Raw genomic sequence first — 72,089 nt, 5'->3', positions numbered from 1 at the left:
TTATAGTTCTCGGAGATATCCCTTAGTATAAGGGACCTAGGAAGCTAAAAAATAGGTTTTAAGGAAGGAGCTAAAAGGAGGTATAGAGAGGAGGGTAAGGGTAAGAGGGGAAGTAAAAGTAGTAATAGCTTCCTATAGAGGTAGCGAAAGATAAGATAGATATACTAGCAACGGCTAGAAAAGAAAGGGAAAACTAGTAAAAAGCTTAGTAGTTAAAAGGATATTAGTAGCTGCTTTAAATAGGATCTTCTTTATTAATTAAGATACTAGATAGGTATAAAGAGTAGCGTTAGATAAAGGAAAGAAAGTAAATTAAGGCAATTTAATAATTAATCCCCTACTATAATTACTGCCCCTATAAGAATTAAATCTCTCTGCCCTACTTATCCGACCCCTTACTTTAATTTTACCTTTATATATTTTTATATACTTCTTATATCTCTCTTCGCGAGATTTATAGTAGCTAAAAGGTATAGGAATTCTATTCCTTATAGGCTTATAACTCTATAAGGAACGGTGTTCCTACTATAAATAAAGCAGTTATAATATACTCTCCCGATTATATAAGCTAATAAGTAGTATATTAATTATAGATAAAATCCTATATTATAGAGTAAGAATCGCTCGTTATTTTATATATTATTATACATTTAACGGGTTGCCGGCTATCGTATAATCGGGAATCGAAGAAATAGAGCTAGCTTAGAATACTAGCTAAGACCTCTTAAGAATACCAGCACGACTAACCTCCTTTAAACACGAATATTAGTAGAACTAAGACACTTCTTAATATACTCGAGGTATTACTAAATTCCTTAGTCTTAGGGCTATACGGCAGCCTAAATTTAGTCCCGAAAGGTTCTTCCGTTCAGCTATAATTATCTATATAAGATAGTATGTCCGCTGGTAGATAGAGAGATAATTATTAACTTTAACACCTCTTCTATATACTAATATATTACTAATAAATCCTATTAAAAATCCTACCTTATACTCCTTCTTTCCCTCTATTACGTAGTCTTACGTAATTCCTTAATTTCCTAAAATTCCGCTTTTGCTTATATACCTTAAGAGGTTATAAGCCCGGCTTACTCCTTTTAAGCCGGGAAATTAACTTATAACTTTGAAATTCCTTATCGAAATACCCGATTAACATTCCTTTCGAAAATCCCCCTAACGACTTCTTCTACCTTCCTACGCTCTTAAACTCCCGTCTAGACTTCTCGATCCCTATAAACGAAATAATACCGAATTTATATAAAATAGGTAGATAGAAAGAATATAAATTTTCTAGACTTAAGGGAAATTTAAATTATAATCTTTAGACTACGAGGATAAGAGCTATCCTTACTAAGGAAAAGCTTATCGCTACCTTAGAGCAATAAAATTATATAAAGACTATAGAAGCTTTATCCTAGATTTTTCTTCGAGTTAAAGATAGCCCTTTAATGCAAATTAAGCATTTAATAAATACTAAAGCTGCTTAGGATAAGCTTATAAAGCTATATAATCTATCGAATTTCTCGTCGAATTATTTACTTATAAAGCAGCTCTTTAATCTTAGTCCCTTAGGCTTTAATTTAGAGAAATACCTTTATAAGGTAAAGGAAATCTATAAGGATTTAAAATCCTATAATATAGAAATTCTAGAAGTTATCCTTATAGTATAGATTCTTAATTGCCTTAATAAGGAATTTAGAAGCTATATTTTAAATATTATATAGAGCCTTAGGTATAATTCTACGGCGTTTACCCTTAAATCCCTAACAGCTAGTCTTTTAGACGAAGCTAGAAGAATAGAGGATATAGATAAATCTTTAGAGAAAGCCTTCTTAATATAAAGGAAGCCTTAGAAATCCTATAGAAATTCTATAGATACTCCTTATTATAAGGAATATAAAAAACCAGGGCATTTTATAGTAAATTACTATAAATTATACCTAAATAAGGCTCCTGCTTATTAGGTTTTAAATAAAGGAAAAAAGGACGATAGGACTCGAATTTCTAAGAAGAGAAAATCTTCTTTTTTATCTTCTTCTTCTAGGAAGAAATCCCCTTCTAGTAGTATATCTACTACTAATAAAAGAAGGAAGGCTCGAATTATAGAGCTAGAGTCCGATTTAGACGATAGTAATAAGGTCTTAAATATAGCTTTATAAGAAAATATAGACCTAGATATCGACCTTATAGACCTTTCTAGGCTCCGACCCTATATAAACGTCAAGGATTTAGAGGTAATTTTAACCTCTATAAATACCCCTATAGTAGAAGCTAATAAAGACTCTCTTTTAGGACCTTTAAAAGCCTCGATTCCTAGAATAAAGGAATTAGTTTTAAAGGTAAGAGAAGGAGGATTACCTAGTTATAAGAATAAAAGGATCTTTAATTTTATTTATAATACCGGAGCTACTAGGTATATAGTATCGAATAAAAATTTCCATATTAACTATAAAGAAATTAAGTCTAAAGTTTACTAGGAAAAAGCTTCCTTTATATTAGTAAAAGGAAAGGGGGACTTAGTATTTAAGTTCCCGTATAATAGTAAAAGGTATATCCTTCGAGACTGCTTTTATATACCTAAATTAAGGGTAAATATACTATCCTAATCTTATTTTAATAATACCTATGCTTTAATAGGAGGAAATAAAGTCCATCTATTAGATAATAAGGCTAAGGTCCTTACTAAAGGATTTCATAGAAATAAATTATATTATATTCCTATAGAACCTTTATTAGAAAGCTAATTAATCCTTATTACGTCTTTAAAGGCAAAGGATATAGATTTTTATACTTAGTACTTACGCTTAGGGCATATAAATAGTAGGGCTATTTTAGAAATATTAAAAAGATATAATAAGGATATAAAAATGCCTTTAAAAGAGGAAAATAAAATAAGATAATACGAAATATATATTAGAGCTAAAGCAACGAATAAGGTTAATAAATAAACTTCGTATAAGTCTTATACCTATTTAGAAAAAATAGTATTAGATATTTAGGGGCTAATTAAAGTGCCTACTTATAATAAATATTACTATTATATTTCTTTCCTAGATATAAGAACCCGATATCTAGAAATATACCTTCTTCGAAAAAAGGGGGAAGCTCTAGATAGGTTCCTAGAATTTAAAAATAGGATAGAAAATAACCCTAAAAATACTAGGATTAGAGAAGCATTTTCTAATAATGCTAAAGAATTTATATATAAAATAAAGCTCTATTACGAAAAAGAAGGAATTACCTTTAATTCTAGTCCTCCTAGGACGCTAGAATCTAACGGTAGAATAGAAAGAATAAATCGTACTATATTAGAAAAAGTACGAGCTCTTTTATTTACTACTAGGCTTCCTAAATATCTATAGGGAGAAGCTGTTTTAATAGCTACCTATTTATATAATAGATTACCGTATTCTACGATAGGATTTAAAAGTCTTATAGAAAAGAGGGATAATATAATACTACCCTTTAAGACCTTAAATAAAATTAAGACCTTTAGAAGCCTTATATATTATAAGAATAAAGACCCTAAAGATAAGCTAGATAATAGAGCTTTTAAGGGAATAATAGTAGGCTATTTAGAAAATATATATAAAATCTAGGATTTTACTAAGAGAAAGATTACTATCTCTAGAGATATTACTATACTAGAAAATAAATTTATAAAAAGTCCAGAAATTTCTAGTAGTAATAATACCTTTAATTTTAATTCTATTTTAAATAAAGATAAGCTAGAAAGCTATATCCCTATAGAGGAAGCTACTAGAGAACCTAGAGATAAAAGTCCCTCGCCCTCTATAGAAGAAGAGTCTCTAAATAACGATCCTATTCCTACTACTAGTAAAATAGTAGTAGAATTACTTAAGAAGCTAGAAGGGTTCGATTCTAACTATATCGAATACCCTAACGTTAATTTATTTCTAAAATACGATTTTATAGAGTTAATTCTAGCTAGTATAGAAAATTAGGATCTAAAAATTCTAAAGACCTATAAATAGGTAATAAATAGACCTAAAGTATTATTTTAGAAAGAAGCTATAATTAAGGAAATTATCTAGCTAATTAAATATAAAACTTAGGAATTTTCCTACCTCCTTAAGGATAGGAAGGCTATAGGAGGCCGCTAGGTCTATACTATTAAGAAGGATAGTTAAAATAATATAATAAAATATAAAGCCCGTTTCGTTATATAGGGATTTAAGTAGATCTATAGCTTAGATTTCCTAGATACCTTCTCGACTACGGCTAGACCTAAATCTATTAGAATTCTACTTATTTTAGCTATTATCTATAAATTCGAAGCTTTATAAATAGATATAATAAATGCCTTCGGATATACCGATATAGATAGTAAAGTATATATCGATCTTCCTATAGGCTACGAAGAATATACTCTTAAAGAATATTATTTAAAATATAGATTAGCTTATAGAGTAAAAGGAATTAAATTAACTAAATTCCTAGACCTATATAAAACCGGTTAAATTAAAGTAAAGCTAAACAAAGCATTATATTCTCGCGAAGAGAGATGCGAGAAGTGTATAGAAAATACACGAAGGTGAAATTAAAAGTAAGGGGTCGGATAGGTAGGGCAGAGAGATTTAATTCTTACGGGAGCAGTAATTGCGGTAGGGGAGTGATTATTATATTTCCTTAATTATCCTTCTTTCCTCTATCCAACGCCCTTCTTTATACCCGTCTAGTATCTTAATTAATAAAGAAGATCCTGCTTAAAGAAGCTACTAATATCCTTTTAACTACCGAGCTTTTTACCGGTTTTTTCCCCTCCTTTCTAGCCGTTGCCGGCATATCCGTCTTATCTCTCGCTACCTCTATAGGAAGCTATCGCTACTTCTGCTTCCCCTCTTGCCCCTACCCTCCTCTCTACACCTCCTTTTAGCTCCTTCCTTAAAACCTATTTTTTAGCTTCCTAGGTCCCTCGTGCTAAGGGATATCTCTAAGAACTACGAAATCAGGCCACGCTTCGCGACACACCCCCTTAGCTATGGCCTGCCCCTTATAGGCATAGCTAATATAGCTTCGGGCTAGTAAGCGTATAGAGGAGGTTCTTAGCTCTATACTTCTCCCTTTACTCGAGGAAAGTAGGGGCCCTTTCGGGTCCCTAGGCTCTTTTAAACCTACTTAAGGAAAAGGGGCCTAAAAAGGGGAAAGTCCTATAAGAAAGGGGGCCTTCTTAGAAGGGAAAAACCTAATTAAAATAGGGGGCCCTCTAAAGGGAAAAACCTCTTCCTTTTCTTCGGCTATAGACGTTACCTTCTCGTACGTGCTATTAGCTCCTCTCGTAGACTCTTAAGGCGGACCTCTAAGGACAGCTTCTCTCGAACGTCTTCTAGCCCTATTTATTATAAAACGACAGCTAGCTTCTACTTCGGTAGGGGCTTTATAAGACCGTCGGCTTTTATTAAAGCCGTTAGAACCTAACGGACGGAAATAAGTCCCCTTTAGACCTCTTAGTATAACTAATGCTAGTATATATCGATATGCCGTAGCCGGGTCGATAGCTTACTATTTTCCTCTATAAGAATCCGTATAGTCTACGTATTATCGTATTCTATAGCTAACGGGGACGGAATTTATAGTCGTAACGATATTAGTAGCTAGCTAAGGAAAATCGCTTCTTTTAACGCTTCTAAAAGAGCTAGTAGCTCTGCCTCTATACTTAAAGTTATAACGGTAGCTTGCTTCGAAGCTCTCTAAGCAATAGTTCCTCTAAAAAGGGATATAATATACCCTTATAAGCTCTTTCTATCTAAGGAATTGTCCGTAAAGGACGAATCGCTCGAATAAAGGAAGATTTCGGTAGCTTGTTTCCTTCCCTGCCCTCCTAGGCGTAGACTATATAATCTCGTTAAATAGAGATAAAGGATAGCTCTATCTACTACTTCTTAATGCCTAGGGCTAGGATTCTAGTTATGCCTAGCTAGCCGGGAGACCGTAAAAGAGATATCCGGTCTAGTAGAAATAGCTGAAAAAAGCAGGGAGCCTACCTTCTATTAATATTAGTGTTTCTCTTACTCCCTAGCTTAAAAGGACGGATTAGGTAAAAGCTCTTCGTCTAATATAGGCGTAGAGGGAAGCTTCTTATCGAGGGAAGTAGGGAGGAATTTATAAGCGACCTTATCGATATAGGCGTCCTAGGTAAGCTAGATAGTCCGTTAGGACCTATTCCTAAGGATTCGTATCCCTAGGAACTACTTTAGCTCCCCTAGCCTAGTTATCTTATACCTTTGTTATAGGCCTCGTATAGCCTCCCTAGTAGCAGCTTCTTTCTCTTTTAGGTAGGCCTAGATAATATCGTCGACGTAGAAGAAGACCGTGATTTTACCCTTCTATATTATACACGGTTCCTAAGGGACTTTCTTAAAGCCTAGGGCTTCGAGGGAACCTATTAAATGCTATTGCTAAAGAAGGGGTGATCTTCGTAGTCCGTATAGAGCTTTCCTAAGCCGTAGAACCTTTCCTAGCTATTAGAAGCCTAGTAGAAGGCGTATATAAATAACTTCTTCTTCCTCGAGAGGGCAGTTAACGAAGGCGTTAACTATATCTATCTATTCGAGCTCGAGGTCGAATTCTGCTACTATAGCTATAAGGGTCCGAAAAGACATCCCTGCTAGGGTGGTTGCCCTAGTAGGTAGATCCCCTTTTTCTATTAATTCCCGTAGATAACTAGCCGGGCTTTGCACTTTTAAAGGAAGCCGTGTTTATTAGTCTTATAGATAAAGACCTACTTATAGCTAAGGACCTATTTTCCTCTTGCCTTTTCCTTAAGGACCTCTTCGAAAGACCCTATCTCCTCGTATAAGGCTAGGTGGTCTTTCTAGGCCTAGAAAAACTAGTCTCTAAAGGGGTGTTTTTCTAGCTGCTTCTAGTTTACTAGTAGGTCTAGGAGGTCTCTTTTATATACCTTCCTTGCTAATAGAGGCTTGAAAAGCCGGCCTGCTATAAATGCTCCGTAGGAACCGTCTTCTATAGGCGTTAGATAGAAGTCGGAAAAACGATCGAAATAGGGGAGAGGTTAGTCTTCTTTAGTATCCGTATCGGGCCCTATACCTTCCTTTGCTTCTCGAAGCAGGGACAAAAAGGCAGCCGGGTAATCTTTTAAGAGAGGTGCCTTTCCTACCCCCTTAGGGGTCGAGACGGGAAGACTAACTAAAAAAGCTACTTCTAGATCTTCTTCTTATTCTATAAGAGGAGGCGTAGGGAGGTAGGCGTATTCTAGCTCTACTACTTTCCTATAGTCTCCTTCTTCGTCTAGATCATCTAATCTAGTAGCTTCCTCTTCTTCGAAGTCGGCGTTATCCTCGACTACTTCGACGTTAGTTTCTTCTTTTATTTCCTCGTCTAGGACTTCTTCTTAAGACTATTAGGAAGGGGGGATTTAAATCTTCTAAATTAGCTAACGTTAAGAGAGTAAGAGGGGCTATTAATCCCTCTTTCTATCGAAGAAGCTAGATTCGTCGAAAATTATATCCCTAGTCGAAATAACCTTCCGTAGAAGAGGAATCTAGATCCGGAAGATATTCGTAGAATTATAACTAACGAGGTAACTAATAAAGGCTCTAGGATTAAGCTTTCTTTTCTTCTTTCTTTTTAGCTATGCATCGGCAGTTATAGCGTATGCCTTATAGCCGTAGGCACGAAGGTAGGCTAGCGAGGCCCTCTTCTTCGTAAAGAGCTCGAGGGGGGATTTCTAGTCTATTCCTTAGGTAGTCCCTCTAGGGGTCCGGTTCTATAGGTAATAGGCGGTCTCAACGACTTCCCTCTAAAGGTCGTATAGAAGCTTTATAGTAAGTCTTATCGTACGGGCCCTTTCTATTATAGCACCCCCTAATCTTTCTGCCCCTCCGTTCTAGGCCTAGGTATTCGGTGCTAACGGGAGGGGTAAAATGCCCCTTTTTTAAAGCTAATTTAAGATATCCTTCGTAAATAGCTCTCCATTAGACCGTATCTTCTTTACCTCGTAGCCGAAGTAGGATTTTATCTAGTTAACGAAGTCCTAAAGGGCAAACTAGTTATGCTTACTTAGGTAGGTTTATAAGAAATAGGGGAAAACTATCCCTAAAAAAGCATCTATAAAAAACATTACCCTAACGAAGCTTTCCTAATCCCTAGAGACGTCGGTCTAGTCGACCTAAATTTCCTTACACGGCTAGTCTAGCCGTAAAGGCGTTCGTCTAGAAATTCGTCTCCTAGTCTTTCCTTAGCCGTAGTATTTGCATTCGACGGTCTTTAGGCCCCTTATTCGTACGCCCTATTATTGGCCTAGCTTATGCAAAGCTAGGGGGCCCGGGTAACTAAGTCGTGCGTGCTAAAGAATGCCGTCTCCTTAGGCTGCTAGAAGAGGGTCCTTTATAGTAGACCTATTCCTCCTAGCAGGGAAAGCTAACTTCTCGAGAGTTTCCTTCCTAAGGATAGGTCGGAATTCGAGAATAAATTAACCGAATTTCTCCTCGATAAGCCTAATAGTCTGATTCTTCTAGACTAGCCTCGTAGGCTTAGACGTCGTATCTTAGAAGATTCCTTCCTCTCGAAGAAGGCGGAAGGAAATTAGGCTCGTTGAAAATCGAGGGCAAAAAGCTACCCTTTTTCTTCGAAGAATTCGTAAAGACCCGTTAGGTAATTTTATCGTAAAATTCACCCTTCTATATCCCTCTATCTATACGGTTAATTCCCCGGTAATAAGGTATTCCCTCCGTACCTTCTTAAAGGACCGGAATCGTAAGAGTATATTATAGATATCGAGGGAAGCACTAGAGTTAAGGATAGCTGATTTTCGTAGGGGATAATTAAAGGGCTCTAACGGTTGGTTTTGCTAATCTATAGGGAAGACGAATGCCGGATTTACTATACTAACGATTTTTCCTCGAATTTACGGCTCGAATAGGGGCAGCGGTGTTAGTTGCTATTTCTTAGCAACCCGAATCTCGTCTATCTTCTTCTATAACGAGGGGTCCTCCTTAAGAGACTATTATACTATTTCTTATAGCCTCTTTAAAGGGTTAACTCCTTTAGGTCGGTTTTCCTCGAAGACCTGCTAGCAGTCTTCTAGCCGATAGGGCTTTTTATATACTTAGTAGGTAGGTCGATTCCTCCTCGTACGTTGTCTCTTCGAGGAATCCTCGTCCCTTTCTAGAAGGTCTACTTAAAAACCTCCCCTTTTTACCCCTTATTGCTAATATTAACGAGGTTCGATTTCGACTAGTTCCCTAATTTTTCGACTAACGGACTAAAAGGTCTATTAAGGGACTAGTCGGGCCGGTCTAACTAACGGGACCGGGGCCGGGCCCGGAGTAAGATGCGAAGCCGGGGCCGGGACCAGGGCAGCCGTTAAAGACGGTGTTAAGGCTCTCGAGGGTAGTAGAGCCGGAGGGGCAACAGCCGCAGCAGCAGCAGCGGGAGCCGCAGCAGCAGGGGCTATAGCAGCTGCAGGGGCAGTAGGTCGAGCCGTCTAGGTCGAGTGCTAGCCACGAAGGAATAAGACTGCTTGCTGTTATACTCTAGTAGCCTCTTCGTCTAGTTCCTAGCTAGCCTCTCGAAAGATAGTCGAGTAGCCGTTACTAATAGGCTTTATTAGTAGAGATATATCCTATAGCTACTAGCCGGAAAGAGCTTCTATAAGGAAGTATTAGTTAGCTTCCTCGAGGATTTCTTCTTACTTAGCTAGCCACGAAGAAGCTAGTAGGTTCCTAGTAGAAAAGGCTCCTAGATATACTATATAGGTCTTCCTAATACGGTTAGTTATATAGCCCCTTAAGGGAGCTATCGAGGTCTCGAGCTTTAAAAGCTACTGCCTAGGAGTCTCTTCCTCTCGAAGAGAGATTAGCTTTATAGAACTAACGGATTCCGTTATCGCCGTACGAGCAGCCGTTAGTAGCTTCGTTTCGTAGAGGTATTCCTTTCGGTGACTCTCGTAGTCGCCTAAGGTAGCAGAAAAAGCTCTCTATTATACGGAGGTTAGCTCGGAGAAGAGGGAAGCTCCCTCTATAAATTCCGTTGCCCTAGGACGAAGAGGGGGCTCGAGAGGGTCCTACTTATTAGTAAAGACCAAATTATAGATAGTTCTATCTACACGAGCCCGTAGCTCCTTTACCTATTTATCCTAATCTTAGGGCTCTATAAGAATCGTCCTATAGACCGTAGGGACGGTAGAGGAGTCGGTTTTCGTTATCGTTATAGGGAAGGGTAGAAAAGTCGGGTAAAAATCGGCTTTTTTAGTAAGAGGGGTAAAAGGAAGCTATAAGGGATATAAGAAAAGTGCCTTTTATAGTAGCCGGAAGGTATAGGAATTCTATTCCTCCCGGGCTTATAACTATTACGAAAAAGATATAGCCGCCTATTAGATATAAGCGATAGCGTTAATTAACGTATATAGTATACGCGATATATATAGCCTAAAATAAAGTCCTAAGCTCTAGTATAATTATTTAAAAATTATACTAAGTAAACTCGGATTTCTTCCTTTTTTAATAGATAAAGGATTATTTATAAATAAGGACTATAGTATAGCCTTAGTAATTTACGTCGACGACTTACTTATAGTAGGGCCCTCTAAATCTATAATAAAAGAAAGATTATTTAAAGAATTATCTAAATTCCTAGATTTTACTATCTTAGGAGATATAAAAGACTTCTTAGGTCTAAATATTATAATAAACCGAGAAAATAAAGAGCTATATATATCCTAAGAAAATTATACCTTAAATAAATTAAAGGAATTTAATAAAGAAGGTTTAGGAACTTTGAATTTACCCGCTATAGTAGGCTTTAAGCTTATAAAAGCAAAGGAATTACCTTTTAAGGAAGATATATTATAATTTTAGAAAGAAATAGGATCTCTATTATACTTAGCCTTATTTACTAGGCTAGATAACTTATATTCTATAATTTCCTACGCTAGATTTACGGCTAAGCCCGACTAAATATATTTTAAGGCTTTAAATATAATTTAGAAATATTTAAATAAACTCCCTAGCCTAAAGATTAAATATAATTGCAATATCCCTTTTACCTATCTATATATAAAGGGTTTTACCGACTCTAGCTAGGCGTCGGATTTAACGGACGGAAAATCCTTTTCCGGTTACTATTTTTATATATATAATAATATAATAAGCTAGGCTTACTTTAAGTAGAAAGCCGTTGCCCTTTCTACCTACGAAGCAGAGTATATTAGCTTTAGGGAGGCAAATAAAGAAGCTATTTATTTAAATATGCTTTTTAAAAATATTACTAAGGATCTATCTATTAAGATTCCTAATACTATACCTCCTATTTTAACGGATAATACTACTACTATTAAATTAGCAGAAAATCCGGAATTTCATAAAAGGTCTAAGTATATAAGATTAGCCTATTACTATACTAGAACTAGTATAAGAGAAGGGGAAATTAGAGTTTTTTATATTAAATTAGAAGATAATATAGCTAATAGTTTTACGAAGGAATTAAGACCTAGATTACTCTATAAATTTAGAGACGGTCTATCCTTAATATAAGTTCCTAAGCAATTAAAAGGGGTTTTTAGATATTTCTTATGCTTTCTATATCTTTCCCTTACTAGGCTTTTCCTTTTTAGGTTTCCTAGAGAAATATTTACTAGGTTTTTATCTATTAAGATTTTCCTAGCAAAAATAGGTTTTACCTTATATAAGGTTATCCTATAAATAATTATTATAACTATAGATTTTTCCTACTATAGGTTTTTCTATTAGTATATACCTAAGGATTTTATTTTCCTAAGAAAGAATAGGTTTTTATATATCCTATTAAGGTATAAGAATAGTTTTCCTAAATTAGGTTTTTACCCTATATATATACTACTATAAATAAATTAGTAAAGAGTATATAAATCTACTCTTTAAGGGAGGCTATAAGGAACGGTGTTCCTACTATAAATAAAGCAGCTATAATATACTCTCCCGATTATATAAGCTAATAAGTAGTATATTAATTATAGACAAAATCCTATATTATAGGGCAAGAATCGCTTGTTATTGTGCATGTTATCATGCATTAAACGGGTTGCCGGTTATCGTACAATCGGGAATCGAAGAAATAGAGCTAGCTTAGAATACTAGCTAAGACCTCTTAAGAATACCAGCACGACCAACCTCCTTTAAACACGAATATCAGTGGAACTAAGACACTTCCTAATACACTCGAGGTATCACTAAATTCCTTAGTCTTAGGGCTATACGGCAGCCTAAATCTAGTCCCGAAAGGTTCTTCCGTTCAGCTATAATTGTCTATATAAAACAGTATGTCTGCTAGTAGATAGAGAGATAATTATTAACTTTAACACCTCTTCTATACACTAATACATTACTAATAAATTCTATTAAAAGTCCTACCTTATACTCCTTCTTCCCCTTTATTACGTAGTCTTACGTAATTCCTTAATTTCCTAAAATTCCGCTTTTACTTATATACCTTAAGAAACTCTTATAAAGAAAGATATAAAAAGTATATATAAAATATATAAAGGTAAAAGTAAAAGTAAGGGTTAAATAGGTAAGGTAAAGATATTTAATTCTTATAAAGGTAGTAATTATAGTAAAGGAGTAATTATTATATTACCTTAATTCTCCTTCTTTCTTTTATTTAACGCTTTTTTATACTTATTTAATATCTTAATTAATAAAAAAGATCTTAATTAAAGAAGCTACTAATATCCTTTTAACTACTAAGCTTTTTACTAGTTTTTCCCCTCCTTTCTAGCTATTACTAGTATATCTATCTTATCTCTTACTACTTTTATAGGAAGCTATCGCTACTTTTACTTCCCCTTTTACCCCTACCCTTCTATTTATACTTCCTTTTAGCTCCTTCTTTAAAACTTATTTTTTAGCTTCCTTAGTCCCTTCTTACTAAGGGATATCTCTAAGAACTATAAAATTAAGATATAATTTATAATAAAAAGAGGTCTAAGCTTTATATCCTTTATATACTTAACTTTATTATTTATATATTTTATTTCCTAGATATAAAAAGTATTTATTTTCTTATAACTATTATCTAGCTTATAACCTTTAGCTTATATCTATTACCTTATAATATATATAACTATATTACTATTAATATAAAAGATATATAGCTAAGGTTATATATTAAAAAAGATTTACTATATTATATTATATAACTTATTATCTATATTTATAATAAGAACTTTTAAAGAGCTAATATTATAGCGAAGTATAGCTTAATTTTATAGTTCTTAGAGATCTCCTTTAATATAAGTATAAAAAGGTATAAGTAATAAGAGTAGGATTAGATAATTAATAACGTAAGCGGAAAGATCGGTCGAAGGAGTATAGGCTAGGAATTTGTCCGGAATTTATAACGAGCATATAAGGGGCTAAATAATATATTAAAGGAATAGCGTTGTAAAAGATACTTATAAACTTACTTATTCTATCTACTATTCCTAGGGAAATCCTTCGTCTTTTATAGACTATTGCTCGCCTACTAGTAAACTAATTAGTTAGCTTTCTAGTATACTCTATAGTGCTTAAAAGGCTCTATCTATAGTATGTCTTCCTAACTTAGTAGGTGGTCTAATTATAACGTAATAGTTAACGTAAGACTATTCTCGCGTAGAGAGATACGAGAAGTGCATGAAAATGCACGAAGGTGAAATTGGAAGTAAGGGGTCGGACAGGCAGGGCAGAGAGATTTGATTCTTGCGGGGGCAGCAATAAAGGTAGGGGAGTGATTGTTGTATTGCCTTGATTGTCCTTCTTTCCTCTATCTAAAGCCCCCTTTTATACCCATCTAGCACCTTAATTAACAAAGAAGATCCTGCTTAAAGAAGCTACTAATGTCCTTTCGACTACCGAGCTTTTTGCCGGTTTTCCCTTCCTTTTTAGCCGTTACCGGCTTATCCTTCTCTCGCTACTTATACTTCCCCTTATGCTCCTACCCTCCTTCCTATACCTCTTTTTAGCTCCTTCTTCCTTCTTCTATACCGGGTGTTTTTAGCTTCCTTAGTCCCTCTTACTAACGGATATCTCCGAGAACTACGAAATCAGGCCACGCTTCGCGACAACTATAGGTTCTAGTATAAGTAGTAGATTTAACTAGAATGTTCTATGCCCTACCTATTCTCCTATCGCGGATATCTTTAGAACCGCTAGGCTAAAATAGGTAATAGGGTATCCGTTCTACTCGTAATTAACCTATGCATTTTACGTATATTTTGTTTTATTAGGATATCGTTATCTTAACCCGCCTTTCTTAAAGGAATGTATAGATATCTAGTAGAGGTCTTTATCTTTAAGGGTTATTCCCTTAGACTATATTATAGAGCCTCTTTTTACTAGCTTATTTTATAGAGCCTTCCTATACTTATTATTTCTCTATAATAGTAAAATAGGAATATAAGGGTATATTTTTATAATAAGGGACCTAGGAAGCTAGAAAAACTAGTTTAAAAGAAAGAACTAAAAGGAAGTATAAAAAGAGAGGTAGGGGTATAAGGGGAAGTATAAGTAGAAATAGCTTCCTATAAAGGTAGCGAGAGATAAGATAGATATATTAGTAACGGCTAGAAAAGAAGGGAAAAGCTAGTAAAAAGCTTAGTAGTTAAAAGGATATTAATAGCTTCTTTAAGTAAGATCTTCTTTATTAATTAAGATATTAAAAAGGTAAAAAAAAGGGCGTTAAATAAAGGAAAGAAAGAGAATTAAGGTAATATAATAATTAATCCCTTACTATAATTACTACCCCTATAAAAATTAAATATTTTTACCTTACCTATTTAACCCCTTACTTTTACTATTACCTTTATATATCTCTTTTTATAAAAGTTATAAGCTTAGGAGGAATAGAATTCTTATACCTTTTAGCTACTATAAAAGGTACTTTTCTTATATCCTTTTTAGCTTCCTTTTACCCCTCTTATTAAAAAAAGATTTTTAATTAAACTTTCTACTTTCTTTTATAATAATATTAAAAACTTATTCTTTTACCGCCCCTATAGTTTATAGGATAATTCTTATAAAGCTCCAAAATTAAGATAAGTAAGTAAAGGAGCTATAAGCTTATATAGATAGAACTATCTATAATTTAGTTTTCTTTAATAAGTAGGACCCTCTTAATCCCCCTCTTTATCTTAAGGCAACGGAATTTATAAAGGGAGCTTCCCTCTTTTCTAAGCTAACCTCTATATAGTAGAAAGCTTTTTTTACTATTTTAGGTAACTATAAGAGTTACTATAAGAATACCTTTACTTCTTATATAGAGAGATATAAGAAGTATATAAAAATATATAAAGGTAAAATTAAAAGTAAGGGGTCGGATAGGCAAGGTAGAGAGATTTAATTCTTACGGGAGCAGCAATAAAGGTAGGAGAGTAATTATTATATTGCCTTAATTATCCTTCTTTCCTCTATCTAACGCCCCTCTTTATACCTATCTAGCATCTTAATTAATAAAGAAGATCCTACTTAAAGAAGCTACTAATATCCTTTTAACTACCGAGCTTTTTACCGGTTTTTCCCTTCTTTTCTAGCTATTGCCGGCATATCCGTCTTATCTTTTGCTACCTCTATAGGAAGCTATCGCTACTTTTACTTCCCCTTATACCCCTACCCTCCTTTCTATACCTCTTTTTAGCTCCTTCTTCCTTTTTTTATACTAAGTGTTTTTAGCTTCCTTAGTCCCTCGTACTAAGGGATATCTCTAAGAACTACGAAATTAGGCCACGCTTCGCGATATTACTAGATAAAGCTACTAACTATTATATATATAGTAATAATAAAATCCGTTAGTACTATAAAGCTAATCTCTCTTTAAAAGGAAGAGACCCCTAAGTAGTAGCTTTTAAAGCTTAAGACCTTAATAGCTCCCTTAAGTAGCTATATAACTAACTATATTAAGAAAACCTATATAGTATACTTAAGAGCCTTTTCTACTAGGAACCTACTAGCTACTTTATAGCTAGCTAAGAAGGAAGAAATCCTTAAGGAAGCTAATTAATACTTCTTAATAAAAGCTCTTTCTAGCTAAAAGCTATAGGATATATCTCGATTAATAAAGCCTATTAATAATAGTTACTTAACTATCTTTTAAGAAGCTAGCTAGGAACTAAATAAAGAAGCTATTAAAGTATAATAGTAAGTAGTCTTATTCCTTTATAGCTAGTACTCGACCTAAATAGCTTAACTTATTACCCTTATAGCTACTATAGCCCTTATTACTATAGCCCTTACTACTACTACTATAGCTACTGCCCTTTTAGCTCTACCTCCTTTAAGAGCCTTAACCCTATCTTTAACGGCTGCCTTAGTCTTAGCCCTAGCTCCGCCTTTTACTCTAGGCCCGGCCCCGGTCCCGTTAGTCCGTCTAGCCTAACTAGTCCTTTAATAGACCTTTTAGTTTATTAGTCGAAAAATTAAGGAACTAGTTAAAATCGAACCTCTTTATTAAAATTAATAATAAGGGGTAAAAAGGGGAGGTTTTTAAGTAGACCTTTTAAATTAAAATAAGGATTCCTTAAAGAAATAGAAGACTAAAAGATAAAATAGCTGCCTAGCTTATAAATCCCTAAGCTATCCGTTATTATAATACTAGTAGGTCTTCGAGGAAAACTAACCTAAAGGATTTAACCCTTTAAAGAGGCTATAAGAAATAGTATAATAGTCTTTTAAGGAGGACCCCTTATTATAAAAGAAGATAGATAAGATTTAGGTTACTATAAAATAGTAATAAATAACGCCGCTACCTTTATTTAAACTATAAATTTAAGGGAAAATAGTTAGTATAGCGAATCCGGCCTTTATCTTCCTTATAGATTAATAAGGCTAAGACTAACTATTAAAGCCCTCCGATTATCCTTTATAAGAATTAGCTATCCTTAACTTTAATACTTCCCTTAATATTTATAATATACTTTTATAATTCTAGTCCTTTAAGAAAGTATAAAGGGAATACCTTATTATAGGGGAGTTAACTATATAGATAAAGGGAAATAGAAGGGTAAAATTTACGATAAAATTACTTAATAGGTCTATATAAATTCTTCGATAAAAAAGGGTAGCTTTTTACCCTTAATCTTTAATAAGCTTAATTTCCTTTTACTTTCTTTAAGAAGTAAGAATCTTTTAAGATATAACGTCTAAGCCTATAAGGCTAGTCTAGAAAGATTAAATAATTAAGTTTATCGAGGAAAAGTTTAGTTAATTTATTCTTAAATTCTAACTTATCCTTAAAAAGGAACTTTTTAAGAAGTTAGCTTTCTTTATTAAGAGGGTAGGTTTTAAGGACCTTCTTTTAGTAGCCTAAGGAGACGGCCTTTTTTAATATATATAACTTAGTTACTTAGGCCCCTTAGCTTTATATAAGCTAGGCTAATAAGAGGGCGTACGAATAAAGGGCTTAAAGACTATTAAATATAAATACTATAGCTAAGGAAAGACTAAGAGACGAATTTCTAAACGAACCCTTATATAGCTAGACTAGCTATATAAGGAAATTTAGGTCGATTAAACTAACGTCTCTAAGGACTAAGAAAGCTTTATTAAGGTAATGTTTTTTATAGACGCTTTTTAAGGGATAGTTTTCCCTTATTTCTTATAGACTTACTTAAGTAAGTATAACGACTTTATTAACTAAATAAAATCCTACTTTAGCTATAAAGTAAAGAAGATATAGTCTAATAAAGAGCTATTTATAAAGGATATCTTAAATTAGCTTTAAAAAAAGGGTATTTTACCCCTCCTATTAGAATTAAATACCTAGGCCTAGAATAAAAGGGTAGAAAGATTAAGGGGTGCTATAATAAAAAGGGCCTATATAATAAGACTTACTATAAAGCTTCCTTATAACCTTTAAAGGGAAGTCGTTAAGACTACCTATTACTTTTAGAACTAGACCTTAAGAGACTTTAAGGGACTAGGGAACTATAGGGACCTAGAGACCCTTTTTAAGACCTAAGGAATAAACTAAAAATCCCCCCTTAAGCTCTTTATAAAAAAGAGGGCCTCGTTAGCCTACCTTTATACCTATAGATATAATATATACGCTATAACTACCGATATATAGCTAAAAAGAAAGAAGAAAAAAAAGCTTAATCCTAGAGCCTTTATTAGTTACCTTGTTAGCTATAATTCTATAAATATCTTCTAGATCTAGATTCCTTTTTTATAAAAGGTTATTTTAACTAAGGATATAATTTTCGACGAATCTAGCTTCTTTAATAGAAAGAGGGATTTATAGCCCCTCTTACTTTTATAATATTAGTTAATTTAAAAGATTTAAATCCCCCCTTCTTAATAGTCTTAAGAAGAAGTCTTAGATAAGGAAATAGAAAAAGAAACTAATATTAAAGTAGTTAAAGATAATACTAACTTTAAAGAAAAAGAAGAGGAAGCTACTAAATTAAATAATTTAGATAAAGGAGGAGACTATAAGAAAGCGGTAGAGCTAAAATACGCCTACCTCCCTACGCCTCCTTTTATATAAAAAGAAGATCTAAAAGTAGCTTTTTTAGTTAGTTTTCCTATCTTAACCCTTAAGGGGGTAGGAAAGGCACCTCTCTTAAAAGATTACCTAGCTGCTTTTTTATCCTTGCTTTAAAAAGTAAAGAAAGGTATAAGGCCTAATATAAAAAAAAACTAACTTTTCCTTTATTTTAATTATTTTTCTAACTTTTATTTAACGCTTATAAAAGACGGTTCCTTTCTTATAGAGTATTTATAGTAGGCTAGCTTTTTAAGCCTCTATTAGTAAGGAAGGTATATAAATAAGACCTTTTAGACCTACTAGTAAACTAAAAGTAGCTAGAAAGATACCCTTTTAAAGACTAGTTTTTCTAGGCCTAGAAAAACTATCTAGCTATATATAAGGAGATAGGGTCTTTTAAAGAGGTCCTTAAGAAAAAGGTAAGAGGAAAATACGTCCTTAGCTATAAGTAGGTCTTTATTTATAAGACTAATAAATATAGCTTCTATTAAAAGTATAAGGCCTAGCTAGTTATTTATAGGAATTAATAGGAAAAGGGGGATCTACCTATTAAAGCGACTACCTTAGTAGGGATATCTTTTTAGACCTATATAGCTATAGTAGTAAAATTCGGCCTTAAACTTAATTAAATAGATATAGTTAAAGCCTTTATTAACTACCTATTTAAGGAAGAAGAAGTTATCTATATATACTTTTTACTAGGCTTTTAATAGCTAGGAAAGGTTCTATAGCTTAGGAAAGCTTTATATAAACTATAAAGATTACCCCTTCATTAGTAATAGTATTTAACTAGTTCCCTTAAAGCCCTAGGCTTTAAGAAAGTCCTTTAAGAACTATATATAATATAAAAAGGTAAAATTACGATCTTCTTTTATATCGATAATATTATCTAAGCCTACTTAAAAGAAGAAGAAGTAAATACTAAGGAGGCTATATAAGGCCTATAATTCTCGTAAAGAGAGATATAAGAAGTATATATAAAATATATAAAGGTAAAAGTAAAGGTAAAGGGTCGGATAGGTAGGGCAGAGATATTTAAATCTTATAAGGGTAGTAATTATAGTAAGAGAGTAATTATTATATTACTTTAATTCTCTTTCTTTCTTCTATCTAACGCCCTTCTTTATACTTATCTAGTATCTTAATTAATAAAAATGATCCTACTTAAAGAAGCTATTAATATCCTTTTAACTACTAAGCTTTTTATTAGTTTTTCCCTTCCTTTCTAGCCGTTACTAGTATATTTACCTTATCTTTCGCTACCTTTATAAAAGGCTATCGCTACTTTTACTTTCCTTCTTACTCTTACCTTCCTTTCTATACCTCCTTTTAGCTCCTTCTTTAAAACCTATTTTTTAGCTTCCTAGGTCCCTTATACTAAGGGATATCTCTAAGAACTATAAAATTAAGCTACGCTTCGCGATATATCCCCTTAGCTATAGCCTGCCCTTATAGTAAAGGTCTAGCTAATATAGCTTTAGGCTAGTAAGCGTATAGAGGAGGTCTTAGTTTATACTTATCCCTTACTTAAGATATCTAGGTTTTAGCCCTAGGCTCTTTTAGACCTACTTTAGGAAAAAGGGGCCTAAGAAGGAAATTAAGTCCTATAAGAAAGGGAAGCTTCTTTAAGGATAAATCCCTAAAAAGGGGGCCTTTAAAAAGAATAAGTCCTAATTAAGCTAGGGGCCCTCCTTTAGGATAAGGCCTAATTCCTCTTATTAGCTATAGACGTCTCCTTCCTCCTATATACTATTAGGTCCTTTTATAGACTCTTAAGGCAGGCTTTTAAAGATAGCTTTTCTTAAACGTCTTTTAGCTTAATTTACTATATAAAGGTAGCTAGCTTTTACTTTAATAAGGGCTTTATAAGACTATTAGCTTTTATTAATACTATTAAAACTTAATAGATAAAAATAAGTCCCCTTTAAACCTCTTAGTATAACTAATACTAGTAGATATCGATATACTATAGCTAGGTCGATAGCTTACTATTTTCCTTTATAAGAATCTATATAGTCTATATATTATTATATTCTATAGCTAATAGGGTTAGAATTTATAGTTATAGAGATATTAATAGCTAGCTAAGGAAAATCGCTTCTTTTAACGCTTTTAAAAGAGCTAGTAGCTCTACCTTTATACTTAAAGTCGTAATAGTAGCTTATTTTAAAGCTCTTTAAGTAATAGTTCCTTTAAAAAGGGATATAATATACCCTTATAAGCTCTTTCTATTTAATAAATTAGCTATAAAGGACGAATCGCTTAAATAAAGGAAGATTTTAATAGCTAGTTTCCTTCCCTACCCTCTTAAGCGTATACTATATAATCTTATTAAATAGAGATAAAGGATTACTTAGTCTACTACTTCTTAGTACCTAGAGCTAGGATTCTAGTTATACCTAGCTAGCTAAGAGACCGTAAAAGAGATACCCGGTCTAGTAAAAATAGCTAAAAAAGCAAGGAGCCTACCTTTTATTAATATTAGTATTTCTTTAACTCCCTAGCTCAAAAGGACGAATTAAGTAAAAGCTCTTTATTTAATATAAGCGTAAAGGGAAGCTTCTTATTAAGGGAATTAAGGAGGAATTTATAAGCGACCTTATCGATATAAGCGTCCTAGGTAAGCTAGATAGTCCGTTAGGACCTATTTTAAAGGATTTATATCCCTAGGAACTACTTTAGCTCCCTTAGCTTAGTTATCTTATACCTTTATTATAGGCCTTTTATAGCCTCCTTAGTCGTTACTTCTTCCTTTTTTAAGTAGGCTTAGATAATATCGTTAATATAGAAGAAGACTATAATTTTACCCTTCTATATTATATATAGTTCCTAAGGGACTTTCTTAAAGCTAAGGGCTTTAAAGGAACTAGTTAAATACTATTACTAAAGAAAGGGTAATCTTTATAGTCTATATAAAGCTTTCCTAAGCTATAGAACTTTTCTTAGCTATTAAAAGCTTAGTAGAAGGTATATATAGATAACTTCTTCTTCCTTAAATAGGTAGTTAATAAAGGCTTTAACTATATCTATTTAATTAAGTTCGAGGTCGAATTCTACTACTATAGCTATAAGGGTCTAAAAAGATATCCCTATTAAGATAGTTACCTTAATAGGAAGATCCTCTTTTTCTTACTAGTTCCTATAAATAACTAGCTAGGCCTTATACTTTTAAAGGAAGCTATATTTATTAGTCTTATAGATAAAGACCTACTTATAGCTAAGGACCTATTTTCCTCTTACCTTTTCCTTAAGGACCTCTTTAGAAGACCCTATCTCTTTATATAAGGCTAGGTAGTCTTTCTAGGCCTAGAAAAACTAGTCTTTAAAGGGGTATCTTTCTAGCTACTTTTAGTTTACTAGTAGGTCTAAGAGGTCTCTTTTATATACCTTCCTTACTAATAGCTATAGCTTAAAGAGCCGGCCTACTATAAACGCTCTATAGGAACTATCTTTTAATAGCGTTAGATAGAAGTCGGAAAAATATTAAAATAAGAAAGAGGTTAGTCTTCTTTAGTAACTATATTAGGCCCTATACTATCCTTTACTTCTTAAAGTAGGGATAAAAAGGCAGCTAGGTAATCCTTTAAGAGAGGTGCCTTTCCTACCCCCTTAAGGGTTAAGACGGGAAGACTAACTAAAAAAGCTATTTCTAGATCTTCTTTTTATTTTATAAGAAGAGGCGTAGGGAGGTAAGCGTATTTTAGCTCTACCGCTTTCCTATAGTCTCCTTCTTTATCTAGATTATCTAATTTAGTAGCTTCCTCTTCTTCTTTTTCTTCGAAGTTAGCGTTATCCTTAACTACTTTAACGTTAGTTTCTTCTTTTATTTCCTTATCTAAGACCTCTTCTTAAAACTATTAAGAAGTAGGGATTTAGATCTTTTAAATTAGCTAACGTTATAAAAGTAAGAGGGGCTATTAATCCCTCTTTTTATTAAGGAAGCTAGATTCGTCGAAAATTATATCCCTAGTTAAAATAACCTTCTATAAAAGAGGAATCTAGATCTAGAAGATATTTATAGAATTATAACTAACGAGGTAACTAATAAAGGCTCTAAGATTAAGCTTTCTTTTCTTTTTCCTTTTTAGCTATATATCGGTAGTTATAGTATATACCTTATAGCTATAGGCATAAAGGTAGGCTAGTAAGGCCCTCTTTTTTATAAAGAGCTTAAGGGGGGATTTCTAGTCTATTCCTTAGGTAGTCCTTCTAAGGGTCCGGTTCTATAAGTAATAGGCGGTCTTAACGACTTCCCTTTAAAGGTTATAGGGAAGCTTTATAATAAGTCTTATTATATAGGCCCTTTTTATTATAGTACCCCTTAATCTTTCTACCCCTCCGTTCTAGGCCTAGGTATTTAGTATTAATAGGAGGGGTAAAATACCCCTTTTTTAAAGCTAATTTAAGATATCCTTTATAAATAGCTCTCTATTAGACTATATCTTCTTTACCTTATAGCTAAAGTAGGATTTTATTTAGTTAATAAAGTCTTAGAGGGTAGACTAGTTATATTTACTTAGGTAGGTCCGTAAGAAATAAAGGAAAACTATCCTTAAAAAAGGGTCTATAAAAAATATTACCCTAATAAAGCTTTCCTAGTTCTTAGAGATATTAGTCTAGTCGACTTAAATTTCCTTATATAGCTAGTCCGGCCGTAAAGGGGTTCGTTTAGAAATTCGTCTCTTAGTCTTTCCTTAGCTATAGTATTTATATTTAACGGTCTTTAAGCCCCTTATTCGTACGCCCTATTATAGGCCTAGCTTATATAAAGCTAGGGGGCCTACGTAACTAAGTTATATATACTAAAGAAGACCGTTTCCTTAGGCTACTAAGAGAGGGTCCTTTATAGTAGACCTATTCCTCTTAATAAGGAAAGCTAACTTCTTAAGTAGTTCCTTCCTATAAATAGGTTAGAATTTAAGAATAAATTAACTGAATATTTCCTTAATAAGCTTAATAGTCTAATTCTCTTAGACTAGCCTTATAGGCTTAAACGTTATATCCTAGAAGATTCCTTCCTTTTAAAGAAAGTAAAAGAAAATTAAGCTTATTAAAAATCAAGGGTAAAAAGCTACCCTTTTTTATTAAAGAATTTATATAGACCTATTAGGTAATTTTATCGTGAAATTCACCCTTTTATATCCCTCTATCTATATAGTTAATTCCTTAGTAATAAGGTATTCCCTTTATACCTTTTTAAAGGACCGGAATTATAAGAGTATATTATAAATATTAAGGGAAGTACTAAAGTTAAGGATAGCTAATTTTTATAGGGGATAATCGGAGGGTCTAAATAGGTAGTCTTACTAGTTTATAAGGAAGACGAATACTAGATTTACTATACTAACGATTTTTCCTTAAATTTATAGTAGCGGCGTTAGTTACTATTTCCTAGTAACCCGAATTTTATCTATCTTCTTTTATAATAAGGGGTCCTTCTTAAGAGACTATTATATCGTTTCTTATAGCCTCTTTAAGGGTTAAATCCTTTAGGTCGGTTTTCCTTAAAGACCTATTAGTATTATAATAACTAATAGCCTAGGGATTTATATACTAAGTAGCCGTTTTATTTAGTCTTTCGTTTCTTTAAGGAATCCTGATCTTAATCTAAAAGGTCTACTTAAAAACCCCCCCTCTTTACTCCTTATTACTAATATTAATAAGGTTCGATTTTAACTAGTTCCTTAATTTTTCGACTAATAGACTAAAAGGTCTATTAGGGGACTAGTTAGGCTAGTCTAACTAATAGGACCGGGGCCGGGCCCGGAGTAAGAGGCGGAGCTAGGGCCGGGCCTAGGGCAGCCGTTAAAGACGGTATTAATACTCTTAAAGGAGGAGGAGCTAAAAGGGCAATAGCTATAGCAGTAGTAGCGGGAGCTATAGTAATAAGGGCTATAGCAGCTATAAGGGTAGTAGGTCGAGCTGTCTAAGTTAAGTACTAGCTATAAAGGAATAAGACTACTTACTATTATACTCTAGTAGCCTCTTTATTTAGTTCCTAGCTAGCTTCTTAAAAGATAGTTAAGTAACTATTACTAATAGGCTTTATTAGTAGAGATATATCCTATAGCTATTAGCTAGAAAGAGCTTTTATAAGGAAGTATTAGTTAGCTTCCTCGAGGATTTCTTCTTACTTAGCTAGCTATAAAGAAGCTAGTAGGTTCCTAGTAGAAAAGGCTCTTAAGTATACTATATAGGTCTTCTTAATACGGTTAGTTATATATCCTTTTAAGGGAGCTATTAAGGTCTCGAGCTCTAAAAGCTACTACCTAGGAGTCTCTTCCTCTTAAAGAGAGATTAGCTTTATAGTATTAATAGATTCCGTTATTACTATATAAGTAGTAGTTAGTAGCTTTATCTCGTAAAGGTATTCCTTATAGTAACTCTCGTAGTTACCTAAGGTAGTAGAAAAAGCTCTCTATTATATAGATATTAGCTCTAAGAAGAGGGAAGCTCCCTCTATAAATTCCGTTACCTTAAGATAAAGAGGGGGCTTAAGAGGGTCCTACTTATTAAAGAAGACTAAATTATAAATAGTTCTATTTATATAAGCCTATAGCTCCTTTACCTACTTATCTTAATCTTAGGGCTCTATAAGAATCGTCCTATAGACTATAGGGGCGGTAGAAGAATCGTTTTTCGATATTATTATAAAAGAAGGGGGTAGAAAAGTTAGTTAAAAATCGGCTTTTTTAGTAAGAAGGGTAAAAGGGAGCTATAAGGGATATAAGAAAGGTACCTTTTATAGTAGCTAGAAGGCATAGGAATACTATTCCTCCTAGGCTTATAACTCTTATAAAGAGAGATATAAGAAGTATATATAAAATATATAAAGGTAAAAGTAAAAGTAAGGGGTTAGATAAGTAAGGCAGAGATATTTAAATCTTATAAGGGTAGTAATTATAGTAAGGGAGTAATTATTATATTACTTTAATTCTCTTTCTTTCTTTTATCTAACGTCCCTTTTTATACCTATTTAATATCTTAATTAATAAAGAAGATCCTACTTAAAGAAGCTACTAATATCCTTTTAACTACCGAGCTTTTTACTAGTTTTTCCCTTCCTTTCTAGCCGTTACTAGTATATCCGTCTTATCTTTCGCTACCTCTATAAGAAGCTATCGCTACTTCTACTTCCCTTCTTACCCCTACCCTCTTCTCTATACCTCCTTTTAGCTCTTTCCTTAAAACCTATTTTTTAGCTTCCTAGGTCCCTTATACTAAGGGATATCTCTAAGAACTATAAAATTAAGCTATACTTCGCGATAATAATAAAGGTATAAGATAACTAAGCTAAGGGAGCTAAAGTAGTTCTTAGGGATATAAATCCTTTAAAATAGGTCTTAATAAACTATCTAGCTTACCTAGGACGCCTATATTAATAAGGTCGCTTATAAATTCCTCTTTAATTCCCTTAATAAGAAGCTTTCTTTTATACCTATATTAAATAAAGAGCTTTTACCTAATCCGTCCTTTTAAGTAAGGGAGTAAGAGAAATACTAATACTAATAAAAGGTAGGCTCCTTACTTTTTTTAGCTATTTCTATTAAACTAGATATATCTTTTACGGTCTCCTAGCTAGCTAGGTATAACTAGATTCCTAGCCCTAAGTACTAAGAAGTAGTAGACCGAGCTATCCTTTATTTCTATTTAATAAGATTATATAGTTTTCTTGCGAAGAGAGATACGAGAAGTATATAAAAAATATATAAAGGTAAAAGTAGAAGTAAGGGGTCGGACAGGCAGGGCAGAGATATTGAAATCTTACGGGGGCAGTAATTACGGTAGGGGATTAATTATTATATTGCCTTAATTCTCCTTCTTTCCTCTATCTAACGCCCTTCTTTATACCCTTCTAGTATCTTAATTAATAAAGAAGATCCTACTTAAAGAAGCTACTAATGTCCTTTTAACTACCGAGCTTTTTGCCGGTTCCCCTCCTTTTCTGCCGTTGCTAGTATATCCGTCTTATCTCTCGCTACCTCTATAGGAAGCTATCGCTACTTTTGCTTCCCCTCTTACCCCTACCCTCCTTTCTATACCTCTTTTTAGCTCCTTCTTTAAAACCTGTTTTTTAGCTTCCTAGGTCCCTCGTACTAAGGGATATCTCCGAGAACTACGAAATTAAGCTACGCTTCGCGACACACCCCCTTAGCTATAGCCTGCCCCTTAAGGGCATAGCTAATACGGCTTCGGGCTAGTAAGCGTATAGAGGAGGTTCTTAGCTCTGCACTTCTCCCTTTACTCGAGGAAAGTAGGGGCCCTTTCGGGTCCCTAGGCTCTTTTAGACCTACTTAAGGAATAGGGGCCTAAAGAGGGGAAAGTCCTATAAGAAAGGGGGCCTTCTTAGAAGGGAAAAACCTAATTAAATAGGGGGCCCTCTAAAGGGAAAAACCTCTTCCTTTTCTTCGGCTATAGACGTTACCTTCTCGTATAGGCTATTAGCTCCTCTCGTAGACTCTTAAGGCGGGCCTCTAAGGATAGCTTTTCTCGAACGTCTTCTAGCTTAATTTACTATAAAAAGATAGCTAGCTTCTACTTTAGTAGGGGCTTCGTAAGACCGTCGGCTTTTATTAATACTGTTAGAACCTAACGGACGGAAATTAGTCCCCTTTAGACCTCTTAGCGTAACTAATGCTAGTAGATATTAATATACCGTAGCCGGGTCGATAGCTTTGCGTTTTCCGTTAGAATTCGTATAGTCTACGTGTTATCGCATTCTATAGCTAATAGGGTCGGAATTTATAGTCGTAGAGATATTAGTAGCCGGCTAAGGAAAATCGCTTCTTTTAACGCTTCTAAAAGAGCTAGTAGCTCTGCCTCCGTACTAGAAGTCGTAACGGTAGCCTACTTCGAAGCTCTCTAAGCAATAGTTCCTCTATAAAGGGATATAATATACCCCTATAAGCTCTTTCTATCTAATAAATTGTCCGTAAAGGACGAATCGCTCGAATAAAGGAAGATTTCGGTAGCTAATTTCCTTCCCTGCCCTCCTAGGCGTAGACTATATAATCTCGTTAAATAGAGATAAAGGATAGCTCTATCTACTACTTCTTAATGCCTAGGGCTAGGATTCTAGTTATGCCTAGCTAGCTAGGAGACCGTAAAAGAGATATCCGATCTAGTAGAAATAGCTAAAAAAAGCAGGGAGCCTACCTTCTATTAATATTAGTGTTTCTCTTACTCCCTAGCTTAAAAGGACGGATTAAGTAAAAGCTCTTCGTCTAATATAGGCGTAGAGGGAAGCTTCTTATTAAGGGAATTAGGGAGGAATTTATAAGCGACCTTATCGATATAGGCGTCTTAGGTAAGCTAGATAGTCCGTTAGGACCTATTCCGAAGGATTTATATCCCTAGGAACCACTTTAGCTCCCTAAGCCTAGTTATCTTATACCTTTATTATAGGCCTCGTATAGCCTCCCTAGCAGCAGCTTCTTCCTCTTTTAGGTAGGCCTAGATAATATCGTCGACGTAGAAGAAGACCGTGATTTTACCTTTCTATATTATACACGGTTCCTAAGGGACTTTCTTAAAGCCTAGGGCTTCGAGGGAACCTATTAAATGCTATTGCTAAAGAAGGGGTAATCTTTATAGTCCGTATAGAGCTTTCCTAAGCCGTAGAACCTTTCCTAGCTATTAGAAACTAGGAGGAAGTCGTATATAGATAACTTCTTCTTCCTCGAGAGGGCAGTTAATAAAGGCGTTAACTATATCTATCTAATCGAGTTCGAGGTCGAATTCTACTACTATAGCTATAAGGGTCCGAAAAGATATCCCTACTAAGGTAGTTGCCCTAGTAGGAAGATCCCCTTTTTCCTATTAATTCCCATAGATAACTAGCCGGGCTTTGTACTTTTAAAGGAAGCTGTGTTTATTAGTCTTATAGATAAAGACCTACTTATAGCTAAGGACCTATTTTCCTCTTGCTTTTTCCTTTAGGACTTCTTCGAAAGACCCTATCTCCTCGTATAAGGCTAGGTAGTCTTTCTAGGCCTAGAAAAACTAGTCTCTAAAGGGGTGTTTTTCTAGCTGCTTCTAGTTTGCTAGTAGGTCCGGGAGGTCTCTTTTATATACCTTCCTTGCTAATAGCTATGGCTTAAAGAGCCGGCCTGCTATAAATGCTCCGTGGGAACCGTCTTCCTTTGCTTCTCGAAGCAGGGATAAAAAGGCAGCCGGGTAATCCTTCGAGAGAGGTGCCTTTCCTACCCCCTTAGGGTTCGAGACGGGAAGACTAACTAAAAAAGCTGCTTCTAGATCTTCTTCTTATTCCGTAAGAGGAGGCGTAGGGAGGTAGGCGTATTCTAGTTCTACCGCTTTCCTATAGTCTCCTTCTTCGTCTAGATTATCTAATCTAGCAGCTTCCTCTTCTTCGAAGTCGGCGTTATCCTCGACTACTTCGACGTCGGTTTCCTCCTCCGTTTCCTCGTCTAGGACCTCTTCTTAAGACTATTAGGAAGGGGGGATTTAGATCTTCTAAATTAGCTAACGTTAAGAGAATAAGAGGGGCTATTAATCCCTCTTTCCGTCGAAGAAGTTAGATTCGTCGAAAATCATATCCCTTATCGAAATAACCTTCCGTAGAAGAGGAATCTAAATCCGGAAGATATTTATAGAATTATAACTAACGAGGTAACTAATAAAGGCTCTAGGATTAAGCTTTCTTTTCTTCTTCTATTTTAGCTATGCATCGGCAGTTATAGCGTATGCCTTATAGCCGTAGGTATAAAGGTAGGCTAGCGAGGCCCTCTTCTTCGTAAAGAGCTCGAGGGGGGATTTCTAGTCTATTCCTTAGTTTAGTTCCCTAGGGTCCTTAGGGTCCCTAGGGGTCCGGTTCCGAAGGTAATAAGCGGTCTTAACGACTTCCCTCTAAAGGTCGTATAGAAGCCTTATAGTAAGTCTTATCGTACGGGCCCTTTCTATTATAGCACCCCCTAATCTTTCTGCCCCTCCGTTCTAGGCCTAGGTATTTAGTGCTAACGGGAGGGGTAGAATGCCCCTTTTTCGTAGCTAATTTAAGATATCTTTCGTAAATAGCTCTCCGTTAGACCGTATCTTCTTTACCTCGTAGCTAAAGTAGGATTTTATCTAGTTAACGAAGTCCCGGAGGGCAGACTAGTTATACTTACTTAGGTAGGTCCGTAAGAAATAGGGGAAAACTATCCTTAAAAAGGCGTCTATGAAAAACATTACCCTAACGAAGCTTTCCTAATCCCTAGAGACGTCGGTCTAGTCGACCTAAATTTCCTTATACGGCTGGTCCGGCCGTAAAGGCGTTCGTCTAGAAATTCGTCTCCTAGTCTTTCCTTAGCCGTAGTGTTCGCATTCGACGGTCTTTAGGCCCCTTATTCGTACGCCCTGTTATTGTCCTAGCTTATATAAAGCTAGGGGGCCCGGGTAACTAAGTCGTGCGTGCTAAAGAAGACCGTCTCCTTAGGCTGCCGGAAGAGGGTCCTTTAAACCTACCCTCCTTCGAGCAGGGAAAGCTAACTTCTCGAGAGATTCCTTCCTAAGGATAGGTCGGAATTCGAGAATAAATTAACCGAATTTCTCCTCGATAAGCCTAATAGTCTGATTCTTCTAGACTAGCCTCGTAGGCTTAGACGTCGTATCCTAGAAGATTCCTTCCTCTCGAAGAAGGCAAAAGGAAATTAAGCTCGTTAAAAATCGAGGGCAAAAAGCTACCCTTTTTCGTTGAAGAATTCGTATAGTCCCGTTAGGTAATTTTATCGTAAAATTCACCCTTCCGTACCCCTCTATCCGTACGGTTAATTCCCCGGTAATAAGGTATTCCCTCCGTGCCTTTTTAAAGGACCGGAATCGTAAGAGTATATTATAGATATCGAGGGAAGTACTAAAGTTAAGGATAGGTAATTTTCGTAGGGGATAATCGGAGGGCTCTAATAGTTAGTCTTAGCCTTATTAATCCGTAGGGAAGACGAAGGCCGGATTTACTATACCAACGATTTTTCCTCGAATTTACGGCTCGAATAAGGGCAGCGGCGTTAGTTACTATTTCTTAGCAACCCGAATCTCGTCTATCTTTTTCTATAACGAGGGGTCCTCCTTAAGAGACTATTATATCGTTTCTTATAGCCTCTTTAAAGGGTTAAATCCTTTAGGTCGGTTTTCCTCGAAGACCTGCTAGCATTGTAATAATCGATAACCTAGGGATTTATATACTAGGCAGCCGTTTCGTCGTCTAGTCTTCTATTTCTTCGAGGAATCCTCGTCCCGATCTAGAAGGTCTACTTAAAAACCCCCCCTCTTTGCACCTTATTGCTAATATTAACGAGGTTCGATTTCGACTAGTTCCCTGATTTTTCGACTAACGGACTAAAAGGTCTATTAGGGAACTAGTCGGGCCGGTTTAACTAACGGGACCGGGGCCGGGCCCGGAGCAAGATACGAAGCCGGGGCCGGGACCGGGGCAGCCGTTAAAGACGGTGTTAAGGCTCTCGAGGGAGGTGGAGCCGGAGGGGCAACAGCCGTAGCAGCAGCAGCGGGAACCGCAGCAACAGGGGCTATAGCAGCTGCAGGGGCAGCAGGTCGAGCCGTCTAGGTCGAGTGCTAGCCACGAAGAAATAAGACTACTTACTATTATACTCTAGCAGCCTCTTCGTCTAGTTCCCGGCTAGCTTCTCGAAAGATAGTCGAGTAACCGTTACTAATAGGCTTTATTAGCAGAGATATATCCCGTAGCTACTAGCCGGAAAGAGCTTCTATAAGGAAGTATTAGTTAGCTTCCTCGAGGATTTCTTCCTACTTAGCTAGCTACGAAGAAGCTAGTAGGTTCCTAGCAGAAAAGGCTCCTAGGTAGGCCGTATAGGTCCTCCTAATACGGTTAGTTATATAGCCCCTTAAGGGAGCTATCGAGGTCTCGAGCTTTAAAAGCCACTACCTAGGAGTCTCTTCCTCTTAAAGAGAGATTAGCTTTACGGCACTAACGGATTCCGTTATTGCCATACGAGCAGCAGTTAGTAGCTTCGTTTCGTAGAGGTATTCCTTTCGGTGACTCTCGTAGTCGCCTAAGGTAGCAGAAAAAGCTCTCTGCTATACGGAGGTTAGCTCGGAGAAGAGGGATGCTCCCTCTATAAATTCCGTTGCTCTAGGACGAAGAGGGGGCTTAAGAGGGTCCTGCTTGTCAGAGAAGACCAAATTATAGATGGTTCTGTCTATATGCGCCCGTAGCTCCTTCCCCTACTTATCCTAATCTTAGGGCTCTATAAGAATCGTCCTACGGACCGTAGGGACGGCAGAGGAGTCGGTTTTCGTTATCGTTACGGAAGAGGGGGGGTAGAAAAGTCGGGTAAAAATCGGCTTTTCTAATAAGAGGGGTAAAAGGAAGCTACGAGGGATGCAAGAAAGGTGCCTTTTGCAGCAGCCGGAAGGTATAGGAATTCTATTCCTCCCGGGCTCATAACTGTCGCGAAGACCATTGCGCCACGCAGGCAAAAGTGGAACGCGCTCCGAAAGGCGCACTGCAATTAACACACATGTCTTTCTTTCCAACACACCCCCTCAGGGATGCCGGGCCGGGCCCGGGATGCCTGGATCTTTTACATCGCTAATCGATAATAGGCTATCCTCGGGGAAATCGAACCTCGGGCCTTCTCGAGTGTGTCGCGCGCGCAGTCTAACCGGAAGTTGCAGGGGGTGGTTTGCCACCCCCTCCCGGGCTCATAACTCTCGCGAAGAGAGATGCGAGAAGTGCATGAAAAATGCACGAAGGTGAAATTGGAAGTAAGGGGACGGACAGGCAGGGCCAAGCTATCTAATTCTTGCGGGGGCAGCAATTAAGATAGGGGAGTAATTATTATATTGCCTTAATTGTCCTTCTTTCCTCTATCTAACGCCCCTCTTTATACCTATCTAGTATCTTAATTAATAAAGAAGATCTTGCTTAAAGAAGCTACTAATATCCTTTCGACTACCGAGCTTTTTGCCGGTTTTTCCCCTCCTTTCTAGCCGTTGCCGGCATATCCGTCTTATCTCTCGCTACCTCTATAGGAAGCTATCGCTACTTCTACTTCCCCTCTTACCCCTACCCTCCTTTCTATACCTCTTTTTAGCTCCTTCTTTAAAACCTGTTTTTTAGCTTCCTAGGTCCCTCGTACTAAGGGATATCTCTAAGAACTACGAAATCAAGCTACGCTTCGCGATAGTTATATAGCTATATTAGTTAGTATATAGGTCTTATTAGTTAAATTTATATCCGCTAGTTTAGTTACTATTTTTATTTATATTACTAAAGCCTATAATAATTTACTTAAACGGTTATCCCTTTTATCTTATTTAATAGCTAAATTATCGTAAAATTTTACTTTCTTTTAAATCTACTAGTCCTAAAAACTTATATCTTTATTCTAATATAGCTAGCTAGTTTTCTAGTTAATTCGTAGGTTGCTCTCCTATAGCTATAGAAGCCTTAATATAAGGTTATATTCTTTAATATCTATAATATTTAAGTTAACTTATTCGTCGTAGCCCTAGATATTAATATTAAGGTAATTAATCTTTATATTAATAATTCTATTATTATAGTTAAAGGCCTCTCCTTTAATATTCGTAAGTTTATATAGATCTTTTTTATATCTCTATATAAGTCGGTAATAATTAATAACTCTAAGTAAAACGTAATTACCTATCGCGCTATAATCTAAAAGTATATATATATAATATCCTACGATTTAGATATTTAATACTATTTAGTTACTATAGCTTACCGTTACTATATATAGGGTCCTTAGATTATATTATATCGTATTAGTTTATAGCCCTTTTATAGATAGTATACTTTATTTTTTACTTAGTCTTTATTCGTTTTATTTAAGTATTCTTCTTTAATTTATTATTAATATCGTTTTTTTATATCTTTATTATATAGTATTATATTAAGGCTTAAGCGACTAATTTCTTATAGCTAATTAAAGATTTCTTATTTCTTAACGCTATATTATTTATATTATACTACTTCGTAGTTAATTATATACTATACTTTATAATTCTATTTATTTTTATACTAAAGGTTAAGTTTTTATTTAGCGTCTTTTTATTTTTTATATAGTATTTCTATATCGATTCTTCCTTAGTTAAATATAGCTTATAGCCTTTATATATATTACTAATAATCTTTTAGTATACCGTTATATTATTTATACTATACTTATACTTTTTTATATTTATAAACTCTATAGTTTAAGTATATATATTTATTATAATCTTCTTCGTTATATTTAACTTATTATATAAGTCTTTAAAAGATTAAGGGTTTAAATACCTTAAAGTAAGTAGCGTTATACTATTCCTTTATTTTATTGTATTTATAGATTTTATATATCTTTAAAAGATATCTTATTAATAAACCGTAATTATCGCGGTATTTAAGTAGCGTGCTATAATTAGGTTCTAATAATATAACTTAGTCGTTTAGGTAGCGTTAATCGATTTTCTAGTAGTTTAGTTCTATACTTAGGTAGGGTTTCGAAAGTACTTATCCTTCGAACTTAACTAAGAAGGCATTCATATTATACCTTCGTTTAAAAGTATATTATATAATCTAGGTAAACGTATAATATCTATAAAATATACTTATAGTACTTATAAGTAAGTAATATTTATAAATTATCTTTAAATTCTCCTTATAGTTACTATTCTTATTATAGAGCTATAAAGATATCGACTATAGCGATAGCTATAGTATAGTCTCCTCCGCGTAGTACTAGTTAATACCGAATTAATATAGCTTATTAGTTTTCTATAAGAATTTAAGGTATTTATTAGGGTTTAATTTTAAGTATTTCTTTAAATTCTTTAAAGTATAAAGTATATTCTTTAATTATAGTATTTTCCCTTAGTAGTAAGGGTAATAGTATAAGTTCGTTCTTATCTTTTATTTCTCTAAGTATTTCTTATTTTTTAAAGCTTATATCGTTAATACTTCGTTATTCCTCTTTAGGTTATTATCTAAGTTTCGTAAGTATAAGGGCTATATTTATATCTTCTTTATTATATTATTTATAGACTACCTATTATTATTATCGATTTTTATTTTATATATCTTCCTAGAATTAATTACTATTCTTTTTAATCTAGTCTTAAGAGACTCCTTTAAGATAAGGGTATTTTAGTTCTATAAATTTAACTTATTTCTATATTTTAAGATCCCTTTATTATATTATTATAAAGGTCTTTTTTAATAGCTTTAGGAACTATCTAGTATTATTATTATCGCTTACGTATACTATATATTTATCGTTATAATATATAGTCTAACTAAGGAGTTTATACTTTAGTTCCTATCTATTAATAGCGTTTAGGTATTTCTTACCTTTTAAGGCTAGTACTTAATAGGTTTTCTTCTCCTTATAAGGTTATTTATATTCTTTAGAGTAATATCCAAGTTTCCTATAATTAAAATACTTTCCTTTACTTTTCTATATTATATTTAGATCTATCCTACTTAGGTTAGTTATATAAGTATAGGTAGTAAGAGTTTCGCGCTTCTTTTTATAGTTAGCGCGTTAGTTAAAGTTATTCCTATAAAAAGGGTTTTAGTTTCCTTTTCCTTATTTCTTTTCTTAGCGTTACGTATACTATCTATCGTCGATTCGTATTACTATAGCGATATAGTTTAAGATACTATTAGGTCGATCTTCCTTATAAAGTTTATCCTTAACTTCTTCCTTAAGTCTATTATAGAATCGCGATATAAGGGGTTCGTGGTCCTATTTAAGTTTTAAGGTAACTTAATAGAATTTAGTAGTATAGTTTAATACTAAAGTCTTTTATTAGAGTTCTTAAAGTTTCTATTTAGCTTTTTATTTTTTATTAGTTATTCTAAATACCTTAGTAATAGCTTCTTTAAATCCTTAGAAACTAGTAAAGACTTTATTTATTTCGCTATTTCGTTATACTAGTTAGTTATCGAGATAGTCCCTTATAATAGGTCTAAACTAAGCGAGTACCGTTTTAAATAAATAATTTCCTATATAGAGTACCTTTTTAACTAGGTTTAAAAGTTTCGTTAAGTAAAACTAATAATAGGCCTTAAGTTAGGTAAGAAAGTCTTAAAGAGTACTATAAGTACCGTTAAATAGTCCTAGCTACTTTAGTTTAACTACTTCTCTAAGGTCCTTAACTTATTTATTACCTCCTTTATTCCTAAGTAACTATACCTCTTATTAAAGGGTAATAATCTCGCGTATTATATCTTAAGGCGATATAGTAGCTCTAGAGTTAGTTAATTTAGTTTACTATATAAGTATATTAATAGTTACGATATTGCTTAGAGTAACGCGGTATTATACTAAATAAGAGCTTTTAACGTATAACGACTAGTATTATTCTTAAAGGATAAACCTATTAAGGGGTTTATATTAGTAGATATAATAAAGCGTAGTCTAAGTAATAATAAGTATATTACGTTAATAATAAGTTAGAGGTTATAGACCGTAGACTATAACTAGGTAATTAAAATTAAAGATAGAATCGTAATAAAGATCTATATTAAAAGCTATCGAGCTATTTATTTAAAGGAGTATTCTATTCCTTCCTTATATATTTTAAGAGCTTCCCTAGATCGCTAAGAGCACTAGGTAATCCCGTAGCCTAGGAGCGCTAAAGCGCTAGAGCGATCCTATAATCCTAGCCGTAGAGCGTTAGAGCGCTAAAGTAACCCGTCGCTCTAAACTTAATTAGCCTATTAGTCCGTTTAATATTCCTTGCTCCCTATATTACGTATCCTTATAATATATACTAGTCCCCGCGGTTCGCTAAACTATAGTCGTAATAGGAATCTTCTAAGATATAACGTCTAAGCCTACGAGGCTAGTCTAGAAGAATTAGACTATTAGGCTTATCGAGGAAAGATTTAGTTAATTTATTCTTAAATTCCGACCTATCCTTAAGAAGGAACTACTTAAGAAGTTAGCTTTCCCTACTTAAAGGAGGGTAGGTTTATAGGACCCTCTTCTAGTAGGCTAAGGAGACGGTCTTCTTTAGTACGCACGACTTAGTTACCTAGGCCCCCTAGCTTTATATAAGCTAGGTTAATAATAAGGCGTACGAATAAGGGGCCTAAAGACCGTCGAATATAAATACTATAGCTAAGGAAAGACTAAGAGACGAATTTCTAAACGAACGCCTTTATAGCTAGACTAGCTATATAAGGAAATTTAGGTCGACTAGACCGATGTCTCTAAGAACTAAGAAAGCTTCGTTAGGGTAATGCTTTTTATAGATGCTTTTTTAAGGATAGTTTTCCCTTATTTCTTAAGGACCTACCTAAGTAAGTATAACTAGTTTGCCCTCTAAGACTTTATTAACTAGATAAAATCCTACTTTAGCTATAAGGTAAAGAAGATATAGTTTAATAGAGAGCTATTTATAAAGGATATCTTAAATTAGCTTCGAAAAAAGGGTATTTTACCCCTACCGTTAGCACTAAATACCTAGGCCTAGAACGGAGGGGTAGAAAGATTAAGGGGTGCTATAATAGAAAGGGCCTATACGATAAGACTTACTATAAGGCTTCTATATAACCTTTAAAGGGAAGTTATTAAGACCGCTTATTACCTTTAAAACCGGACCCTAAGGGACCCTAGGGGCCTAAGGGACTATAGGGACCTAGAGACCCTTATTAAGACCTAAGGAATAGACTAGAAATTACCCCTCGAGCTCTTTATAAAGAAGAGGGCCTCGCTAGCCTACCTTTATACTTATAGCTATAAGGTATACGCTATAACTACTAATATATAGCTAAAAAGGAAGAAGAAAAGAAAGTTTAATCCTAGAGCCTTTATTAGTTACCTCGTTAGTTATAATTCTATAAATATCTTCTAGATCTAGATTCCTCTTCTAAGGAAGGTTATTTTAACTAGGGATATAATTTTCGATGAATCTAGCTTCTTTAACGAAAAGAAGGAATAATAGCCCCTCTTACTCTTATAATATTAGCTAATTTAAAAGATCTAAATTCCCCCTTCTTAATAGTTATAAGAAGAGGCCCTAGATAAGGAAACGGAAGAAGAAACCGACGTTAAAGTAGTTAAGGATAACGCTAACTTTAAAGAAGAAGAGGAAGCTATTAGATTAGATAATCTAAACGAAGAAGGAGACTATAGGAAAGCGGTAGAGCTAGAATACGCCTACCTTCCTACGCCTCCTCTTATAGAATAAAAAGAAGATCTAAAAGTAGCTTTCTCTATTAGTCTTCTTATATCGACCCTTAAGGGGGTAGGAAAGGCACCTCTCTTAAAGGATTACCCGGCTGCCTTTTTATCCCTACTTTAAGAAGTAAAGGAAGGTATAGGGCCTAATACGGTTACTAAAGAAGACTAACCTCTCCCTTATTTTAATCGTTTTTCCGACTTTTATCTAACGCCTATAAAAGACGGTTCCTATAGAGTATTTATAGTAAGCCGGCTCTTTAAGCTATAGCTATTAGTAAGGAAGGTATATAAAAGAGACCTCCCGGACCTACTAGTAAACTAAAAGTAGCTAGAAAGACACCCTTTTAGAGACTAGTTTTTCTAGGCCTAGAAAGACTACCTAGCTTTATATAAAGAGATAGGGTCTTTCGAAGAGGTCCTTAAGGAAAAGGTAAGAGGAAAATAGGTCCTTAGCTATAAGTAGGTCTTTATCTATAAGACTAATAAATATAGCTTCCTTTAAAAGTATAAAGCCTAGCTAGTTATCTATAAGAATTAATAGGAAAAAGTAGATTTACCTACTAAGGCAACTACCTTAGTAGGGATATCTTTTTAGACCCTTATAGCTATAGTAGTAGAATTCGACCTCGAGCTTAATTAGATAGATATAGTTAACGCCTTTATTAACTGCCTACTTAAGGAAGAAGAAGTTATCTATATACGCCTTCTACTAAGCTTTTAAAAGCTAGGAAAGGTTCTATAGCTTAGGAAAGCTCTATATAGACTACGAAGATTACCCCTTCTTTAGTAATAGTATTTAATAGGTTCCCTTAAAGCCCTAGGCTTTAAGAAAGTCCTTTAAGAACCGTGTATAATATAGAAGGGTAAAGTTATAGTCTTCTTTTACGTTAATAATATTATCTAGGCCTACTTAAAAGAGGAAGAAGCTACTACTAAGGAGGCTATATAAGGCCTATAATAAAGGTATAAGATAACTAAGCTAAGGGAGCTAAAGTAGTTCTTAGGGATACGAATCCTTTAAAATAGGTCCTAACGGACTATCTAGCTTACCTAGGACGCTTATATTAATAAGGTCGCTTATAAATTCCTCCCTAATTCCCTTAATAAGAAGCTTCCCTCTACGCTTATATTAAATAAAGAGCTTTTACTTAATCCGTCCTTTTAAGCTAAGGAGTAAGAGAAATACTAATATTAATAAAAGGTAAGCTCCTTGCTTTTTTTAGCTATTTCTATTAAACCGGATATCTCTTTTATAGTCTCCTAGCTAGCTAAGTATAACTAGAATCCTAGCCCTAAGCACTAAGAAGTAGTAGACTAAGTAATCCTTTATTTCTATTTAATAAGATTATATAGTCTACGCCTAAGAGGGTAGGGAAGGAAATTAGCTGCTAAAATCTTTCTTTATTCGAGCGATTTATCCTTTATAGATAATTCCTTAGATAGAAAGAGCTTATAAGGGTATATTATATCCCTTTTTAGAGGAACTATTACTTAGAGAGCTTCGAAGTAAGCTACCGTTATAACTTCTAGTATAGAGGCAGAGCTACTAGCTCTTTTAAAAGCGTTAAAAGAAGCGATTTTCCTTAGCCGGCTATTAATATCTCTATAACTATAAATTCCGACCCTATTAACTATAGAATTTAATAATATATAGACTATACGAATTCTTACGGAAAATAGTAAGCTATTAACCTAGCTATAGTATATCGATATCTACTAGTATTAGTTACGCTAAAAGGTCTAAAGGGGACTTATTTCCGTCTATTAAGTTCTAATAGTATTAATAAAAGCTAATAGTCTTACGAAGCCCTTACTAAAGTAAAAGCTAGCTATCTTTTTATAGTAAATTAGGCTAGAAGACGTTTAAGAGAAGCTATCCTTAGAAGCCTACCTTAAGAGTCTATAAGAGGAGCTAATAGTATATAAGAGGAAGGAGACGTCTATAGCTAAAGAGAGGAATTAGGACTTATCCTAAAAGAGGGCCTCTAGCTTAATTAGGACTTATTCTTCTTAAAGGCCCCTTTTTTAAGGACTTATCCTTAGAGAAGCCCCCCTTTCTTATAGGACTTAATTTCCTCCTTAGGCCCCTTTTCCTAAAGTAGGTCTAAAAGAGCCTAGGGCTAAAACCCGGATTTCTTAAGTAAGGGATAAGTATAGACTAAGACCTCCTCTATACGCTTACCGGCCTAGGTATTTAGCTTTACCCTTTCTATAAGGGCAGGCTATAGCTAAGGGGGTATATCGCGAAGCGTAGCCTAATTTCGTAGTTCTTAGAGATATCCCTTAGTACGAGGGACCTAGGAAGCTAAAAAATAAGTTCTAAGGAAGGAGCTAAAAAGAGGTGTAAAGAGGAGGGTAGGGGTAAGAGGGGAAGTAGAAGTAGCGATAGCTTCCTATAGAGGTAGCGAGAGATAAGACGGATATGCCGGCAACGGCTAGAAAGGAGGGGAAAAACTAGCAAAAAGCTCGGTAGTTAAAAGGATATTAGTAGCTTCTTTAAGCAGGATCTTCTTTATTAATTAAGATGCTAGACGGGTATAAAGAGAGGCGTTGGATAGAGAAAAGAAGGACAATTAAGGCAATATAACAATCACTCCCCTACCTTTATTGCTGCTCCCGCAAGAATCAAATCTCTCTGCCTTGCCTGTCCGACCCCTTACTTCTAATTTCACCTTCGTGCATTTTTCATGCACTTCTCGCATCTCTCTACGCGAGAAGTTGAGCCCTCGCGACATGTTGAATGTTCGCCCACCGCCCTGAGGCCATCGTGACCCGCTGACTAATAATTAGTTTAGACTTGCAGCGGAGCTGGTCGAGCGGCCGAACCAGCGTGCTGGGGCCGCCTGTCGCTACCCGCCGCTAGGGGCTCGCGTCCGCTATAGCTGCCGGCACTATAGCGATGAAATTTGCTCTGGAAATTCGCCGGCTTCGGCTTCGGTCGCATCGTCAATCCTCAACTCGACAAGACATCGACCCAGTCTGAGCATAGTCACAGCCCCCGACATCGACTCAACGCAAAAACAACGAGGCCGGCGATTGAGGTTGCACTCGGCGGACCGTCACAGATCCACTCGTCCAGGGAGCGGACTGGTGATGGAGTCGTTCGTCATCAAGACGCCGTGTTCGAGCGCCAACATCGGCCCCGGCTTCGACGTTATCGGCCTCGCCCTCAGCGTCTACCTCGAGCTGCACGTCACCATCGACCGCTCCAAGGGCGGCGCGTCTGGCCACCCGCTCAACTGCCGCCTGACGTACGAGGGCCAGGGTCGGGGGTCCGACGACATCAGCCTCGACCCGCAGAGCAACCTCATCACCAGAGTCGCCCTCTACGTCCTGCGCTGCCACGACCAACGCGCCTTTCCGCCCGAGACCCATGTCCACATCAAGAATCCAATCCCTCTTGGCCGCGGCCTCGGCAGCTCGGGTGCCGCCGTCGTGGCTGGCGTCCTGCTGGGGAAGGAGGCTGGCGGCCTGCACCATCTCGACCTCGACCGACTCTTTGACTACTGCCTCATGATTGGTACTCAGCCCGCTTTCCCACCCTCTTCCGAGTCAATAGGCTGACCGACGCGCAGAGCGCCACCCTGACAACGTGGGCGCCGCCCTCTTCGGCGGCTTCGTCGGAACGTACCTCATGCCCCTGCGGCCCGAAGACCTCGCCCGCACCGAGATCCCCCTGAGCGAGGTGCTTCCCTCACCGGCGGGCGGAGTCGACACGGGCGAGAAGCCCCCGACTCCGCCCCGCGGCATTGGTCACCACATCCGGTTCCGCTGGGCCGAGGAGATCAAAGCCGTGGCCATTATTCCCGACTTTGTCGTCCCCACACACGAAGCCCGAGCAGTGCTGCCGGACAAGTATGCTCGGCAGGACGTGGTATGCGGCTCTATGATGCCTCGGAGGACCATTGCTGACGGAAAGTGACGGGCAGACATTCAACCTGCAGCGTATAGCCCTGCTCCCCGTGGCCCTGGGTCAGTCCCCTCCCAACCCCGAGCTCATCCACCTCGCCATGCAGGACAAGATCCACCAGCCGTACCGCCAAGTGCTCATTCCCGGGCTCACCGAGGTGGTCGAGTCCATATCGCCCAAGAGCCAGCCCGGCTTCCTCGGCGTCTGCCTCTCGGGGGCTGGCCCCACCATCCTGGCGCTGGCCACGAGCCACTTTGAGGAAATTGCGAGCCGAATCATCGACACCTTGCGGCAGCACAACGAAAACAATGAGCTGGCCTGCGAGTGGAAGGTCCTGGAGCCGGCCGAGGGCTCTCACGTTGTGCGATAGACGGGACATGGCCCTGTCCGCGATCCCTATGGCAGCGTCGTGCGGCAAATGGTGCTCCCCTGGCAACAGGCAGCATGGAGAGGAGAGCAAAGATCGGGACACCTCTCCTCGTATTCAGCAAGGGTCCAACATCAAGCTGGGCCCTTGTGCTCATCGCCGGAGCGAGAGCTGAATCGAATGCAAGATGCTGCCGCTGTCTCATCCCCGTCATCGTGCCCTCATGTATCCGTTAGATGCAGCAGTCTGCCACTGGCGCCACTGGGCCAGAGACGATCCAATGCCCTTGCTCTACTTTGTTCTTGTCTGGCATCTCTATTGATTGTGGCTCTACGCTAATGTTGATTCCTACATGTTGATGTAACAACGTGGGCCAATGTCACGGACCCGCGGAAGCAATCAGTTACACGGCACATGTCACGCGACTTGCAAGGTGGATGGGGGCGAGACTCTCCGGCCCTACCGTTCATGTCGTAAAAGCCATCGGGTATGTATTAGGTTGAACGGCATGGCGTGAAACCATGAAAGGTCGCCTTGCCTGGGGCGCTTCTCTGCATATGCTGAGTGCGCTTTTCTTCCCTTCTTGTCTTTTTCTTCACAACGCACAGCTCTGGTGAGAGAGAGGGATGACAGGACAATTGGCGTCTTAAACCCAAGAACCTGTCCAACTACCGCTCATTTCAATTTCCATCCACAACAGCCACTGCGAACCTCGGAGCGCCGTGGCCGGGCTTGTCTATGCTGTCCTCCAACCCACCAGGAACGCCATTGCTGGCGTGACCATTCGCATGGCCGTTAATGTGGTCATTGTGACCGCTGACGGGCACCTTGGCGCCTTTCTGCTGTGACCGGTCCACGGCCTCAGCCTCGAGGGGCTTGCCGTGGACGGTGTAGCCCGTGTCGCTCGCGTCGACAACGGCGTCGAGGCCCTCTCCGCTGCGGGGAAACTGGCGCATCAGAGCCTTGTGCGCTTCGAGGGCAGCGCACATGTCGTGGGTGACGTCGTTGAGGAAGACGCACTCGCCCATGGGGCTGACGGGCACGGCAGTGCGCAGTCTGCCGTCGCGCGTCTTGAGGATGGAGGCCGTGGCCCTTCTGCAGCAGCGGGCCGTCGAACTGGGCGTGGTCCATGGAGAGGCCGGCGCGGGAAATGAGGCGCAGCAGGCGCATGTGGTCATCGGCGGAGAGGAGGCCGTGGACGTGGGCGAGAGTGGCCGAGTAGGCCATGTCGATGGAGATAGCGTGCCCGTGGCGCAGGGGAGGATCTGGGACGAGCTCGTGCAGGGGAAACCAGCTGTTTTGCTGGTGAGCTGGACGACCCTCGGCAACGCGGCGGTCGTTATGATGGAGACACAAGCACATTTTCGAACCGCGACGACACCGCCGACGACGTGAAAGGGGAGGGGAAATACTTACGTGTGGCCATATGCAATGACGCGATCGAGCATAATCTCGTGCAGATTTGGCGTCTCAAGCTTCAGCATCTCACAGATGCCGGCGCGGCAGATGCGATCAGCCGCCTCTCTCAACTCCACCGAGGCATCGTCGGCGCGGCCGACGCCAGTGTCGATGAGGGCCTCGCAATGCTGGTCAAGCAGATCGAGCGTCTTCTTGTCGGCGCATGATGAGATCTTGATGACTCGGCAAAGCCGTTGCGGATCTGGCCCGTCGGCAGGGTTCGCTAAAAGGTGAAGTCGAGAAAGGTGTGGACGGGCGCGTGGTAGGCGCCTAGGCGATTCTTGTAGCGGGAATAGTTGACTGCCACCTTGATGGAGACGGACGCATCGATGAGGCCGATGACGGTGGTTGGGATGCGGATGTAGTTTGTGTTGCAGCGGTAGGCGGCGCAGGCGAAGCTATATCAGGGGCAGGATCAGGGGACTGTCAGCCTCAGGTTGTCAAATCCACCGCTACTTCACAGCAATCTTCTCATTCTCGCTTTCATCGGCATCGTCGTCATCCTGATCGTCAGGGGGAGAGTGAAAGGGAGCTCTTGGACATATCTCACCCAGCAACATCAGTCACGAGCCCGCCACCGACCACGAGGACGGGCTCTTTGCGGTAGACGCCAAAGTCGTTCATGGTGTCGAAGATTTTGAGCAGTGTGTCGATGCTCTTTGCCTTTTCCCCAATCAAGGTCTTGTGGACGCGCAGCTCGATGCCGTGGTGGTCAAAGTATCGCTGCACCTGGTCGCCGTAGAGGGTGAACATGTTGAGGTCCATGACGGCCAGGCAGCGGTCCCATTGCTGGTAGCAGGCGGCAAGCTGCGGGCTGGCCATGTCGAAGACGCCGTCGAGGAACTCAAAGTCGTACTCGATTTTCTCGTAGCCGCACACGCTGAAGCCCTTGTTGGTGGGCTCGACGGTGGCTTTCATGTCCGACATAGTGGGCTGGCTGGACGCGTGTCTATATATCTATGTGTGTATATATAGTCTATGCATGAAGAAGAGGAAATCAAAGACGACAACGGCACAAATATTGAATATGAGGAGAGGAAGAGGAACGAGCCCCAGTCGGGAACAAGGGGGGAGGGTCAATTGCAGACAAGGGCCGTGGAGTTCTGCTTTTGCGACAACCAGGGATGCTCCTGTAGCTGCGGTGAGGAGGACGTGTGTGTCGGTGCGTCTGAAGCGGTGCCGAGGTCAGGGATGGTTGGAAAGGGGGCGAAGAGGGTTTATCAATCGCGTGGTCACGAGGCCACGTGAAACGAACGCGGCTCTATCCGGTCAGCCATGTTGCCGAGGGAAGCATAAGACGATCCTTGCTCGCTCTGACTGGACAGAGCTGAGGCTGGGTGTTCATCGAGCGGCAAGGCGCAGCCGGCTGGGGGCGAGGGTAGAGGATACACCGATGAGCAGGCTGATCCAGACCTCGTGGCCAGGTCCTGGAAACAAGGGTATCAATTCGAGTTGCACCACAAGCCACAGACAGGCAGCAAGAAGCCATTGTACTCCTCCTGATTTACTATATGACATCGCAGTCCTCCGACAGCTGATTATTAGCTCTTTCTCACATTGTAGGCGCAGACAGCGCGAGCAGCTGCGGAGTGCAATTCTGACATAAGGCATAGAATGGCGCACGCATAGACAAGTCATCACCATTATAAGTTTTAAATAGCTACCTGCAATAAAACGACGGCAGAGCTGGGGGCTATAGAGCTGGATTATGGTACGTAAGGCATCAACGGTAACAATGGCCTCGTCCAGTTTTTTACTTCTATTCCCGCAGGCGCTTTCTGTACGGTCAGGATGGCCGTGCGGGAGCCAAATATATGGTTTAAATGCTATATATCGCCGAATCTTTTTAAGACGTGACCATTCTCTGTCGTGGGAATATCTTCAGAAGCTTACGATAAGACTATCGGTAAAAGATTGAACGACTAATATTTGCAAGGCATCACGTCGACAGAGCTTGCCACCAATACATTATGCCCACTTTTGATCTCTCCTTCGCGAGACCGAGTGATTCAGTGAGAATTGTTGGCCCAATCGCATTTAACGGAGCTAATAACGTCATTGAAGCCGTCCGGAACATTGCCATCGCTGCCAGAGGTAAATGATTTCCCGTTACATCCATAGTCCCTAAGCTTATTAGTTACCATTTTATCTTACCCTAAGATATCGGGTATAATTGGCCGATTTAAGTCGGAAATCTTTATGTAGTACTTACAGAAAGAAGATGCAGGAGATAGAAGGATCGCTTATTTGAAACGAAGAAGTAACATCGTTGAAATCCGTCGGCACGTCGACTATATTAGCATGACCATTAGCGAGGACCTTTTCCCCTATGCATTGCATAGACTCCTAGATTATTCACGTTACCGACCAACAGGGGATCGACATACCACACTTATAGAGCTCGGGTAGGAAAGTCCTGCCACCCTGGTTATAGTCTTCGTAGAGTGTTACTTCATAAAACGGAGTAAGCGGTACATCTACAGTGGTTGCCAAGACCATAGCCAAGAGGGATGCCATAAGGGCTAGGAGGTGAGAGGTCTGCATGTTGCGGAGATATAGCGTGGTATTAGAAGTCAGCGCGAGATTGTTGAGTGTCGATATAAACGGAAGTCGTTAGTAGAAAGATTATGTTTTAACAACGAGCTTCTAAGTAGGCTATGGCCCTCTTTGTATAGTCTATATTTGCAACCTAGCTATAACTGTAGAGAAAGCTAAAACATGTTATGCATATCCTCCTACCATATCTTAGGTCTAGCTGCAACTTGGTGGATTAAGAGGCGCGAAGGCCGTCGCGCCATGCAGGCAAAAGTGGAATGCACACTCCCATAAAATTGGTACACACATCCAATGACTGCGGCCTTTCCGACATCTAGACCATAATGCCTATAAATGCTGGGAAGGCGGGTGTCAGACAGATATGTGTCACTTGTAGTGCACTTGTTAGAGTGTGCATTCCACTTTTGCCTGCGTGGCCAATGGTCTTCGCGACAATAAAATGTAAACTTGTTAAGAAAAGTCTAAGGATTTTAGTTATATGTATTTATTAGAGGTATAAGTAAAGCCTAGACCGAGACACCGGAATAAGTTTAGGAATTAGGATAGTTAGACTCAGATAGTTAGGTAAATTAGTCTATATTCTATAAATTCTTCGCGTTTAGTTAACGATACTTAACTAGCTAAGTACTTTCGATCTCTATGTGCTTCTTAAGCGTTATTATTACTAATAGCTTTAATAAGGCTTTTAAACGCTTTAAGATTAAAGCTACTTAGAGTATATTTTATAGAAGGTAAATATTTATAGAACACGGATTTATCTTTAGTAAAGTATTAAGGAATAAAATTTCCTATAGATTTAAGAAAATAATGCCTTAAGTGCTTTAAGGAATACCTTATAGAATCTAAATAATAACACGCTAAACCAGCTATAGGCGAACGCCCGCTCTATAATATATTGCTATTAGTAACGTAACTAATTAAGGGGATTAATTAGCGATTTAATAAAATCTAAATCCTAGGTTATAGTTATATTTTAAGGAACGAGAGGACTTTTTAGAGCGCGCGGGGAAAGAGAATATCTTAAGAAAAGAAAGGCCTTTAAAGCGCGGGGAATTCCTTTTTATATATCGCACGGAGGATAAGTAAGTAAGTATAAAGATTAAGGACTAAAAGGCTCTTAATTTTCCTATTTTAAAGGGGGCATCTATACCCTATATAATAGATAGCCTACGTAGTAGAGTCCTTAGTAGGGTCCTTAGTAGGATCCTTAGTAAAGTCTCTAGCTAACCTTTATCTTAGTTAGATAATTCCTTAGCCCCTTATTTATTTAGTAAAGAAAGCGGGAAAATTCGTTTTATAAAAGAGGTCTCTTTTCCCTCTTAGCTAGTAGATATTATCCTCTTTATTCTTCCTCTTTACTAATATACCTTTTAGCCCTTATTACCTTTACCTTACCTTACCTAGTACCTTTCCCCCTTTTATCTCCCTTAAACCCCTTTATCCCTTAGGATTTCTTTTTATATATTATTTCTTATATATAGCCTTTAAGGCTATAGCGATACTAGTAAGGGCCTAGGGCCTTATTAGTAGTCCTAGCTAGCTATAGAGCCTAGGGGCTTAGAACTAATTAAGGAAAGGGTAGTTATAAAGGTAAAGATAAAAGAAAGGTTAGTTTAGTTCCTCCTATATAGTGTTTTCCCCCTTAAGGGCCCTAGGGCCCCTAGGTTACTCCTTTTTAAGCTACTTAGCTATCCCTATCTTTATTTTAGCTAAGAAGGTTAAAAGGGCTTCCCTTCTTTCCTTAAAGCTATAAAGAAAAAGTAAGCTAAGGGCCCCCTTTTATCTCTTAGAGGTTAGGTAACGGACCTTTCTTTCCCTCTTATAGTTTAGGTATATTAAGATAAGGTGCCTAGCGGTATACCTTCCTTAGCTATAGTAGTAGTTATCTTAGTTTATATTATTAGTCCTTTTTAAAAAGGAAAATAAGAAGCTAGCTTTAAAGAGGAGCTAGTAGAAAGCTAATAAAGTTAGCCTAGCCCTCCTTATAAGGTCCTTTTCTAGGCTAAGGGCTAGGCAGGGGGTCTTTTAAATAAATATATAGTACTTACCTAAGCCCTTAGCCTTAGGGCTATTAGCTGCCTTAGTAGCCTAGAGGCCCTTTTAATAGTCTTTAATAGCTAGCTAGACCTTTCTTTTTAAAAAGTTAATAAAGACTAAAGAGGTCCCTTAAGTAAGGGCCTTTAAGCCTTTCTTAGCTAACTAGTTAGCTACCTTATTACTAAAGATCCCTAGGTAGCTAGGGTACTAGTATAGCTATATATTATAAAAAGCTTTTAAGCTAGTTAAGAGCCTTTTAATATATATAGCTAGGTCTAAGAAGCCTATAACCTTCTTTATAATAGCTTAACTATCTATAAAGATATAGGCCTTTATAAGGGCGTTAAAGGGGCTAGGCCTTAAAGGTTAAGGCCTCTTAGCTAGGTCTTTTAGAACCCTAAGTACTATAAATAGCTTTATATTAGTATTATAAAGTAAGTAAAGGGTTATACTATAAGTGCCTTTTATTATATTATAATAATAAGCTATATAAGATCTAGCTATACGCCGCGCTTATTACTACTAAATATATATTTATATATATAGCCTACCTTACCTTATAACGCTATTAGCTAAGGTTTAAGCTAATACTTAGACCTATACTATAAGGAATAGTGTTTTCCTACTATAAATAAAGTAGCTATAACCCCCCGATTATATAAGCTAATAAGTAGTATATTAATTATAGATAAAATCCTATTATATAAAGTAAGAATCGCTTATTATTCTATATATTATTACTTATTAAATAGGTTGCTAGTTATTATATAATTAGGAATTAAAGGAATAGAGCTAGCTTAAAATACTAGCTAAGACCTCTAAAAGATACTAATACGACTAACCTCTTTTAAATATAAATATTAGTAGAACTAAGATACTTCTAGCTATACGTAAGGTATTACTAAATTCCTTAGTCTTAGGGCTATATAATAGCTTAAATCTAGTCTTAAAAGGTTCTTTTATTTAGCTATAATTATTTATATAAAGTAGTATATTTACTAATAGATAAAGATAGAATTATTAACTTTAATACTTCTTTTTATCGCGAAGCGTAGCCTGATTTCGTAGTTCTCGAAGATATCCCTTAGTAAGAGGGACTAAGGAAGCTAAAAACACCCGGTATAGAAGAAGGAGCTAAAAAGAAGGTATAGAAAGGAGAGTAGGGGCATAAAGGGAAGCATAAGTAGCGAGAGATAAGATAGATATGCCGGAAACGGCTGTAAAGGAAGGAAAAAACCGGTAAAAAGCTCGGTAGTTAAAAGGATATTAGTAGCTTCTTTAAGTAGGATCTTCTTTATTAATTAAGATACTAGACGGGTATAAATAAGGGCGTTAGATAGAGGAAAGAAGGATAATTAAGGCAATAAAAACAATCACTCCCCTACCTTTATTACTACTCCTATAAGAATTAAATCTCTCTGCCCTACCTATCCGACCCCTTACTTCTAATTTTACCTTCGTGTATTTTATATATACTTCTCGTATCTCTCTTCGCGAGAGTTATAAGCCCGGGAGGAATAGTATTCCTATACCTTCCGGCTGCTATAAAAGGCACCTTTCTTATATCCCTCGTAGCTTCCTTTTACCCCTCTTACTAGAAAAGCCGATTTTTAACCGACTTTTCTACCTTTCCCCGTAACGATAACGAAAATCGACTCCTCTACCGTCCCTATAGTCCGTAGGACGATTCTTATAGAGCTATAAGATTAAGATAAGTAGGTAAAGGAGCTATAGGCTCGTATAGATAGAACTATCTATAATTTGGTCTTCTCTAATAAGTAGGACCCTCTCGAGCCCCCTCTTCGTCCTAGGGCAACGGACTTTATAGAGGGAGCTACCCTCTTCTCTAAGCTAACCTCTGCATAATAAAGAGCTTTTTCTGCTGCCTTAGGCGACTACGAGAGTCACCGAAAGGAATACCTCTATAAAACGAAGCTATTAACGGCTGCTTATACGGTAATAACGGAATCCGTTAGTACCGTAAAGCTAATCTCTCTTCGAGAGGAAGAGACTCCTAGGCAGTGGCTTTTAAAGCTCGAGACCTCGATAGCTCCCTCGAGAGGTTATATAACTAACCGTATTAGGAAGACCTATACCGCCTACCTAGGAGCCTTTTCTACTAGGAACCTACTAGCTTCTTCGTGGCTAGCTAAGTAAGAAGAAATCCTCGAGGAAGCTAACTAATACTTCCTTATAGAAGCTCTTTCCGGCTAGTAGCTACGGGATATATCTCTATTAATAAAGCCTATTAATAATAGTTACTCGACTAGCTTTCGAGAGGCTAGCTAGGAACTAGACGAAGAGGCTGCTAGAGTATAATAGCAAGTAGTCTTATTCCTTCGTAGCCAGCACTCGACCTAGACGGCTCGACCTATAGCTGCTGCGGCCCCCGCTGCTGCTATTGCGGCTGTTGCTCCTTTGGCTCCTCCTCCCTCGAGAGCCTCAACCTAGTCTTTAACGGCTACCCTAGTCCCGGCCCCGGCTCCGCCTTTTGCTCCGGGTCCGGTCCCGTTAGTTAGACCGGCCCGACTAGTCCCCTAATAGACCTTTTAGTCCGTTAGTCGAAAAATCAGGGAACTAGTCGAAATCGAACCTCTTCGTTAAAATTAGCAATAAGGGGTAAAAAGGGGGGGTTTTTAAGCAGACCTTCCGGACCGGGACGAGGATTCCTCGAAGAAACGAACGAGAAGGAATCGACCTACCTACTAAGTATATAAAAAGCCCTATCGGCTAGAAGACTACTAGTAGGTCTTCGAGGAAAACCGACCTAAAGGAGTTAACCCTTTAAAGAGGCTACGAGAAACAGTATAATAGTCTCTTAAGGAGGACCCCTCGTTATAGAAGAAGATAGACGAGATTTAGGTTGCTAAAAAATAGTAACTAACGCCGATGCCCTTATTCGAGCCGTAAATTCGAGGAAAAATCGTTAGTATAGTAAATCCGGCATTCGTCTTCCCCACGGATTAGTAAAACCAACCGTTAGAGCCCTTTAATTATCCCCTACGAAAATCAGCTATCCTTAACTCTAGTGCTTCCCTCGATATCTATAATATACTCTTACGATTCCGGTCCTTTAAGAAGGCATAGAGGGAATACCTTATTGCCGGGGAATTAACCGTATAAATAGAGGGATATAGAAGGGTGAATTTTATAATGAAATTACCTAACGGGTCTTTACGAATTCTTCGACGAAAAAGGGTAGCTTTTTGCCCTCGATTTTTAACGAGCCTAATTTCCTTCCGCCTTCTTCGAGAGGAAGGAATCTTCTAGGATACGACGTCTAAGCCTACGAGGCTAGTCTAAAAGAATCAGACTATTAGGCTTATCGAGGAGAAATTCGGTTAATTTATTCTCGAATTCCGACCTATCCTTAGGAAGGAATCTCTCGAGAAGTTAGCTTTCCCTGCTAGGAGGAATTGGTCTACTATAAAGGACCCTCTTCCGGCAGCCTAAGGAGACGGCATTCTTTAGCACGCACGACTTAGTTACCCGGGCCCCCTAGCTTTGCATAAGCTAGGCTAATAATAGGGCGTACGAATAAGGGGCCTAAAGACCGTCGAATGCGAATACTACGGCTAAGGAAAGACTAAGAGACGAATTTCTAGACGAACGCCTTTACGGCCGGACCAGCCATGTAAGGAAATTTAGATCGACTAGACCGACGTCTCTAGGGATTAGGAAAGCTTCGTTAGGGTAATGTTTTTTATAGACGCTTTTTTAGGGATAGTTTTCCCCTATTTCTTACGGACCTACCTAAGTAAGTATAACTAGTCTACCCTTTAAGACTTCGTTAACTAGATAAAATCCTACTTTAGCTATAAGGTAAAAAAGATATAGTCTAACGGAGAGCTATTTACGAAGGATATCTTAAATTAGCTTCGAAAAAAGGGCATTTTACCCCTCCCGTTAGCACCGAATACCTAGGCCTAGAACGGAGGGGCAGAAAGATTAAGGGGTGCTATAATAGAAAGGGCCCGTATAATAAGACTTACTATAAGGCTTCTATACGACCTTTAAAGGGAAGTCGTTAAGACCGCCTATTACCTTCGGAACCGGACCCTAAGGGACCTTAGGGGACTAAGGGACTATAGGGACCTAGAGACCCTTTTTAAGACCTAAGGAATAGACTAGAAATCCCCCCTTAAGCTCTTTATAAAGAAGAGGGCCTCGCTAGCCTACCTTCGTGCCTATAGCTATAAGGCATACGCGATAACTACTAATATATAGCTAAAAAGGAAGAAGAAAAGAAAGCTTAATCCTAGAGCCTTTATTAGTTACCTTATTAGGTATAATTCTATAAATATCTTTTAGATCTAGATTCCTCTTTTATAGAAGGTTATTTTAACTAGGGATATAATTTTCGACGAATCTAGCTTCTTCGATAGAAAGAAGGATTAATAGCCCCTCTTACTTATATAACGTTAGCTAATTTAAAAGATCTAAATCCCCCCTTCCTAATAGTCTTAAGAAGAGGTCCTAGATAAGGAAACGGAAGAAGAAACCGACGTCGAAGTAGTCGAGGATAACGCCGACTTCGAAGAAAAGGAAGCTACTAGATTAGATAATCTAGACGAAGAAGGAGACTATAGGAAAGTAGTAGAGCTAGAATACGCCTACCTCCCTACGCCTCCTCTTACGGAATAAGAAGAAGATCTAGAAGCAGCTTTTTTAGTTAGTCTTCCCGTCTTAACCCCTAAGGGGGTAGGAAAGGCACCTCTCTCGAAGGATTACCCGGCTGCCTTTTTGTCCCTGCTTTAAGAAGCAAAGGAAGGTATAGGGCCCGATATAAAAGAAGACTAGTTTCTCTACTATTTCGACCGATTTTCCGACTTCTACCTAGCGCTAATAGAAGACGGTTCCTACGGAGCGTTTATAGCAGGCCGGCTATTTAAGCTAATATTAGCAAGGAAGGTATATAAAAGAGACCTCCCGGACCTACTAGTAAACTAGAAGCAGCTAGAAAGATACCCCTTTAGAGACTAGTTTTTCTAGGCCTAGAAAGACTACCTAGCCTTATACGAAGAGATAGGGTCTTTCGAAGAAGTCCTTAAGGAAAAGGCAAGAGGAAAACAGGTCCTTAGCTATAAGTAGGTCTTTATCTATAAAACTAATAAACGCGGCTTCCTTTAAAAGTATAAAGCCCGGCTAGTTATCTACGGGAACTAGTAAGAAAAAGGGGATCTTCCTACTAGGGCAACTACCTTAGTAGGGATGTCTTTTCGGACCCTTATAGCTATAGTAGTAGAATTCGACCTTAAACTTAATTAAATAGATATAGTTAACGCCTTTATTAACTACCTACTTAAGGAAAAAGAAGTTATCTATATACGTCTTCTACTAGGCTTCTAATAGCTAGGAAAGGTTCTACGGCTTAGGAAAGCTCTATATAGATTACGAAGATTACCCCTTCTTTAGCAATAGCATTTAATAGGTTCCCTTAAAGCCTTAGGCTTTAAGAAAGTCCCTTAGGAACCGTATATAATATAGAAGGGTAAAATCACGGTCTTCTTTTACGTCGACGATATTATCTAGGCGTACCTAAAAGAGGAAGAAGTTACTACTAGGGAGGCTATACGAGGCCTATAATAAAGGTATAAGATAACTAGGCTAGGGGAGCTAAAGTAATTCCTAGGGATACGAATCCTTCGGAATAGGTCCTAATAGACTATCTAGCTTACCTAGGACGCATATATCGATAAGGTCGCTAATAAATTCCTCCCTAATTCCCTCGATAAGAAGCTTCCCTCTACGCCTATATTAGACGAAGAGCTTTTACCTAATCCGTCCTTTTAAGCTAGGGAGCAAGAGAAACACTAATATTAATAGAAGGTAGGCTCCCTACTTTTTTTAGCTATTTCTACTAGACCGGATATCTCTTTTACGGTCTCCTAGCTAGCTAGGCATAACTAGAATCCTAGCCCTAGGTATTAAGAAGTAGTAGATAGAGCTATCCTTTATCTCTATTTAACGAGATTATATAGTCTACGCCTAGGAGGGCAGGGAAGGAAATAAGCTACCGAAATCTTCCTTTATTCGAGCGATTCGTCTTTTATAGATAATTCCTTAGATAGAAAGAGCTTATAAGGGTATATTATATCCCTTTTTAGAGGAACTATTGCTTAGAGAGCTTCGAAATAAGCTACCGTTATAACTTCGAGTATAGAGGCAGAGCTACTAGCTCTTTTAGAAGCGTTAAAAGAAGCGATTTTCCTTAGCCGGCTACTAATATCGTTACGACTATAAATTCCGTCCCCGTTAGCTATAGAATGCGATAATATATAGACTATATAAATTCTTACGGAGGAAAATAGTAAGCTATCGACCCGGCTACGGCATATCGATATCTACTAGTATTAGTTACGCTAAGAGGTCTAAAGGGGACTTATTTCCGTCCGTTAGGTTCTAACGGCATTAATAAAAGCCGACGGTCTTACGAAGCCCCTACTAAAGTAGAAGCTAGCTATCTTCTTATAGTAAATTAGGCTAGAAGACGTTTAAGAGAAGCTATCCTTAGAGGCCCGCCTTAAGAGTCTACGAGAGGAGCTAATAGCCCGTACGAGAAGGTAACGTCTATAGCCGAAGAAAAGGAAGAGGCTTTTCCCTTTAGAGGGCCCCTTATTTTAATTAGGTTTTTCCCCCTTTCTTATAGGACTTTCCCCTCTTTAGGCCCCTTTTCCTTAAGTAGGTCTAAAAGAGCCTAGGGACCTAAAAGGGCCCCTGCTTTCCTCGAGTAAAGGGAGAAGTGCAGAGCTAAGAACCTCCTCTATACGCTTACTAGCCCGAAGCCGTATTAGCTATGCCCTTACTATAAGGGCAGGCTATAGCTAAGGGGGTATATCGCGAAGCGTGGCCTAATTTCGTAGTTCTCGAAGATATCCCTTAGTAAGAGGGACTAAGGAAGCTAAAAACACCCGGTATAGAAGAAGGAGCTAAAAAGAAGGTATAGAAAGGAGAGTAGGGGCATAAGGGGAAGCATAAGTAGCGAGAGATAAGACGGATATACCGGAAACGGCTATAAAGGAAGGAAATAACTAGTAAAAAGCTTAGTAGTTAAAAGGATATTAGTAGCTTCTTTAAGTAGGATCTTCTTTATTAATTAAGATACTAGACGGGTATAAATAGGGGCGTTAGATAAAGGAAAGAAGGATAATTAAGGTAATAAAAACAATTACTCCCCTACCTTTATTACTACTCCTATAAGAATTAAATCTCTCTGCCCTACCTATCCGACCCCTTACTTCTAATTTCACCTTCGTGTATTTTATATATACTTCTTATATCTCTCTTCTCGAGACTTTTATATATTAGTATACTACTAATAAATCCTATTAAGAATCCTACCTTATACTTCTTCTTCCCTTTTATTATATAGCCTTATATAATTTCTTAATTTCTTAAAATTCTACTATTTACTTATATACCTTAAAATATACTAAGGGTAAATACCTTTATAAGCGGTCCCTACCCCTCTCTTTATAAGCGGTCCCTTAAAACGTTAATCTTATACCTTAGCGCGTAGCTAAGAGGAAAATAACTTACTAGTATACTTTTATTATTCTTTCCTTTTAACTATATTATTATTATTAATATTAATAATAGTAGCTATAACTATACCTATAAGTCTCTTAGCGCTTAGTTATACGCTACTACTTATATATAAGCTAATTTATACCCTTACTAGTTAAATAATTTAATATATCCTCCCTTACCTTATCTTACCTTTTTACTAAGATTAATAACTTTATTAATTATACCCTTACTTTACCTACTACCTTACCTACTACCCCCGCTACCTTAGTCGCGATAGCTACTGCTTTACGCTACCTACTACCTAGCGTCTTAGCCGTTAACCCTATTACCTACGCCGCTACTACTCTTACTATATTCTCCGCTACTAGCTACTATAATAATAATAATAACGATAATAATAATAAGCGCGGGTTCTTACCGCCTTCTTTTATAAGCCTCTTTACCTTTATTCTTATAAGTATTACTAACTCCTTATATTAATATAAGTATACTATAGCTTAGGGCGCTACTTATAATTCCCTTTATATATAGTATACCTTATAGTCCCTCCTTTATACTAACTAAGCTAGCTACCTTTAAGGTAGCTACTTTTTCTATACCTAGGCTAGCTATACTTATAAGGTTATACTACTTATTCTTACTTATACTATTATAGTTTAAAGCGCTATAGAGCTAAGTAAGGACTAAAATAAGGCTAAGCGCGCTTTAACCGCTACTACTACCGCTACCGCTTACTATAACTTATAGTTCCTTAAGCGCGCCGCCCTTATACCTAAGTATATAAGCTCCCTTTCTTATACTATTTATAGCGCTAACTCTCTTTCTCTTTTAAGGGCACCGTTACCGCCGCTATAGCCGCCCCTACTACCTCTACTACCGCCGCCTTTACTACTATTAGTACCGCCGTCGCCGCCGCCGCTACTATCCTTAACGCCGCCGCTATCGCCGCTTAGCTAGGTAGCTTAAAGGGCTAGATCTATGCCTTTAAGGCTAAAGCCGCGCTTTATATTATAGAGAAGGGCTAATATAATTTATTTATATTACCGCTAACTAAAGTATACCTTACTTACTATTTATAGTTATAGGATTTATAATATATACTTATAGCTTATATTAATATAGCGACTACTATAAGCTTAGTACCTTACTACTTACTTAAAGGTAGGGTATAGTTTTTTTTACGCTTAAAGGTACTAGCTACTTTACCGCTAAGGGGGTAGCTTCTTTTACTAAGCTATTACTTTCCTTTACTAGCTTATAAAAGGCCTTAACCTTATCTAAAGCTACTATACCTTTAAACTTAAAAGCTAGCTCTTATATTAAGTCTTAGTAGCCGCGGTACTTAATAAGGACTTTATACTTTTTATTATAGCCTATATTCTTTTAATAGGCTACTTATACTTCTTTTACTAAGAACTCCTCCTTCCCTTTACTAAAGATAGTAGCTAGTTAGGGATCTATTATTTCTTAGCTTAATAAAGGGTTTATAGTAATATAATAAAAAAGGTTAATATTAATTATATTATAGATATTAAAGGGTAGCCTCTTTAGCTCTATAGTTTATAAACTTAGTACCCTCTTTACTATATACTTAGTATATAGCTAGTTAAGCTTTTTCTTTAGCTTTATTAACTATTATTTATAAAGGTTTAGCTAGACTTTATCTCTTACCGCGAACTTATTTATAAGATCCTATAACTTATTAGCCTACCGCTTTTAGTTTTAAGTAGTAGATACTATTAAGGCTTAATAAAACTCTATAACTTATTATAGCTTTTATATAAAGATAGAGGCCCTACCTTTTAAAGCGCTAGCTAAGTAGCGCTTTATACTTATATTTATAGTAATAGGCTATACTAATAGTAGTTTAAACTTATATAGTATAAGGAAAAGGGATATATTAATAAAGAAGTTTAACTTACTATTAAGCGCTATCTAAGCTATAAGAAGCTACTTATCTTAGTTTACTTAGTTATAGGCTATTACCCTTTAAAGGTAAGCTTATACTTCTTAGTTAAAGCGTTTTAGCTCTTTATTAGTTTATAAGTAATAAGCTATACTTAGTAACTAAGTAACTTAAAGTAGCTTATAAAGGTACTATTAAAAGCGGCTAGTTTAATTAATATCTTTATTATTAGTAATTAAAGCTAGCTATTAATAAAAGTAAGTATAGTATTAAAAGAAGCGCTTAGTATAAGCTTTTATATTTATAAATAGTATTAGCTTTAATACTACCTTTTTACTTAAATAGTCTTTAATAACTTTAAAGTTATAATTACTACTTACTATAAAAGGGAGGCCTATAATAAAGTCTATCTATATAGATATATATAAAACTAGTTAGGGACTAGTAGTAACTTTAATAGCCCTTTTTTTAGCGCTTATTAAATCTTTAAGCAGCTATAAGTATTATAGTTATAAAAGAAAAAGTAAATATATAGTATTATAAGCGGCTAGTAAAAGTCCTAGCTAATCGCTATTAATATACCCTTATAGCTAAGGTAGCTAATTATTCTTAAGTTATAAATTATTTATATAATCTACCCTCTTAACCTATCTTACTCTTTAACTTTTAAAGGGGCCGCCCTAGCTATAGCCTTTATTATTACTAGCGCGCCTAAGACCTATAGCTTACTTTTATAGTAAAGGTAGCTATAAGGGTTAATATAGTAGTTACTTACTTAGACCTTTAACCTAAGGCTATAGTTAAAAGAGCGCGCCCTTACCTTTATAGTATAGTATATACTTATATATATACTATCTTATATTACTAGCTAGCTTTATAAGCGTTAGAGCTTTATATCTTAAAAGATATACTAAGGGATATTAAGCGTACCTATAAGAGGGGCTAGGACCCTAGCTACTCTTAAAGGGCTACCTTCTATTATAAAGTAAGTAAAGGCATAAGCTTAGGTACGGTCTATTAAAAGAAGGTTAATAATCTATAAAGGGGAAAAGGAAGAAAAGTATAGGCCTAGCCTATATAAGCGCGGAGGCCGCTTATATATAGACTTAGCCTAGACCCTAGTCTAGGCCTATATAGGGCAAAAGCCCTTATATTATACCCCTACCTAGCTTTTAAAGAGGCGCGCCTTTAAATAATACCTAATACTACGCTTAAGGGGACGGAACCCTCGCGCGGACTATATACGCCTAGTCGCGAAAAAAACGTTAGTAAATAATATATAATACCCTTCTAAGCGAGCTTCTTAGATAGACTATATTATTAATAGGGGCCGCGCCTTAGGAGTTAGGCTTTAGTACTTCTAGCTAAGGAGTAAAGGTATATAGAACGGCGCGTAGCTAGCTTTAGTAAGCTTATAATATCCCGCCCCCCTTTATATCGGCGTATAGTAGTAGCTCCTAGTACTATAACGTAAGGGATAGTACTCCGATATATAAGGCTCCGCTCCTTCTTATATAGGGCTATATAGGCACTCCCTTTTACTATAGTTATATTATATTAGCGGCCTTCTTATATCTTAGCCGCCCTTTTAGTCGCTATAGGTATATATCCCGTTTATATAGTAGCTACTACTATACGTAAGGGGATACTAATAAAGTATATAGAGGTATTACTAAGATTACTCGTTACTAGAGTCGCTATCGTCGAACCTAACCTCCTTTCCGTCCTAGCGCGTACGCTCCTCTACTACTTAGAGTACGTTTACCTACGCTTCTTAGCGCGGGCACTTAAAAAACTAATAGGATTTACTACCGTAGCCTATATAGCGACCCTCCTATCGCTACCTCTTTCTATCCTTAGTCCTCGAGGTAGAGATAGAGATATCTATAGTATTACTAGCGTTATCCTCTTCTTATATTATAAAAGAAGATAAAAAAAGAGACTTATTATTACTAAGCTCGTAAAGAAGGTAGACGAGATCGGTATATATATCTAGTAGTATAGACCTTTTACTTAAACAGGTATACTAATCTATATTTAAGCTTATAATAAGGTAATTATACTTTACTATATTAGGCTAGCTATATACGTTTACTTAATAAAGCACTTCTTCGAACTATATAAGGTAGGCCGGAATAGCTTTACTCTACTTTTAATAGAGCGTTATACGCTCTTAGCCTACTAACTTAGCTATATTAGGTTCGCTGTAATTTATATAGAGCTTCGCGAGGAGGTCGGCTAGTCTATTTATCTTAATACGCGTAAACGGTAAGAGATACCTTTATAGGTATAAGGATAGGCTTATATAAAGATAGTCGAATTAAGCGTAGATATCCTTTATTACGGCGCTATTAGTATAGAGCTTTGCTTTTATATAAAGTAGCTATAGCTTAAGCTCTATAAAGGAGCTATCGAACTTACTAAGGTATAGTAGTACTACTCTTAGTCGTATAGAGCCCTACTATTATAAGAGGCTCTTAATTACTTAGGCGAACTAAGTATTACGTTCGCTTTAATTTTATAACTATAGGAGTATAGATATTTCGCGTATATATATACCGGCGCGGGTAGTTTAACTAGACTAAGTAATTAAACGTTAGCTTTAAAGGTAGCTAAAAATAGCTATTCTATATATAGGGATATAAAGAAGGTAAAATAAAAGGTAGATTATACTATTATAAAGTAAGTAAAGGTATAAGCTTAGGTATAGTCTATTAAAAGAAGGTTAATAATCTATAAAGGGGAAAAGGAAGAGAAGTATAGGCCTAGTCTATATAGGCATAGAGGCCGCTTATATATAGACTTAGCTTAGACCTTAGTCTAGGCCTATATAGGGCAAAAGCCCTTATACCTTCTACCTTTAATTCTTAAGGTATATAAGTAAAAGTAGAATTTTAAGATATAAAGGAATTATATAAGACTAAGTAATAAAAGGGAAGAAGGAGTATAAGGTAGGATTTTTAATAGAATTTATTAGTAATATATTAGTATATAAAAGAGGTATTAAAGTTAAAAAACTTTTTCTCTATCTACTAGTAGATATATTATCTTATATAGATAATTATAGCTAAATAGAAGAACCTTTTAGGACTAGATTTAAGCTGCTATATAACCCTAAGACTAAGGAATTTAGTAATACCTCGAGTATATTAAGAAGTGTCTTTATTCTACTAATATTTACGTTTAAAGGAGGTTAGTTATACTAGTATTCTTAAGAGGTCTTAGCTAGTATTCTAAGCTAGCTCTATTTCTTCGATTCCCGATTATATAATAACTAGTAACCGGTTTAATATATAATAATATATAAAATAACGAGCGATTCTTACTCTATAATATAGGATTTTATCTATAATTAATATAGTACTTATTAGCTTATATAATCGGGAGAGTATATTATAGCTACTTTATTTATAATAGGAATATAGTCCCTTATAATAATAAAATAGCGCTAAAGTAAGTTTAAAGTACCTTATTTAGGATTATTTATATATCTTATATATTAAGGTCTATAAAGGTAGGCTAGTCTTATTCTTTTTATAAGAAAGCGTTTAATATTATAGCCTCCTTACTTAGTTTATACTTAATATAAAACTAAAAGTATAAGAGATACTTTACTTAGCGTGCTTATTACTTTAAGAGGAACTATTAAATTATAAAGTATTTAAGGTTCTTATAATTTATAAGGATCTTAAAGCTCTTATAGCTATAAAGCTTTACTTACTATTACTTAAGGTAGCTAATAATTACTAATATCTCTTTACTATATTAAGTAGTTTCTTTTTACTATAATAAGATTATATAAGTAAAACGCTACTAGCTTTCTTTACTTCTTTACTTCCTAAGATAGGGTTCCCTTAAGTATATAGGTATTATAGTTTACTTTTATAGTTAAGGGATTATTAAAGTCTTATTATAATAGTACTAAGTATTATAAAGTAAGTAGAGGCGTATATATAGGTACTATCTATAGGATAATATTAATAAGCTATATAGAGCTCTCCTATATATAGCTAGCTTATATATATATATATAGGATCCGGCCCTTTATATATAACTATACGGCTTAGGCTATAGCCTAAGCTTATAACCTATAATAGCTAAAGACTTTTATATAATACCCTCCCTTAAGCGTAGCGCGGCGTTACTTAATTAACGGCTTTTATACTATTAAGCCTATACCGCTAGCTCTACCCTACCCTTTCCTATTAATTATACTAGCCTTATTAGCCTTATTATCCCTATACTTATTAGCTTAGGTAGCTGGAACCGGGCTCTATACCTATCGGCTAGCTAGCTATTTAAATAAGGGCGTAACCTATTATATACGCCCCTAGGTAGCCGGCGGCCGGCCTAGACCTATATAAGCCTTAGGTTACCCGTTCCCTTAGCCTTAGGTAGCCTCCTTTACTTAAGGGTATATAAAGCAGTATCCCCTTCTTCCTCCTTCCTTTCCTTTTCCTCTTTCTTTAACTATAATAATAGTAGTAATAAGTAAGTTCCGCTTTACTTAAAGCGTTAGTTTATTCCTAGCTATATAGGCCGCTTTATTAATATATACTTATAATAATAGCTATAATAGTAATAATAGCCTTAATAATAATAACTTTAATAAGTAAGTTCTTTGCCCTATAAAGTAAGAGGCTATAATCTATAATACTAACTTCTACGATAGATATATCTACCTCCCCCTCCCTTACTTCCTCTTTCTTAGAGCGTATAGAGTTATTCGTTAACGCTATACTAAGTATAGCCAACGACGGCTCTACTACTACCGCTACTCTTACCCGCCCCCCTACGACCGCGCCTACCGCCGCTGCCTCTACCTCTACTACGCTAGCTACCCTTATATTACCCTTCTAGGTAACGACGCTATCCCTACCGCTAGCTATAACGCTTAGCCCCTCTACCCCCGCCTCTACCTCTACTACCCCTATAAGTCCGCTACCTAGTAAGCGTAGTAGCTATTTTCCGCTAACTTCTTAAAGTATAAACGCTAAGTATAGGCTAGAGCTACCTACGCGGCCCCTTATATATAGTACGCGTTATAAGAGCTCCTTTATACCGACTAAGTTAGGCGCCGCTATAGCGGTAGTTATTATTAGTATATACGTGCCGGCCGCGCCTATAAGGCGGCGCCTCCTATCCTACTCGCTACGGCGTTAGCTTAAAAGGCCGGCGCGTATAGGTAGGCACGGGGGGCTACTAAGAAGCGCCTTACCGCCGCCGCCGCCGCTTACTATAATCTCTATGCCCTTAAGCGCTAGGGCCTTATCCTTAAGTAAGTTCCTCTCTTTTAGCTCTTTTACTTTTACTACTAACTCTCTTAGTACTAAGGATACTACCTTTATTACCCTATCGGCGGTCCCCTTAGCCGTGCCCGCCGCCGCCCCGCCGCTACTACTAGCTAGGCCCCCCTTACCCCCGGAGCCCTTAGAGCCGCCGCTACCGCCGACTAGCTTATAGGCCTAAAGGGCCGCTTAAGCGCCTTAGAGAGCGCCGCCGCCGCTAATAAGGTAGAGGAGGATAATAAGGATAAAGATAAGGACGATAATAAGGATAAGGAGTAGGTCTAAGTAGTTTAAGGGCTTTACTTTAAAATAAACGCTATTTTTATCTCTACTTATATTATTACGCTTATATTATTATAACTACTTACTTTACTTTGCTTACTTTATAGTCTTAGCTTAAGCTACTATTAGTAGTCCGCTAATCTATCGTTTTTATTTATTATTCTAAATAAAGCTTTAAACTTATTAAGGGCTATAGTTCTTATAAACTCTTATATAGGTTCTTATATAAGGTTAAGATACTTATACTACTTAATAAGGACCTCTTAGCGTTTCCCCTTACTAACCTTTTTCTAGCGCGCGGCCTATATCTCTTTAACCTTAAACTCGTCCTCTCCTTTTACCTTAATTATAGGCGGTTAAGCGTCCGCTACTTCTTATCTAAGTAGTAGGTTAAAGGAGGCTTTATAAAAGAAGTCTATATTAATCTTATTATAGACCCTTATTAAGAGACTATTAAGCTTTATAACCTATAGGCTAATAACCCTTTATACTATAAACTTTACGTATAGCTAGTTAAGCTTTTTCTTTAGCTATACTAACCTATAGTTATAGAGGTCTAGCTATACCTTATCTCTTACTATAAACCTATCTACTAAGGCCTTAGTCTTATTAGCGTGCCGCTCTTAATCTTATACCGTAGCGGCTATTATAGATTAATAATAATCTATAGTTTCTTATAGCTTTTATATAAATATAGAGGCATAGCCCTCTAGTAATAAATTACTATACTTCTCCGCTACTATATTTATAGTAAAGGGAACTAGTAAGGGTAGTTTAAAGCTATACGTTATAAAGAAAAGGGCTATCTTAATAAAGGTATATAGTTTACTATTTAATATAAGTTAAGCTATAAGGAGCTACTAGTCTTAGTCTACTTAGTTATAGGCTACGATAGCCTATAAGTAAGCTTATACCTCTTAGTTAACCCTCTTAGGCCCTCTATTAGTCTATAAGTAATATACTATACTAAGTAGCTATATAACTTAAAGTAGCTAGTATAAGTACTACTAAAAGTAGCTAGTTTAATTTAATCCCTTATCGCTTATAATAAAGGCTAGCTAGCTATATAAGTAGGCTTAGTATTATAAAAAGCGCTTTATATAGGACTTTATATCTATAAATAGTATTAGCTTTAATACTATAGACTTACTAAGTTAGTCCTTAATTACCTATATATAGCGGTTACCGCCCTTTATAAGTAAGAGGTCTATTATAAAGTCTATTTATATATATATATAGAACTAGTTAGGTATTAAAAGCTACTTAAGTAGCCTTTTAAGCTATACCCTTTAAATCTTAATATAGCTATAGATATTATAGTTATAAAGGAAGCAGCGAATATAGTACTATAAGAAGGGCTAGTAAAAATCCCTTATAAGGCCTACTACTATACCTTACTAACGTAGGTAGCCTATAATACTAAAGTTATAGATAAGCTAGACTAGCTTCCTTTAAAGCTCGTTTTATTTATCTAGCTTTAGTAGTCTATCCTTCTCCTTAGCTTTTATAATATATAGCGCGCTTAGTACTTATAGTCTCTCCCGCTAATATAGATGCCCCTATAGGTTAATATAATAGTTAGCTACCTATACCTTTAGCTTTAGCTTTAAATTAAAGTATTAAGCGCTAGACTTAATAGCGCCGCGTACGCTCTTATAAGTATAGTCTAAAGATAATATCCTATCCTATAAGCGTTAAAGGACCTTATCTTAGAACACTTATACTATACGCGCTCTTAGGCTAGTCTATCTCTCCTTACTAAGCTAAGGTAAAGGTATAAGGGAAGGCTTATTTATTAGCGCCGCGCCTTCCTTTACTAAGGAAGCTCTTATATAAGTCTATAGCGCTTTTTATAGGATAAGCTATAGATCCTAGGCCTCGATATCTACTCTTATTAGCCGGTCTTAATCCTTCTAAGAAAGTATATCTAGGACTATAGAGTCCTACCTTAGCCGGTACTTAATTAAGAAGTTAAAGCGTAAGAGATACTTTACTTAGCGGGCTTACCGCTTTAAGAGGTATAAGTAGGTTATAAAGTACTTAAGGTTCTTATAGTCTATAAGAACCTTAAAGCTCTTATAGCTTTAGAGCTCTACTTATTATTACTTAAGGTAGCTAATAATCGCTAGTATCTCTTTATCGTAAATAGTATAATTCCGCTCTACTAAGGTTAGCTTATAAGAGTAGAACGCTATTAGTTACTTTTACTTATTTACTTTTTAAGAGAGCGTTCCTTTAAGTACCTAGCTATTATAGTTTACTTCGACTAACGTAGACTAGTCGAAGTCCTACTAAAGTAGTACTAAGGCTTATAAGAATAGGTCCATAAGCGTATAAAACGCTCCTTCTTATATAAGCCCTTAATAAAAGGCGGTCTATTTCCTAGTAATCTCGTTTAAGGGTATTATAATATAAGAGAAGCACTTAATAAATATCCTATAATAGTTTATAAACCTAAGGAAGCTCTATACGCTTATCTATATAGTTAGGGCTACTTAGTCTTAGATCGCTTAGATCTTTATAGGATCCGCCTATATACCTATACCTATATAGATAATAAAGGCTAGGTACTTAACCCTCTTAACCTTAAATTTATACTTATTTAAGTTAAGGTAGAGCTTATAAAGTTAAAGGCGCTCTAAGACCCTTTATACTTTTTATATATAGTCTTTATAAGAGCTACTTATATAAATAAGGATATTATCTATATATATAGAGGCGAACTTATCGAGGAAGTCTTAAAGTATATTATTAATATAATACTAAAAGGTAGTAGGCGCTCTTAAGAAGCTAAAGGGCGTTATAAGCTACTTAAATAAGCTATAGCGTATATAAAACGCTATCTTTTACTTATTACCCTTTAAGATCTATACCTTATAGAACGCTTATTTTATATCTAGCTTTATAAACTACTTTACCTTTAAAAGGTTATAGAGCGTATCTAAGATTAAAGGTAAAGGGTAGCGGTCTAGCCTTATAATTATATTTAGAGCCTTATATTTATAATAGAACTATATCCTACCCTTTAGTTTACGTATAAATAGGACTAGCGCTCTTACTTTAAAGCTACTTACTTAAATAAAACCCTTATTTAAGAAGTCCCTTAGCGTCTTCTTTAGTATTAATAGCTCTATATATAATATATTATATAGCGGTCTAAATAGTATAGGTAGTTCCTACCCCTTTTTATTAGTATAGAGTACGATCTTATAGTCTACCCTTAGCTTATATAGGTTAAGCTTATCTACTTCCTAGGACTTAAATAGTAGTAGGAGGTCGTAAAAGTACTTTAGTATCTACTACTATAGCTTAGAGGGCGACTTTAGCTTCTTTATTTAAAGGGCCTTATCGATATCTACTAAGCTAACTATATAGACCGCTACGTTAGCCGCTACCTAGCCTTACCCCTACTTTACTTATTATATAGTTCCTATAAAGATAAAAGTAAGGACTTCTTATACTAAGTATAAAGCTTATACGCTTAGTCCTATACTTATAAAACCATTATTATAGCGGACCTACTATTATATAGGCCTAAACTATAGCTTCCTTTAGTATAAAACTAAGTATAACTCTATATATAATAACTAGGGTTTCCTAAGGATTAGGGGAACCTTTAGTTAAGGGATTATATAGGCTACGATAAGCTTATAGTAACCGTCGACCTCTATAGCTAGCTATATAATACCCTTAATTATTATACCCTCTATCGCGCTTAAGGCGCTCTTTACTTACCTTAGAGTAATCTTTTCTACTAGTACTTATATCTCTTATATAAGCGCCTCGTTAACTATAATATAGTATTAATAGCCCTTATTTATAAAGGTAGTAATAAGTAAGGAGTTTTTAATTATAACTTATATTAAAGTAGGCTCCTCTTTTATATAGGCGGATAATTCCTCCTTCTCTTTTACTAATACTAGTAATTAAGGCTTTAGAGCCTATCTTTACTCTAGAGCTACTTTTTTTCCTTTAAGCTTAAGGGGGCGGAGTCCTTACTATTATTTAAGGTAAAGAGTAGTTTTATCTTTGCGACTTAAACCGCTATAGGCCGCTTAGCTAAAAGGAAGGGGCATTTTAATATAAAGTATATAGATACTCTATAATATAAGTAGCGGCTATTAGCTTTTTCTTTTCCGATTTCCTTACTTATTACTTACTTCGCCTACTACTTAAGTATAGGATAGTATAAGGGGTAGTTAATAGCGTCTTCTTACCGCGTCTAGCTTAGTTTATATAAATAGCTAATATTAAGGTATCCTTATCTATATTAATAGCTAGTTATTTATCTTATAAAGGGGCTATAATCTTATCGCTACTATATAGTATACGCTTATAAAGCTTTTAAAAACGCAGCGTTTACTTATAGCCTTAAGCTACCTTTATTAACTAGCTTATATACTCGCTATAGTTAATAGGTATAATTATAGGGATATATAGCTCTTATAGGGCTAGCGTAATCGAATTCTATAGCTAAATAAGCTTTACGCTATCTTCCTATATTATAGTCCCTACTACTTATAAGAGCGTCTCTTTAAAATCGGGAAGGAATTTACTAAAGGTTTATCTATCTCTCTACTTAAGGGTCTATAGCCTATCTTACGCCTTCTCCCGCTCCTATACGTTACCGAACGTATATATAAGGTATTAAAAGAAGTCTTATAGGTCGCGTTTACCCTTAAGGCCGCCCTTATCTTAGAATCTAAAGATCTACTATATCTAAGGCTTTAGTAGCGTATAAAAGAGTAAATACTACGCTATATCGCAATAGCTATTTAGGCCTTATTTCTCATCGGTTATAAACTTCGTCTATAGCCGGCTAAGGAAGAAGTAAAAAGACTCTAGCTTACTATCCTAAGTCGGCTAAGGGAGTAGCTTTTACGTTAATAGTATCGCCGCTATAACCGGCGTTATAGAGGTTATAGGGGTTAAAGATAGTCTTATAAATAGCTCCCTTAATATAGCGAGAACCTTATTCTTTTTACTAGCTATCGCGCTTTTAATCGCTTCTAAGATAGCTATAATACTTCCTATCTATCTAGGGAGGGGTAGAGTACTTCCTTAAGAAAAAGGCGCCCTCTTTAAAGAGATATCTATTAAATCTATTAGTTAATAGCTTATATTATTATAAAGTAAGTAAAGGTATATATATAAGTACTATCTATAAGATAATATTAATAAGCTATATAGAGCTCTCTTATACGCGGCTAGCCTATATATATATATATAGGATCTAGCCCTTTATACGTAACTATATAGCTTAGGCTATAGCTTAAGCTTATAACTTATAATAGTTAAAGACTCTTATACTAAGGCTTATAAAAATAAGTCTTTAAGGGCCTAGAACGTTTTTACTTATATAAGTCTTTAAGAAAAAAGAACCTTATTCTTTATTAGCTTAGTAAGCGGTAGTATAATATATAAGAACTCTTTAATAAAAACTTAGTAAGAATTAATAAAGCTAAGAAAGCTTTATATACTTAAATATAATATTAAGGTCGCTTAATTATAAATAGCTTAAATCTTAGCTAGGTTTACTTATATACTTATACTTATAATAATAATAAAGCTAAGGTATTTAATATACTTAATATTAAATTTATACTTATTTAAGTCTAAGTATAAGCTATACTTTACTAAGCGGTTTAGTACCTTTTATACTTTTTATATATAGTTTTTATAGCTCTTAATTAAATAAATAAGAATATTATTTATATATATAAATATAAACTTATTAAAGAAACTCTTAAGTTCTTAATTAAAATAATATTAAAATATAGCTAAGGTACTTACTAAGCTAAAATAGGTAACTATTTACTTAAATAAGCTATATCTTATATAAAACGCTATCTTTTACTATTCTTTATATACTATTATTATTAAGATTATACTAATAACCTATTTAAAGGTATCTAGAACTTTAGCGTTAAATAAGAGGGAAAAACTGAAGTACTTAAAGGAAAACCCTCCCCTTTTTTTATAGCTAGTCCGCCCTTATACTAGGTCGCGGTTATAATATATAGGAATCTTACGCTAGCTATCTTAAGTATTATTATAGTTAGTTAGAATTATATTAGCCCTATTATAAAGTAACCTTAGAAAGTAACTCCTTTATATATATAAGGTATATAGTATTAATTAGTAGTACGAGCGTTTTTAGTTAAAAGTTAATTATATAATTATCTTTAACCTTATCTTATAATAATATCTTCCTAAGCTTTACTTTATTTTTCCGCTATAAGGCTTAGCGGGCTAATTTTATTAATACTAGCTTTTAGCTAGGCTAGTAGTTAGGTTATTATACTAGCTTCGCGCTATACTTATTAAGTTATTAGTTTTAGCCCTAGATTTTTATTTTCCTAGTTAAGGGGCCTAGACTAAGGCTAAGGGGAGGTCTTAATAAATTCGTTACTAGGTCTAAGTAAGTAAGGTCTAAGCTAGCTTACTTATAGTAGGGCTAGACTACTAGTATATTTATAAGCGCTTTTAAAAGCGCTAATTAGCTAATTAATAAGTAGGTTAGCGTAGTTTACTAGTTTAACTAAAAATTAATTATACCCTTAGCTAAATTTAAACTAACTTTAGTATTATAGCTAGTAAGCCTCTTAAGCATATAACTACTATATTATAAGGGTCTTTATATACTATTTATACTTTATAAAACGCTTAAATAATATTAAGCTTTATAAACTACTTTTCTTTTACTAAGTTATAAAAGGTTACTTTAATAAGTAAAAGGGGATATTAGTTTAAGTATTTAATTATATTTAACGCTTAGTAGTTTATATAAAAATAAAGCCCCCCCCTTAGCTTTTATATAAATAAAACTAAAGCTATTACTTTAAAGGAGCTAGCCTTAATAAATCCCTTATTATAAATATTTATAAAGGTCTTTTTAATACTAATAGTTCCTTTTATAATATACTATATAGTAGCTTAAGAAATAAAGGAAGCTCCTTATTATTTTCCCTTATAAAAAGTAGTATTAAGTAGTTTATACTTAGCTTATATAGGTTTAACTTATTAGCCTCGCTCTTTTAAAAGAGTAATAGTAAGTTATAGAACTATAGTAAGATAGCTTATTATAGCTCCTTTTTAATATAAAGCGCTTTAGTTATAGCGCTTTCTTAATATCTACTAAGCTAATTATATAGATTAACGCTATAGCTATAGCTAGCTCTTTTTACTTATAGATTTATTATAATATACTTATAAATACTAAGGCTAAGACTTCTTTAGTATTTTATAAGTTAAGTAAAGCGTTTAACGCTTCTTTCTCCTTACTATTATATTAAACTAAGGACTATATAAGGTTAAACTATAGCCTTCCTTTATATAATACTAAATATAACTTTATATATATTAACTATAGCTTCCTAAGAATTAAGGGAAATATAAGCTAAGGGACTATATATATTATTAGTAGCCGCGGAAGGCTATTAACCTTTATAGCTACCTAGGTAATACCTTTAATAACCGCGCTCTTTATTATAGCTAAGGCGCCCTTTATATACTTAATACGAATCTTTTTTACTAGTAAGTATAGTATAAAGGCTTTCGCTTTATTAATTATAATATAATACTAATAACTTTTATTTATAAAGGTAAAGAGGAAGTAAGTTTAGTTAATAATAACTAATAATAAAGTAGGTTTTTTTAAATATACCTTACTAAGTTCTTTTTAGTTAGTACTAGCTTACTAAGCTATAAGGCCCGCTTTTATACTAGAGCTAAGCTTTTCCCTTTACTTTATATATAGTAAAGGTTCCTTTATTTCCTTTATTATTAGATTTTAATAAAGTATAAGTAACCTATATCTTTATTAGCTTCTATATTAAGAAGTAAGGGTATAACCTAACTATATATATACTTACGCTATAATATATATAGCGGCCCTCTTTATATTATTTATTAATTTCCTTATAAGGTACTTAGTTAGCTATCTTACTAAGCTATACCGCTAGTAAAGTAGTTAAGGCCTTATTATTATTATACCCTTTAAGGTATATAGCCGCTATTTATATATTACTATTTATATTAACCGCTAACTTAAGAGCGGGCCTAAGTATAAGTAAGTTAAGTAAGGAGAAACTATTTAGCTTATTAGTCCTATTTAAAGCTAAGCGCTTATATAGCTTTTAAAAGTATAGCGGTTACTTATATCCTTAAGCTACGTTTATAAGGTAGGCTATATAGCCCTTATAAGTAAAGGGTATTATAATAAGGATAAGTAGCTTTTAAAGCGCTAAAGAGATTAAGTTTTATAGCTAGGTAAGCTTAGCGCTATCCTCTTAAGTAGTATTACTTACTACTTAGGTTAGGGTCTCTTTAAATTTTAATAAGAACTCTTTAAAAGACTACCCCTCTTACTAAGTAAGGGTTTATAGCTTATCCTATACTTTCTCTTATTCTTATATATTATTAAAAGTATAGACTAGTTTAATAAAGATAAAGGTATATACTTAAAGTATATATAGTATATAGCTAAGGATTAATAAAGTAATTAACTATATAATTATTTAGTTATTAGTCTTATATATAGCTTTAAAGGTCTTAGGTTATTAATATAAGTTTTTAAAATTTCTTTACTCTATACGTTTTTATCTTTATTAAAGTTATATAACTAATAGCCTTTACTTTAAATAAGGGAAATAAACTTTTAAATTAACTATAATTAAAAAGGATATTTAATTAAATAATCCGCGCTTATATAAAACTTTTAAGTATACTTAAAGGTAAGGGTAAATAAGATATACTAAGGGTCTTATTCTTTTAATAAGCTAATATTTATAAAGGTATAATCTTACTTATTAAACTCCTTCTTAGTAGCTTTTTAACCTAAGATACTAATAAAAAGAGTATACTAATAATAAGTAAGAGCTCTTATTATAGTAACTTAATATATTATATACTAAAATATTATTATATCTTTTTAGCTAACTTGTTAAAACTGAGCTTAAAATATAAAAAAAGTATATACTTAAAACCGCTATAAATAGCGTATTACGCCTCCTTAAGTATAGCTTTATATAGCTATTAATAGGTATATAATATTATCGCGAAGTATAGCTTAATTTCGTAGTTCTTAGAGATATCCCTTAGTAAGATA

At 36.1% G+C, this 72,089-nt stretch overlaps 2 protein-coding genes across 2 annotated transcripts; one reads left to right on the top strand and one right to left on the bottom strand.

Moving 5' to 3' along the window:
* Window positions 1-40,739: 40,739 nt before the first annotated feature.
* HRG_09409 (homoserine kinase) lies at window positions 40,740-41,926 on the top strand (the record flags this gene model as incomplete). Its single annotated transcript, XM_044867880.1, has 3 exons — window positions 40,740-41,166; window positions 41,222-41,520; window positions 41,576-41,926. 3 exons carry the CDS (start codon window positions 40,740-40,742, stop codon window positions 41,924-41,926), a joined length of 1,077 nt encoding a protein of 358 aa, XP_044717140.1.
* Window positions 41,927-42,603: 677 nt separating this feature from the next.
* Window positions 42,604-44,308, bottom strand: HRG_09408 (3-dehydroquinate synthase domain-containing protein; the record flags this gene model as incomplete). Its single annotated transcript, XM_044867879.1, has 5 exons — window positions 42,604-42,979; window positions 43,041-43,217; window positions 43,340-43,533; window positions 43,689-43,779; window positions 43,932-44,308. The coding sequence occupies 5 exons, from the start codon at window positions 44,306-44,308 to the stop codon at window positions 42,604-42,606; spliced, it is 1,215 nt and encodes a 404-aa protein (XP_044717139.1).
* Window positions 44,309-72,089: the final 27,781 nt, after the last annotated feature.

Source organism: Hirsutella rhossiliensis (genome assembly GCF_020360975.1).
Source record: "Hirsutella rhossiliensis strain HR02 chromosome Unknown scaffold00012, whole genome shotgun sequence".
Classification (NCBI taxonomy): Eukaryota; Fungi; Ascomycota; class Sordariomycetes; order Hypocreales; family Ophiocordycipitaceae; genus Hirsutella; species Hirsutella rhossiliensis.
Note: the sequence above shows the minus strand (reverse complement) of the source record. Positions and strands in the feature narration are given on the sequence as shown.